Genomic DNA, 72,089 nt, shown 5'->3' on the forward strand with positions numbered 1-72,089 from the left:
TGGACCAGAGACAGAACATTATCATGGACCAGAAACGGAACATTACCGTGAAACGGAAACACAACATTTTCGTGGACCAGAGACGGAACATTACCGTGGACCAGAGACGGAACATTACCATGAAACCGAAACAGAACATTATCGTGGACCAGAGACGGAACATTACCGTGAAACCGAACATTATCGTTGACCAGAGATCGAACATTACCGTGGACCAGAGACAGAACATTACCGTGGACCAGAGATAGAACATTACCGTGGACCAGAGACAGGACATTACCGTGGACCAGAGACAGAACATTACCGTGGACCAGAGACCGAACTTTACCTTGAAACCGAACATTACCGTGGACCAGAGACAGAACATTACCATGGACCAGGGACAGAACATTACCTTGAAACCGACCGCTACCGTGGACCAGAAACGGAACATTACCGTGGACCAGAAACAGAACATTACCGTGGACCAGAAACAGAACATTACCGTGGACCAGAGACAGAACATTACCGTGAAACAGAAACACAACATTATCGTGGACCAGAAACGGAACATTACCGTGAAACAGAAACAGAACATTAGCGTGGACCAGAGACAGAACATTACCGTGAATCAGAGACAGAACATTACCGTGAAAAAGAAACACAACATTACCGTGGACCAGAGACAGAACATTACCTTGAAACGGAAACAGAACATTACCGTGAAACCGAAACAGAACATTATCGTGGACCAGAAATGGAACATTATCATGGACCAGAGACAGAACATTATCGTGGACCAAAGACGGAACATTATCGTGGACCAGAGACGGAACATTACCGTGAAACCGAACATTATCGTGGACCGGACACAGAACATTACCGTGGACCAGAGAAAGAACATTACCATGAAACCGAAACAGAACATTATCGTGGACCAGAAACGGAACATTACCGTGAAACCGAACATTATCGTGGACCAGAGATCGAACATTATCGTGAAACCGAACATTATCGTGGACCAGACACAGAACATTACCGTGGACCAGAGACAGAACATTACCGTGAAACCGAAACAGAACATTATCATGGACCAGAAACGGAACATTACCGTGGACCAGAGACATAACATTACCGTGGACCAGAGACAGAACATTACCGTGGACCAGAGACAGAACATTACTGTGGACCAGAGACCGAACTTTACCTTGAAACCGAACGTTACCGTGGACCAGAGACTGGACATTACCATGGACCAGAGACAGAACATTACCATGAAACAGAAAATTATCGTGGACCAGAAACGGAACATTATCGTGGACCAGAGACAGAACATTATCGTGGACCAGAGACGGAACATTATCGTGGACCAGAGACGGAACATTATCGTGGACCAGAGACAGAACATTATCGTGGACCAGAGACAGAACATTACCGTGAAACCTAAAAAGAACATTATCGTGGACCAGAAACGCAACATTATCGTGGACCAGAAACACAACATTATCGTGGACCAGAAACGGAACATTACCGTGAAACCGAAACAGAACATTATCGTGGACCAGAAACGGAACATTATCATGGACCAGAGACAGAACATTATCGTGGACCAGAGACGGAACATTATCGTGGACCAGAGACGGAACATTATCGTGGACCAGAGACGGAACATTATCGTGGACCAGAGACAGAACATTACCGTGAAACCTAAACAGAACATTATCGTGGACCAGAAACGGAACATTAACGTGGACCAGAAACAAAACAATACCGTGAAACCGAACATTATCGTGGACCAGAGACAGAAAATTACCGTGAACCAGAGACAGAACATCACCGTGAAAAAGAAACACAACATTACCGTGGACCAGAAACGGAACATTATCATGGACCAGAGACAGAACATTATCGTGGACCAAAGACGGAACATTATCGTGGACCAGAGACGGAACATTACCGTGAAACCGAACATTATCGTGGACCGCACACAGAACATTACCGTGGACCAGAGACAGAACATTACCATGAAACCGAAACAGAACATTATCGTGGACCAGAAACGGAACATTACCGTGAAACCGAACATTATCGTGGACTAGAGATCGAACATTATCGTGAAACCGGACATTATCGTGGACCAGACACAGAACATTACCGTGGACCAGAGACAGAACATTACCGTGAAACCGAAACAGAACATTATCGTGGACCAGAAACGGAACATTACCGTGGACCAGAGACAGAACATTACCGTGGACCAGAGACAGAACATTACCGTGGACCAGAGACAGAACATTACTGTGGACCAGACACCGAACTTTACCTTGAAACCGAACGTTACCGTGGACCAGAGACTGGACATTACCATGGACCAGAGACAGAACATTACCATGAAACAGAACATTACCGTGGACCAGAAACGGAACATTACCGTGAAACAGAAACAGAACATTATCGTGGACCAGAAACGGAACATTATCGTGGACCAGAGACAGAACATTATCGTGGACCAGAGACGGAACATCATCGTGGACCAGAGACGGAACATTATCGTGGACCAGAGACAGAACATTATCGTGGACCAGAGACAGAACATTACCGTGAAACCTAAAAAGAACATTATCGTGGACCAGAAACGGAACATTATCGTGGACCAGAAACACAACATTATCGTTGACCAGAAACGGAACATTACCGTGAAACCGAAACAGAACATTATCGTGGACCAGAAACGGAACATTATCATGGACCAGAGACAGAACATTATCGTGGACCAGAGACGGAACATTATCGTGGACCAGAGACGGAACATTATCGTGGACCAGAAACACAACATTATCGTGGACCAGAGACAGAACATTACCGTGAAACCTAAACAGAACATTATCGTGGACCAGAAACGGAACATTATCGTGGACCAGAAACAAAACATTACCGTGAAACCGAACATTATCGTGGACCGGACACGGAACATTACCGTGGACCAGAGACAGAACATTACCGTGAAACCGGATATTATCTTGGACAAGACACAGAACATTACCGTGGACCAGAGACAGAACATTACCGTGAAACCGAAACAGAACATTATCGTGGACCAGAAACGGAACATTACCGTGGACCAGAGACAGAACATTACCGTGGACCAGAGACAGAACATTACCGTGGACCAGAGACAGAACATTACTGTGGACCAGAGACCGAACTTTACCTTGAAACCGAACGTTACCGTGGACCAGAGACTGGACATTACCATGGACCAGAGACAGAACATTACCATGAAACAGAACATTACCGTGGACCAGAAACGGAACATTACCGTTAAACAGAAACAGAACATTATCGTGGACCAGAAACGGAACATTATCGTGGACCAGAGACAGCACATTATCGTGGACCAGAGACGGAACATTATCGTGGACCAGAGACGGAACATTATCGTGGACCAGAGACAGAACATTACCGTGAAACCTAAACAGAACATTATCGTGGACCAGAAACGGAACATTATCGTGGACCAGAAACACAACATTATCGTGGACCAAAGACGGAACATTATCGTGGACCAGAGACGGAACATTACCGTGAAACCAAACATTATCGTGGACCGGACACAGAACATTACCGTGGACCAGAGACAGAACATTACCATGAAACCGAAACAGAACATTATCGTGGACCAGAAACGGAACATTACCGTGAAACCGAACATTATCGTGGACCAGAGATCGAACATTATCGTGAAACCGGATATTATTGTGGACCAGACACAGAACATTACCGTGGACCAGAGACAGAACATTACCGTGGACCAGAGACAAAACATTACTGTGGACCAGAGACCGAACTTTACCTTGAAACCGAACGTTACCGTGGACCAGAGACTGGACATTACCATGGACCAGAGACAGAACATTACCATGAAACAGAACATTACCGTGAACCAGAAACGGAACATTACCGTGAAACAGAAACAGAACATTATCGTCGACCAGAAACGGAACATTATCGTGGACCAGAGACAGAACATTATCGTGGACCAGAGACGGAACATTATCGTGGACCAGAGACGGAACATTATCGTGGACCAGAGACAGAACATTACCGTGAAACCTAAACAGAACATTATCGTGGACCAGAAACGGAACATTATCGTGGACCAGAAACACAACATTATCGTGGACCAGAAGCGGAACATTACCCTGAAACCGAAACAGAACATTATCGTGGACCAGAAACGGAACATTATCGTGGACCAGAGACAGAACATTATCATGGACCAGAGACGGAACATTACCGTGGACCAGAGACGGAACATTATCGTGGACCAGAGACAGAACATTACCGTGGACCAGAGACGGAACATTATCGTGGACCAGAAACGGAACATTATCGTGGACCAGAAACAAAACATTACCGTGAAACCGAACATTATCGTGGACCAGAGATCGAACATTACCGTGGACCAGAGACAGAACATTACCATGGACCAGAGATAGAACATTACCGTGGACCAGAGACAGAACATTACCGTGGACCAGAGACAGAACATTACCGTGGACCAGAGACAGAACATTACTGTGGACCAGAGACCGAACTTTACCTTGAAACCGAACATTACCGTGGACCAGAGACAGAGAATTACCATGGACCAGGGACAGAACATTACCGTGAAACAGAACATTATCATGGACCAGAAACGGAACATTACCGTGAAACAGAAACAGAACATTATCGTGGACTAGAAACGGAACATTACTGTGAAACCGAAACAGAACATTATCGTGGACCAGAGATCGAACATTACCGTGGACCAGAGACAGAACATTACCGTGGACCAGAGACAGAACATTACCGTGGACCAGAGACAGAACATTACCGTGGACCAGAGACAGAACATTACCGTGGACCAGAGACAGAACATTACTGTGGACCAGAGACCGAACTTTACCTTGAAACCGAACATTACCGTGGACCAGAGACCGAACATTACCATGGACCAGAGACAGAACATTACCGTGAAAAAGAACATTATCATGGACCAGAAACGGAACATTACCGTGAAACAGAAACACAACATTTTCGTGGACCAGAGACGGAACATTACCGTGGACCAGAGACGGAACATTACCGTGAAACTGAAACAGAACATTATCGTGGACCAGAGACGGAACATTACCGTGAAACCGAACATTATCGTGGACCAGAGATCGAACATTACCGTGGACCAGAGACAGAACATTACCGTGAAACCTAAACAGAACATTATCGTGGACCAGAAACGAAACATTATCGTGGACCAGAAACAAAACATTACCGTGAAACCGAACATTATCGTGGACCAGAGATCGAACATTACCGTGGACCAGAGACAGAACATTACCATGGACCAGAGATAGAACATTACCGTGGACCAGAGACAGAACATTACCGTGGACCAGAGACAGAACATTACCGTGGACCAGAGACAGAACATTACTGTGGACCAGAGACCGAACTTTACCTTGAAACCGAACATTACCTTGGACCAGAGACAGAACATTACCATGGACCAGGGACAGAACATTACCGTGAAACAGAACATTATCATGGACCAGAAACGGAACATTACCGTGAAACAGAAACAGAACATTATCGTGGACTAGAAACGGAACATTACCGTGAAACCGAAACAGAACATTATCATGGACCAGAGATCGAACATTACCGTGGACTAGAGACAGAACATTACCGTGGACCAGAGACAGAACATTACCGTGGACCAGAGACAGAACATTACCGTGGACCAGAGACAGAACATTACTGTGGACCAGAGACCGAACTTTACCTTGAAACCGAACATTACCGTGGACCAGAGACCGAACATTACCATGGACCAGAGACAGAACATTACCGTGAAAAAGAACATTATCATGGACCAGAAACGGAACATTACCGTGAAACAGAATCACAACATTTTCGTGGACCAGAGACGGAACATTACCGTGGACCAGAGACGGAACATTACCGTGAAACCGAAACAGAACATTATCTTGGACCAGAGACGGAACATTACCGTGGACCAGAGACAGAACATTACCGTGGACCAGAGACAGAACATTACCGTGGACCAGAGACAGAACATTACTGTGGACCAGAGACCGAACTTTACCTTGAAACCGAACGTTACCGTGGACCAGAGACTGGACATTACCATGGACCAGAGACAGAACATTACCATGAAACAGAACATTACCGTGGACCAGAAATGGAACATTACCGTGAAACAGAAACAGAACATTATCGTGGACCAGAAACGGAACATTATCGTGGACCAGAGACAGAACATTACCGTGAAACAGAAACAGAACATTATCGTGGACCAGAAACGGAATATTATCGTGGACCAGAGACAGAACATTATCGTTGACCAGAGACGGAACATTATCGTGGACCAGAGACGGAACATTATCGTGGACCAGAGACAGAACATTACCGTGAAACCTAAACAGAACATTATCGTGGACCAGAAACGGAACATTATCGTGGACCAGAAACACAACATTATCGTGGACCAGAAACGGAACATTATCGTGGACCAGAAACGGAACATTACCGTGAAACCGAAACAGAACATTATCGTGGACCAGAAACGGAACATTATCGTGGACCAGAGACAGAACATTATCGTGGACCAGAGACGGAACATTATCATGGACCAGAGACGGAACATTATCGTGGACCAGAGACAGAACATTACCGTGAAACCTAAACAGAACATTATCGTGGACCAGAAACGGAACATTATCGTGGACCAGAAACAAAACATTACCGTGAAACCGAACATTATCGTGGACCAGAGATCGAACATTACCGTGGACCAGAGACAGAACATTACCATGGACCAGAGATAGAACATTACCGTGGACCAGAGACAGAACATTACCGTGGACCAGAGACAGAACATTACCGTGGACCAGAGACAGAACATTACTGTGGACCAGAGACAGAACTTTGCCTTGAAACCGAACATTACCGTGGACCAGAGACAGAATATTACCATGGACCAGGGACAGAACATTACCGTGAAACAGAACATTATCATGGACCAGAAACGGAACATTACCGTGAAACAGAAACAGAACATTATCGTGGACTAGAAACGGAACATTACTGTGAAACCGAAACAGAACATTATCGTGGACCAGAGATCGAACATTACCGTGGACCAGAGACGGAACATTACCGTGAAACCGAAACAGAACATTATCGTGGACCAGAGACGGAACATTACCGTGAAACCGAACATTATCGTGGACCAGAGATCGAACATTACCGTGGACCAGAGACAGAACATTATCGTGGACCAGAGACGGAACATTACCGTGAAACCGAACATTATCGTGGACCAGAGACGGAATATTATCGTGGACCAGAGACAGAACATTACCGTGAAACCTAAACAGAACATTATCGTGGACCAGAAACGGAACATTATCGTGGACCAGAAACAAAACATTACCGTGAAACCGAACATTATCGTGGACCAGAGATCGAACATTACCGTGGACCAGAGACAGAACATTACCATGGACCAGAGATAGAACATTACCGTGGACCAGAGACAGAACATTACCGTGGACCAGAGACAGAACATTACCGTGGACCAGAGACAGAACATTACTGTGGACCAGAGACCGAACATTACCTTGAAACCGAACATTACCGTGGACCAGAGACAGAACATTACCATGGACCAGGGACAGAACATTACCGTGAAACAGAACATTATCATGGACCAGAAACGGAACATTACCGTGAAACAGAATCAGAACATTATCGTGGACTAGAGACAGAACATTACCATGGACCAGAGATAGAACATTACCGTGGACCAGAGACAGAACATTACCGTGGACCAGAGACAGAACATTACCGTGGACCAGAGACAGAACATTACTGTGGACCAGAGACCGAACATTACCTTGAAACCGAACATTACCGTGGACCAGAGACAGAACATTACCATGGACCAGGGACAGAACATTACCGTGAAACAGAACATTATCATGGACCAGAAACGGAACATTACCGTGAAACAGAATCAGAACATTATCGTGGACTAGAAACGGAACATTACCGTGAAACCCAAACAGAACATTATCATGGACCAGAGATCGAACATTACCGTGGACCAGAGACAGAACATTACCGTGGACCAGAGACAGAACATTACCGTGGACCAGAGACAGAACATTACCGTGTACCAGAGACGGAACATTACCGTGAAACCGAAACAGAACATTATCGTGGACCAGAGACGGAACATTACCGTGGACCAGAGACAGAACATTACCGTGGACCAGAGACAGAACATTACTGTGGACCAGAGACCGAACTTTACCTTGAAACCGAACGTTACCGTGGACCAGAGACTGGACATTACCATGGACCAGAGACAGAACATTACCATGAAACAGAACATTACCGTGGACCAGAAACGGAACATTACCGTGAAACAGAAACAGAACATTATCGTGGACCAGAAACGGAACATTATCGTGGACCAGAGACGGAACATTATCGTGGACCAGAGACAGAACATTACCGTGAAACCTAAACAGAACATTATCGTGGACCAGAAACGGAACATTACCGTGAAACCTAAACAGAACATTATCGTGGACCAGAAACGGAACATTATCGTGGACCAGAAACGGAACATTATCGTTGACCAGAAACAAAACATTACCGTGAAACCAAACATTATCGTGGACCAGAGATCGAACATTACCGTGGACCAGAGACAGAATATTACCATGGACCAGAGATAGAACATTACCGTGGACAAGAGACAGAACATTACCGTGGACCAGAGACAGAACATTACCGTGGACCAGAGACAGAACATTACTGTGGACCAGAGACAGAACTTTGCCTTGAAACCGAACATTACCGTGGACCAGAGACAGAATATTACCATGGACCAGGGACAGAACATTACCGTGAAACAGAACATTATCATGGACCAGAAACGGAACATTACTGTGAAACCGAAACAGAACATTATCGTGGACCAGAGATCGAACATTACCGTGGACCAGAGACAGAACATTACCGTGGACCAGAGACAGAACATTACCGTGGATCAGAGACAGAACATTACCGTGGACCAGAGACAGAACATTACCGTGGACCAGAGACAGAACATTACTGTGGACCAGAGACCGAACTTTACCTTGAAACCGAACATTACCGTGGACCAGAGACCGAACATTACCATGGACCAGAGACAGAACTTTACCGTGAAAAAGAACATTATCATGGACCAGAAACGGAACATTACCGTGAAACAGAAACACAACATTTTCGTGGACCAGAGACGGAACATTACCGTGGACCAGAGACGGAACATTACCGTGAAACCGAAACAGAACATTATCGTGGACCAGAGACGGAACATTACCGTGAAACCGAACATTATCGTGGACCAGAGATCGAACATTACCGTGGACCAGAGACAGAACATTACCGTGGACCAGAGATAGAACATTACCGTGGACCAGAGACGGAACATTATCGTGGACCAGAGACGGAACATTATCGTGGACCAGAGACAGAACATTACCGTGAAACCTAAACAGAACATTATCGTGGACCAGAAACGGAACATTATCGTGGACCAGAAACAAAACATTACCGTGAAACCGAACATTATCGTGGACCAGAGATCGAACATTACCGTGGACCAGAGACAGAACATTACCATGGACCAGAGATAGAACATTACCGTGGACCAGAGACAGAACATTTCCGTGGACCAGAGACAGAACATTACCGTGGACCAGAGACAGAACATTACTGTGGACCAGAGACCGAACTTTACCTTGAAACCGAACATTACCGTGGACCAGAGACAGAACATTACCATGGTCCAGGGACAGAACATTACCTTGAAACAGAACATTATCATGGACCAGAAACGGAACATTACCGTGGACCAGAGACAGAACATTACCATGGACCAGGGACAGAACATTACCGTGAAACCGAAACAGAACATTATCATGGACCAGAAACGGAACATTACCGTGAAACAGAAACAGAACATTATCGTGGACAAGACACAGAACATTACCGTGGACCAGAGACAGAACATTACCGTGAAACCGAAACAGAACATTACCGTGGACCATAGACAGAACATTACCGTGAAACCGAAACAGAACATTATCGTGGACCAGAAACGGAACATTACCGTGGACCAGAGACAGAACATTACCGTGGACCAGAGACCGAACTTTACCTTGAAATCGAACATTACCGTGGACCAGAGACAGAACATTACCTTGGACCAGGGACAGAACATTACCTTGAAACCGAACGTTACCATGGACCAGAAACGGAACATTACCGTGGACCAGAAACAGATCATTATCGTGGAACAGAATCGGAACATTACCGTGAAACTGAAACAGAACATTAGCGTGGACCAGAGACAGAACATTACCGTGAATCAGAGACAGAACATTACCGTGAAAAAGAAACACAACATTACCGTGGACCAGAGACAGAACATTACCGTGAAACGGAAACAGAACATTACCGTGAAACCGAAACAGAACATTATCGTGGACCAGAAACGGAACATTATCATGGACCAGAGACAGAACATTATCGTGGACCAAAGACGGAACATTATCGTGGACCAGAGACGGAACATTACCGTGAAACCGAACATTATCGTGGACCGGACACAGAACATTACCGTGGACCAGAGACAGAACATTACCATGAAACCGAAACAGAACATTATCGTGGACCAGAAACGGAACATTACCGTGAAACCGAACATTATCGTGGACCAGAGATCGAACATTATCGTGAAACCGAACATTATCGTGGACCAGACACAGAACATTACCGTGGACCAGAGACAGAACATTACCGTGAAACCGAAACAGAACATTATCGTGGACCAGAAACGGAACATTACCGTGGACCAGAGACAGAACATTACCGTGGACCAGAGACAGAACATTACCATGGACCAGGGACAGAACATTACCGTGAAACAGAACATTATCATGGACCAGAAACGGAACATTACCGTGAAACAGAATCAGAACATTATCGTGGACTAGAAACGGAACATTACCGTGAAACCCAAACAGAACATTATCATGGACCAGAGATCGAACATTACCGTGGACCAGAGACAGAACATTACCGTGGACCAGAGACAGAACATTACCGTGGACCAGAGACAGAACATTACCGTGGACCAGAGACGGAACATTACCGTGAAACCGAAACAGAACATTATCGTGGACCAGAGACGGAACATTACCGTGGACCAGAGACAGAACATTACCGTGGACCAGAGACAGAACATTACTGTGGACCAGAGACCGAACTTTACCTTGAAACCGAACGTTACCGTGGACCAGAGACTGGACATTACCATGGACCAGAGACAGAACATTACCATGAAACAGAACATTACCGTGGACCAGAAACGGAACATTACCGTGAAACAGAAACAGAACATTATCGTGGACCAGAAACGGAACATTATCGTGGACCAGAGACGGAACATTATCGTGGACCAGAGACAGAACATTACCGTGAAACCTAAACAGAACATTATCGTGGACCAGAAACGGAACATTACCGTGAAACCTAAACAGAACATTATCGTGGACCAGAAACGGAACATTATCGTGGACCAGAAACGGAACATTATCGTTGACCAGAAACAAAACATTACCGTGAAACCAAACATTATCGTGGACCAGAGATCGAACATTACCGTGGACCAGAGACAGAATATTACCATGGACCAGAGATAGAACATTACCGTGGACAAGAGACAGAACATTACCGTGGACCAGAGACAGAACATTACCGTGGACCAGAGACAGAACATTACTGTGGACCAGAGACAGAACTTTGCCTTGAAACCGAACATTACCGTGGACCAGAGACAGAATATTACCATGGACCAGGGACAGAACATTACCGTGAAACAGAACATTATCATGGACCAGAAACGGAACATTACTGTGAAACCGAAACAGAACATTATCGTGGACCAGAGATCGAACATTACCGTGGACCAGAGACAGAACATTACCGTGGACCAGAGACAGAACATTACCGTGGATCAGAGACAGAACATTACCGTGGACCAGAGACAGAACATTACCGTGGACCAGAGACAGAACATTACTGTGGACCAGAGACCGAACTTTACCTTGAAACCGAACATTACCGTGGACCAGAGACCGAACATTACCATGGACCAGAGACAGAACTTTACCGTGAAAAAGAACATTATCATGGACCAGAAACGGAACATTACCGTGAAACAGAAACACAACATTTTCGTGGACCAGAGACGGAACATTACCGTGGACCAGAGACGGAACATTACCGTGAAACCGAAACAGAACATTATCGTGGACCAGAGACGGAACATTACCGTGAAACCGAACATTATCGTGGACCAGAGATCGAACATTACCGTGGACCAGAGACAGAACATTACCGTGGACCAGAGATAGAACATTACCGTGGACCAGAGACGGAACATTATCGTGGACCAGAGACGGAACATTATCGTGGACCAGAGACAGAACATTACCGTGAAACCTAAACAGAACATTATCGTGGACCAGAAACGGAACATTATCGTGGACCAGAAACAAAACATTACCGTGAAACCGAACATTATCGTGGACCAGAGATCGAACATTACCGTGGACCAGAGACAGAACATTACCATGGACCAGAGATAGAACATTACCGTGGACCAGAGACAGAACATTTCCGTGGACCAGAGACAGAACATTACCGTGGACCAGAGACAGAACATTACTGTGGACCAGAGACCGAACTTTACCTTGAAACCGAACATTACCGTGGACCAGAGACAGAACATTACCATGGTCCAGGGACAGAACATTACCTTGAAACAGAACATTATCATGGACCAGAAACGGAACATTACCGTGGACCAGAGACAGAACATTACCATGGACCAGGGACAGAACATTACCGTGAAACCGAAACAGAACATTATCATGGACCAGAAACGGAACATTACCGTGAAACAGAAACAGAACATTATCGTGGACCAGACACAGAACATTACCGTGGACCAGAGACAGAACATTACCGTGAAACCGAAACGGAACATTACCGTGGACCAGAGACAGAACATTACCGTGAAACCGAAACAGAACATTATCGTGGACCAGAAACGGAACATTACCGTGGACCAGAGACAGAACATTACCGTGGACCAGAGACCGAACTTTACCTTGAAATCGAACATTACCGTGGACCAGAGACAGAACATTACCTTGGACCAGGGACAGAACATTACCTTGAAACCGAACGTTACCATGGACCAGAAACGGAACATTACCGTGGACCAGAAACAGAACATTATCGTGGAACAGAATCGGAACATTACCGTGAAACTGAAACAGAACATTAGCGTGGACCAGAGACAGAACATTACCGTGAATCAGAGACAGAACATTACCGTGAAAAAGAAACACAACATTACCGTGGACCAGAGACAGAACATTACCGTGAAACGGAAACAGAACATTACCGTGAAACCGAAACAGAACATTATCGTGGACCAGAAACGGAACATTATCATGGACCAGAGACAGAACATTATCGTGGACCAAAGACGGAACATTATCGTGGACCAGAGACGGAACATTACCGTGAAACCGAACATTATCGTGGACCGGACACAGAACATTACCGTGGACCAGAGACAGAACATTACCATGAAACCGAAACAGAACATTATCGTGGACCAGAAACGGAACATTACCGTGAAACCGAACATTATCGTGGACCAGAGATCGAACATTATCGTGAAACCGAACATTATCGTGGACCAGACACAGAACATTACCGTGGACCAGAGACAGAACATTACCGTGAAACCGAAACAGAACATTATCGTGGACCAGAAACGGAACATTACCGTGGACCAGAGACAGAACATTACCGTGGACCAGAGACAGAACATTACCGTGGACCAGAGACAGAACATTACTGTGGACCAGAGAAGGAACATTACCTTGAAACCGAACGTTACCGTGGACCAGAGACTGGACATTACAATGGACCAGAGACAGAACATTACCATGAAACAGAAAATTACCGTGGACCAGAAACGGAACATTACCGTGAAACAGAAACAGAACATTATCGTGGACCAGAAACGGAACATTATCGTGGACCAGAGACAGAACATTATCGTGGACCAGAGACGGAACATTATTGTGGACCAGAGACAGAACATTATCGTGGACCAGAGACGGAACATTATCGTGGACCAGAGACGGAACATTATCGTGGACCAGAGACAGAACATTACCGTGAAACCTAAACAGAACATTATCGTGGACCAGAAACGGAACATTATCGTGGACCAGAAACACAACATTATCGTGGACCAGAAACGGAACATTACCTTGAAACCGAAACAGAACATTATCGTGGACCAGAAACGGAACATTATCGTGGACCAGAGACAGAACATTATCGTGGACCAGAGACGGAACATTATCGTGGACCAGAGACGGAACATTATCGTGGACCAGAGACAGAACATTACCGTGAAACCTAAACAGAACATTATCGTGGACCAGAAACGGAACATTATCGTGGACCAGAAACAAAACATTACCGTGAAACCGAACATTATCGTGGACCAGAGATCGAACATTACCGTGGACCAGAGACAGAACATTACCGTGGACCAGAGACAGACCATTACCGTGGACCAGAGACAGAACATTACTGTGGACCAGAGACCGAACTTTACCTTGAAACCGAACATTACCGTGGACCAGAGACAGAACATTACCATGGACCAGGGACAGAACATTACCGTGAAACAGAACATTATCATGGACCAGAAACGGAACATTACCGTGAAACAGAAACAGAACATTATCGTGGACTAGAAACGGAACATTACCGTGAAACTGAAACAGAACATTATCGTGGACCAGAGATCGAACATTATCGTGGACCAGAGACGGAACATTATCGTGGACTAGAGACAGAACATTACCGTGGACCAGAGAAGGAACATTACCTTGAAACCGAACGTTACCATGGACCAGAAACGGAACATTACCGTGGACCAGAAACAGAACATTATCGTGGAACAGAATCGGAACATTACCGTGAAACTGAAACAGAACATTAGCGTGGACCAGAGACAGAACATTACCGTGAATCAGAGACAGAACATTACCGTGAAAAAGAAACACAACATTACCGTGGACCAGAGACAGAACATTACCGTGAAACGGAAACAGAACATTACCGTGAAACCGAAACAGAACATTATCGTGGACCAGAAACGGAACATTATCATGGACCAGAGACAGAACATTATCGTGGACCAAAGACGGAACATTATCGTGGACCAGAGACGGAACATTACCGTGAAACCGAACATTATCGTGGACCGGACACAGAACATTACCGTGGACCAGAGACAGAACATTACCATGAAACCGAAACAGAACATTATCGTGGACCAGAAACGGAACATTACCGTGAAACCGAACATTATCGTGGACCAGAGATCGAACATTATCGTGAAACCGAACATTATCGTGGACCAGACACAGAACATTACCGTGGACCAGAGACAGAACATTACCGTGAAACCGAAACAGAACATTATCGTGGACCAGAAACGGAACATTACCGTGGACCAGAGACAGAACATTACCGTGGACCAGAGACAGAACATTACCGTGGACCAGAGACAGAACATTACTGTGGACCAGAGAAGGAACATTACCTTGAAACCGAACGTTACCGTGGACCAGAGACTGGACATTACAATGGACCAGAGACAGAACATTACCATGAAACAGAAAATTACCGTGGACCAGAAACGGAACATTACCGTGAAACAGAAACAGAACATTATCGTGGACCAGAAACGGAACATTATCGTGGACCAGAGACAGAACATTATCGTGGACCAGAGACGGAACATTATTGTGGACCAGAGACAGAACATTATCGTGGACCAGAGACGGAACATTATCGTGGACCAGAGACGGAACATTATCGTGGACCAGAGACAGAACATTACCGTGAAACCTAAACAGAACATTATCGTGGACCAGAAACGGAACATTATCGTGGACCAGAAACACAACATTATCGTGGACCAGAAACGGAACATTACCTTGAAACCGAAACAGAACATTATCGTGGACCAGAAACGGAACATTATCGTGGACCAGAGACAGAACATTATCGTGGACCAGAGACGGAACATTATCGTGGACCAGAGACGGAACATTATCGTGGACCAGAGACAGAACATTACCGTGAAACCTAAACAGAACATTATCGTGGACCAGAAACGGAACATTATCGTGGACCAGAAACAAAACATTACCGTGAAACCGAACATTATCGTGGACCAGAGATCGAACATTACCGTGGACCAGAGACAGAACATTACCGTGGACCAGAGACAGACCATTACCGTGGACCAGAGACAGAACATTACTGTGGACCAGAGACCGAACTTTACCTTGAAACCGAACATTACCGTGGACCAGAGACAGAACATTACCATGGACCAGGGACAGAACATTACCGTGAAACAGAACATTATCATGGACCAGAAACGGAACATTACCGTGAAACAGAAACAGAACATTATCGTGGACTAGAAACGGAACATTACCGTGAAACTGAAACAGAACATTATCGTGGACCAGAGATCGAACATTATCGTGGACCAGAGACGGAACATTATCGTGGACTAGAGACAGAACATTACCGTGGACCAGAGAAGGAACATTACCTTGAAACCGAACGTTACCATGGACCAGAAACGGAACATTACCGTGGACCAGAAACAGAACATTATCGTGGAACAGAATCGGAACATTACCGTGAAACTGAAACAGAACATTAGCGTGGACCAGAGACAGAACATTACCGTGAATCAGAGACAGAACATTACCGTGAAAAAGAAACACAACATTACCGTGGACCAGAGACAGAACATTACCGTGAAACGGAAACAGAACATTACCGTGAAACCGAAACAGAACATTATCGTGGACCAGAAACGGAACATTATCATGGACCAGAGACAGAACATTATCGTGGACCAAAGACGGAACATTATCGTGGACCAGAGACGGAACATTACCGTGAAACCGAACATTATCGTGGACCGGACACAGAACATTACCGTGGACCAGAGACAGAACATTACCATGAAACCGAAACAGAACATTATCGTGGACCAGAAACGGAACATTACCGTGAAACCGAACATTATCGTGGACCAGAGATCGAACATTATCGTGAAACCGAACATTATCGTGGACCAGACACAGAACATTACCGTGGACCAGAGACAGAACATTACCGTGAAACCGAAACAGAACATTATCGTGGACCAGAAACGGAACATTACCGTGGACCAGAGACAGAACATTACCGTGGACCAGAGACAGAACATTACCGTGGACCAGAGACAGAACATTACTGTGGACCAGAGAAGGAACATTACCTTGAAACCGAACGTTACCGTGGACCAGAGACTGGACATTACAATGGACCAGAGACAGAACATTACCATGAAACAGAAAATTACCGTGGACCAGAAACGGAACATTACCGTGAAACAGAAACAGAACATTATCGTGGACCAGAAACGGAACATTATCGTGGACCAGAGACAGAACATTATCGTGGACCAGAGACGGAACATTATTGTGGACCAGAGACAGAACATTATCGTGGACCAGAGACGGAACATTATCGTGGACCAGAAACGGAACATTACCTTGAAACCGAAACAGAACATTATCGTGGACCAGAAACGGAACATTATCGTGGACCAGAGACAGAACATTATCGTGGACCAGAGACGGAACATTATCGTGGACCAGAGACGGAACATTATCGTGGACCAGAGACAGAACATTACCGTGAAACCTAAACAGAACATTATCGTGGACCAGAAACGGAACATTATCGTGGACCAGAAACAAAACATTACCGTGAAACCGAACATTATCGTGGACCAGAGATCGAACATTACCGTGGACCAGAGACAGAACATTACCGTGGACCAGAGACAGACCATTACCGTGGACCAGAGACAGAACATTACTGTGGACCAGAGACCGAACTTTACCTTGAAACCGAACATTACCGTGGACCAGAGACAGAACATTACCATGGACCAGGGACAGAACATTACCGTGAAACAGAACATTATCATGGACCAGAAACGGAACATTACCGTGAAACAGAAACAGAACATTATCGTGGACTAGAAACGGAACATTACCGTGAAACTGAAACAGAACATTATCGTGGACCAGAGATCGAACATTATCGTGGACCAGAGACGGAACATTATCGTGGACTAGAGACAGAACATTACCGTGGACCAGAGAAGGAACATTACCGTGAAACCGAACATTATCGTGGACCAGAGATCGAACATTACCGTGGATCAGAGACAGAACATTACCGCGGACCAGAGACAGAACATTACTGTGGACCAGAGACCGAACTTTACCTTGAAACCGAACATTACCGTGGACCAGAGACAAAACATTACCATGGACCAGAGACAGAACATTACCGTGAAACAGAACATTATCATGGACCAGAAACGGAACATTACTGTGAAACAGAAACAGAACATTATCGTGGACCAGAAACGGAACATTACCGTGAAACTGAAACAGAACATTATCGTGGACCAGAAACGGAATATTATCATGGACCAGAGACAGAACATTACCGTGAAACCGAAACAGAACATTATCGTGGACCAGAAACGGAACATTATCGTGGACCAGAGACAGAACATTATCGTGGACCAGAGACGGAACATTATCGTGGACCAGAGACGGAACATTATCGTGGACCAGAGACAGAACATTACCGTGAAACCTAAACAGAACATTATCTTGGACCAGAAACGGAACATTATCGTGGACCAGAAACAAAACATTATCGTGGACCAGAGACAGAACATTATCGTGGACCAGAGACAGAACATTATCGTGGACCAGAGACAGAACATTACCGTGAAACCTAAACAGAACATTATCGTGGACCAGAAACGGAACATTATCGTGGACCAGAAACACAACATTATCGTGGACCAGAAACGGAACATTACCTTGAAACTGAAACAGAACATTATCGTGGACCAGAAACGGAACATTATCGTGGACCAGAGACAGAACATTATCGTGGACCAGAGACGGAACATTATCGTGGACCAGAGACGGAACATTATCGTGGACCAGAGACAGAACATTACCGTGAAACCTAAACAGAACATTATCGTGGACCAGAAACGGAACATTATCGTGGACCAGAAACAAAACATTACCGTGAAACCGAACATTATCGTGGACCAGAGATCGAACATTACCGTGGACCAGAGACAGAACATTACCATGGACCAGAGATAGAACATTACCGTGGACCAGAGACAGAACATTACCGTGGACCAGAGACAGAACATTACCGTGGACCAGAGACAGAACATTACTGTGGACCAGAGACCGAACTTTACTTTGAAACCGAACATTACCGTGGACCAGAGACAGAACATTACCATTGACCAGGGACAGAACATTACCGTGAAACAGAACATTATCGTGGACCAGAGACGAAACATTATCGTGGACCAGAGACAGAACATTACCGTGGACCAGAGAAGGAACATTACCGTGAAACCGAACATTATCGTGGACCAGAGATCGAACATTACCGTTGACCAGAGACAGAACATTACCGCGGACCAGAGACAGAACATTACTGTGGACCAGAGACCGAACTTTACCTTGAAACCGAACATTACCGTGGACCAGAGACAGAACATTACCGTGAAACAGAACATTATCATGGACCAGAAACGGAACATTACCGTGAAACAGAAACAGAACATTATCGTGGACCAGAAACGGAACATTACCGTGAAACTGAAACAGAACATTATCGTGGACCAGAAACGGAATATTATCATGGACCAGAGACAGAACATTACCGTGAAACCGAAACAGAACATTATCGTGGACCAGAAATGGAACATTATCGTGGACCAGAGACAGAACATTATCGGGGACCAGAGACGGAACATTATCGTGGACCAGAGACGGAACATTATCGTGGACCAGAGACAGAACATTACCGTGAAACCTAAACAGAACATTATCGTGGACCAGAAACGGAACATTATCGTGGACCAGAAACAAAACATTATTGTGGACCAGAGACAGAACATTATCGTGGACCAGAGACGGAACATTATCGTGGACCAGAGACGGAACATTATCGTGGACCAGAGACAGAACATTACCGTGAAACCTAAACAGAACATTATCGTGGACCAGAAACTGAACATTATCGTGGACCAGAAACAAAACATTATCGTTGACCAGAAACGGAACATTACCGTGAAACAGAAACACAACATTATCGTGGACCAGAGACGGAACATTACCGTGAAACCGAACATTATCGTGGACCAGAGACGGAACATTACCGTGGACCAGAGACGGAACATTACCGTGAAACCGAAACAGAACATTATCGTGGACCAGAAACGGAACATTACCGTGAAACCGAAACAGAACATTATCGTGGAACAGAGATCGAACATTATCGTGGTGCAGAGACGGAACATTATCGTGGACCAGAGACAGAACATTACCGTGGACCAGAAATGGAACATTACCGTGAAACCGAACATTATCGTGGACCAGAGACGGAACATTACCGTGAAACCGAACATTATCGTCGACCAGAGACAGAACATTACCGTGGACCAGAAACGGAACATTACCGTGAAACCGAAACAGAACATTATCGTGGACCAGAGAAGGAACATTACCGTGAAACCGAACATTATCGTGGACCAGAGATCGAACATTACCGTGGACCAGAGACAGAACATTACCGCGGACCAGAGACAGAACATTACTGTGGACCAGAGACCGAACTTTACCTTGAAACCAAACATTACCGTGGACCAGAGACAAAACATTACCATGGACCAGAGACAGAACATTACCTTGAAACCGAACGCTACCATGGACCAGAAACGGAACATTACCGTGGACCAGAAACAGAACATTAGCGTGGACCAGAGACAGAACATTGCCGTGAAACAGAAACACAACATTATCGTGGACCAGAAACGGAACATTACCGTGAAACTGAAACAGAACATTAGCGTGGACCAGAGACAGAACATTACCGTGAATCAGAGACAGAACATTACCGTGAAAAAGAAACACAACATTACCGTGGACCAGAGACAGAACATTACCGTGAAACGGAAACAGAACATTACCGTGAAACCGAAACAGAACATTATCGTGGACCAGAAACGGAACATTATCATGGACCAGAGACAGAACATTATCGTGGACCAAAGACGGAACATTATCGTGGACCAGAGACGGAACATTACCGTGAAACCGAACATTATCGTGGACCAGAGACGGAACATTACCGTGAAACCGAACATTATCGTGGACCAGAGATCAAACATTACCGTGGACCAGAGACAGAACATTACCGTGAAACAGAAACACAACATTATCGTGGACCAGAGACGGAACATTTCCGTGGACCAGAGACGGAACATTACCGTGAAACCGAAACAGAACATTATCGTGGACCAGAAACGGAACATTACCGTGAAACCAAAACAGAACATTATCGTGGACCAGAGACGGAACATTACCGTGAAACCGAACATTATCGTGTACCAGAGATTGAACATTGCCGTGGACCAGAGACAGAACATTACCGTGGACCAGAGAAAGAACATTACCGTGGACCAGAGACAGAACATTACCGTGGACCAGAAACGGAACATTACCGTGGACCAGAGACAGAACATTACTGTGGACCAGAGACCGAACTTTACCTTGAAAACGAACATTACCGTGGACCAGAAACGGAACATTACCGTGAAACCGAAACAGAACATTATCATGGACCAGAGACGGAACATTACCGTGAAACCGAACATTATCGTGGACCAGAGATCGAACATTACCGTGGACCAGAGACAGAACATTACCGTGGACCAGAGAAAGAACATTACCGTGGACCAGAGACAGAACATTACCGTGGACCAGAAACGGAACATTACCGTGAAACCGAAAAGGAACATTACCGTGGACCAGAGACGGAACATTACCGTGAAACCGAACATTATCGTGGAACAGAGATCAAACATTACCGTGGACCAGAGACAGAACATTACCGTCGATCAGAGACAGAACATTACCGTGGACCAGAAACGGAACATTACCGTGGTCCAGAAACGGAACATTACCGTGGTCCAGAAACGGAATATTACCGTGAAACCGAAACAGAACATTATCGTGGACCAGAGACGGAACATTACCGTGAAACCGAACATTATCGTGGACCAGAGATCGAACATTACCGTGGACCAGAGACAGAACATTACCGTGGACCAGAGACCGAACTTTACCTTGAAACCGAACATTATCGTGGACCAGAAACGGAACATTACCGTGAAACAGAAACACAAAATTATCGTGGACCAGAAACGGAACATTACCGTGATACAGAAAAAGAACATTATCGTGGACCAGAGACGGAACATTACCGTGAAACCGAACATTATCGTGGACCAGAGATCGAACATTACCGTGGACCAGAGACAGAACATTACCGTGAAACAGAAACACAACATTATCGTGGACCAGAGACGGAACAATACCGTGGACCAGTGACGGAACATTACCGTGAAACCGAAACAGAACATTATCGTGGACCAGAAACAGAACATTACCGTGAAACCGAAACAGAACATTATCGTTGACCAGAAACGGAACATTATCGTGGACCAGAGACAGAACATTATCGTGGACCAGAGACGGAACATTATCGTGGACCAGAGACGGAACATTATCGTGGACCAGAGACAGAACATTACCGTGAAACCTAAACAGAACATTATCGTGGACCAGAAACGGAACATTATCGTGGACCAGAAACAAAACATTACCGTGAAACCGAACATTATCGTGGACCAGAGATCGAACATTACCGTGAAACAGAAACAGAACATTATCGTGGACCAGAGACGGAACATTACCGTGAAACCGAACATTATCGTGGACCAGAGATCGAACATTATCGTGGACCAGAGACGGAACATTATCGTGGACCAGAGACAGAACATTACCGTGAAACCTAAACAGAACATTATCGTGGACCAGAAACGGAACATTATCGTGGACCAGAAACAAAACATTACCGTGAAACCGAACATTATCGTGGACCAGAGATCGAACATTACCGTGAAACAGAAACAGAACATTATCGTGGACCAGAGACGGAACATTACCGTGAAACCGAACATTATCGTGGACCAGAGATCGAACATTACCGTGGACCAGAGACAGAACATTACCGCGGACCAGAGACAGAACATTACTGTGGACCAGAGACCGAACTTTACCTTGAAACCGAACATTACCGTGGACCAGAGACAGAACATTACCATGGACCAGAGACAGAACATTACCGTGAAACAGAACATTATCATGGACCAGAAACGGAACATTACCGTGAAACAGAAACAGAACATTATCGTGGACCAGAAACGGAACATTACCGTGAAACTGAAACAGAACATTATCGTGGACCAGAAACGGAACATTATCATGGACCAGAGACAGAACATTACCGTGAAACTGAAACAGAACATTATCGTGGACCAGAAACGGAACATTACCGTGAAACAGAAACATAACATTATCGTGGACCAAAGACGGTCCATTATCGTGGACCAGAGACGGAACATTACCGTGAAACCGAACATTATCGTGGACCAGACACAGAACATTACCGTGGACCAGAGACAGAACATTACCGTGAAACCGAACATTATCGTGGACCAGAAACGGAACATTACCGTGAAACAGAAACACAAAATTATCGTGGACCAGAAACGGAACATTACCGTGATACAGAAAAAGAACATTATCGTGGACCAGAAACGGAACATTACCGTGAAACAGAAACACAAAATTATCGTGGACCAGAAACGGAACATTACCGTGATACAGAAAAAGAACATTATCGTGGACCAGAGACGGAACATTACCGTGAAACCGAACATTATCGTTGACCAGAGATCGAACATTACCGTGGACCAGAGACAGAACATTACCGTGGACCAGAGACAGAACATTACCGTGGACCAGAGACAGAACATTACCGTGGACCAAAGACCGAACTTTACCTTGAAACCGAACATTATCGTGGACCAGAAACGGAACGTTACCGTGAAACAGAAACATAAAATAATCGTGGACCAGAAACGTAACATTACCGTGATACAGAAACAGAACATTATCGTGGACCAGAAACGGAACATTACCGTGAAACCGAACATTATCGTGGACCAGAGATCGAACATTACCGTGGACCAGAGACAGAACATTACCGTGAAACAGAAACACAACATTATCGTGGACAAGAGACGGAACATTACCGTGGACCAGAGACGGAACATTACCGTGAAACCGAAACAGAACATTATCGTGGTCCAGAAACGGAACATTACCGTGGTCCAGAAACGGAACATTACCGTAAAACCGAAACAGAACATTATCGTGGACCAGAGACGGAACATTACCGTGAAACCGAACATTATCGTGGACCAGAGATCGAACATTACCGTGGACCAGAGACAGAACATTACCGTGGACCAGAGACCGAACTTTACCTTGAAACCGAACATTATCGTGGACCAGAAACGGAACATTACCGTGAAACAGAAACACAAAATTATTGTGGACCAGAAACGGAACATTACCGTGATACAGAAAAAGAACAATATCGTGGACCAGAGACGGAACATTACCGTGAAACCGAACATTACCGTGGACCAGAGATCGAACATTACCGTGGACCAGAGACAGAACATTACCGTGAAACAGAAACACAACATTATCGTGGACAAGAGACGGAACAATACCGTGGACCAGTGACGGAACATTACCGTGAAACCGAAACAGAACATTATCGTGGACCAGAAACAGAACATTACCGTGAAACCGAAACAGAACATTATCGTTGACCAGAAACGGAACATTATCGTGGACCAGAGACAGAACATTATCGTGGACCAGAGACGGAACATTATCGTGGACCAGAGACGGAACATTATCGTGGACCAGAGACAGAACATTACCGTGAAACCTAAACAGAACATTATCGTGGACCAGAAACGGAACATTGTCGTGGACCAGAAACAAAACATTTCCGTGAAACAGAAACAGAACATTATCGTGGACCAGAAACACAACATTATCGTGGACCAGAGACGGAACATTATCGTCGACCAGAGATCGAACATTACCGTGGACCAGAGACAGAACATTACCGTGGACCAGAGACAGAACATTACCATGGACCAGAGACAGAACATTACCGTGAAACAGAAACACAACATTATCGTGGACCAGAGACGGAACAATACCGTGAAACCGAAAGAGAACATTATCGTTGACCAGAAACGGAACATTACCGTGAAACCGAAACAGAACATTATCGTGGACCAGAGACGGAACATTACCGTGAAACCGAACATTATCGTGGACCAGAGATCGAACATTACCGTGCACCAGAGACAGAATATTACCGTGGACCAGAGACAGAACATTACCTTGGACCAGAGACCGAACTTTACCTTGAAACCGAACATTATCGTGGACCAGAAACGGAACATTACCGTGAAACCGAAACAGAACATTATCGTGGACCAGAGACGGAACATTACCGTGAAACCGAACATTATCGTGGACCAGAGATCAAACATTACCGTGGACCAGAGCGAGAACATTACCGTGGACCAGAGACAGAACATTACCGTGGACCAGAGACAGAACATTACTGTGAAACAGAAACACAACATTATCGTGGACCAGAGACGGAACATTTCCGTGGACCAGAGACGGAACATTACCGTGAAACCGAAACAGAACATTATCGTGGACCAGAAACGGAACATTACCGTGAAACCAAAACAGAACATTATCGTGGACCAGAGACGGAACATTACCGTGAAACCGAACATTATCGTGTACCAGAGATTGAACATTGCCGTGGACCAGAGACAGAACATTACCGTGGACCAGAGAAAGAACATTACCGTGGACCAGAGACAGAACATTACCGTGGACCAGAAACGGAACATTACCGTGGACCAGAGACAGAACATTACTGTGGACCAGAGACCGAACTTTACCTTGAAAACGAACATTACCGTGGACCAGAAACGGAACATTACCGTGAAACCGAAACAGAACATTATCATGGACCAGAGACGGAACATTACCGTGAAACCGAACATTATCGTGGACCAGAGATCGAACATTACCGTGGACCAGAGACAGAACATTACCGTGGACCAGAGAAAGAACATTACCGTGGACCAGAGACAGAACATTACCGTGGACCAGAAACGGAACATTACCGTGAAACCGAAACAGAACATTACCGTGGACCAGAGACGGAACATTACCGTGAAACCGAACATTATCGTGGAACAGAGATCAAACATTACCGTGGACCAGAGACAGAACATTACCGTCGATCAGAGACAGAACATTACCGTGGACCAGAAACGGAACATTACCGTGGTCCAGAAACGGAACATTACCGTGGTCCAGAAACGGAATATTACCGTGAAACCGAAACAGAACATTATCGTGGACCAGAGACGGAACATTACCGTGAAACCGAACATTATCGTGGACCAGAGATCGAACATTACCGTGGACCAGAGACAGAACATTACCGTGGACCAGAGACCGAACTTTACCTTGAAACCGAACATTATCGTGGACCAGAAACGGAACATTACCGTGAAACAGAAACACAAAATTATCGTGGACCAGAAACGGAACATTACCGTGATACAGAAAAAGAACATTATCGTGGACCAGAGACGGAACATTACCGTGAAACCGAACATTATCGTGGACCAGAGATCGAACATTACCGTGGACCAGAGACAGAACATTACCGTGAAACAGAAACACAACATTATCGTGGACCAGAGACGGAACAATACCGTGGACCAGTGACGGAACATTACCGTGAAACCGAAACAGAACATTATCGTGGACCAGAAACAGAACATTACCGTGAAACCGAAACAGAACATTATCGTTGACCAGAAACGGAACATTATCGTGGACCAGAGACAGAACATTATCGTGGACCAGAGACGGAACATTATCGTGGACCAGAGACGGAACATTATCGTGGACCAGAGACAGAACATTACCGTGAAACCTAAACAGAACATTATCGTGGACCAGAAACGGAACATTATCGTGGACCAGAAACAAAACATTACCGTGAAACCGAACATTATCGTGGACCAGAGATCGAACATTACCGTGAAACAGAAACAGAACATTATCGTGGACCAGAGACGGAACATTACCGTGAAACCGAACATTATCGTGGACCAGAGATCGAACATTATCGTGGACCAGAGACGGAACATTATCGTGGACCAGAGACAGAACATTACCGTGAAACCTAAACAGAACATTATCGTGGACCAGAAACGGAACATTATCGTGGACCAGAAACAAAACATTACCGTGAAACCGAACATTATCGTGGACCAGAGATCGAACATTACCGTGAAACAGAAACAGAACATTATCGTGGACCAGAGACGGAACATTACCGTGAAACCGAACATTATCGTGGACCAGAGATCGAACATTACCGTGGACCAGAGACAGAACATTACCGCGGACCAGAGACAGAACATTACTGTGGACCAGAGACCGAACTTTACCTTGAAACCGAACATTACCGTGGACCAGAGACAGAACATTACCATGGACCAGAGACAGAACATTACCGTGAAACAGAACATTATCATGGACCAGAAACGGAACATTACCGTGAAACAGAAACAGAACATTATCGTGGACCAGAAACGGAACATTACCGTGAAACTGAAACAGAACATTATCGTGGACCAGAAACGGAACATTATCATGGACCAGAGACAGAACATTACCGTGAAACTGAAACAGAACATTATCGTGGACCAGAAACGGAACATTACCGTGAAACAGAAACATAACATTATCGTGGACCAAAGACGGTCCATTATCGTGGACCAGAGACGGAACATTACCGTGAAACCGAATATTATCGTGGACCAGACACAGAACATTACCGTGGACCAGAGACAGAACATTACCGTGAAACCGAACATTATCGTGGACCAGAAACGGAACATTACCGTGAAACAGAAACACAAAATTATCGTGGACCAGAAACGGAACATTACCGTGATACAGAAAAAGAACATTATCGTGGACCAGAAACGGAACATTACCGTGAAACAGAAACACAAAATTATCGTGGACCAGAAACGGAACATTACCGTGATACAGAAAAAGAACATTATCGTGGACCAGAGACGGAACATTACCGTGAAACCGAACATTATCGTTGACCAGAGATCGAACATTACCGTGGACCAGAGACAGAACATTACCGTGGACCAGAGACAGAACATTACCGTGGACCAGAGACAGAACATTACCGTGGACCAAAGACCGAACTTTACCTTGAAACCGAACATTATCGTGGACCAGAAACGGAACGTTACCGTGAAACAGAAACATAAAATAATCGTGGACCAGAAACGTAACATTACCGTGATACAGAAACAGAACATTATCGTGGACCAGAAACGGAACATTACCGTGAAACCGAACATTATCGTGGACCAGAGATCGAACATTACCGTGGACCAGAGACAGAACATTACCGTGAAACAGAAACACAACATTATCGTGGACAAGAGACGGAACATTACCGTGGACCAGAGACGGAACATTACCGTGAAACCGAAACAGAACATTATCGTGGTCCAGAAACGGAACATTACCGTGGTCCAGAAACGGAACATTACCGTAAAACCGAAACAGAACATTATCGTGGACCAGAGACGGAACATTACCGTGAAACCGAACATTATCGTGGACCAGAGATCGAACATTACCGTGGACCAGAGACAGAACATTACCGTGGACCAGAGACCGAACTTTACCTTGAAACCGAACATTATCGTGGACCAGAAACGGAACATTACCGTGAAACAGAAACACAAAATTATTGTGGACCAGAAACGGAACATTACCGTGATACAGAAAAAGAACAATATCGTGGACCAGAGACGGAACATTACCGTGAAACCGAACATTACCGTGGACCAGAGATCGAACATTACCGTGGACCAGAGACAGAACATTACCGTGAAACAGAAACACAACATTATCGTGGACAAGAGACGGAACAATACCGTGGACCAGTGACGGAACATTACCGTGAAACCGAAACAGAACATTATCGTGGACCAGAAACAGAACATTACCGTGAAACCGAAACAGAACATTATCGTTGACCAGAAACGGAACATTATCGTGGACCAGAGACAGAACATTATCGTGGACCAGAGACGGAACATTATCGTGGACCAGAGACGGAACATTATCGTGGACCAGAGACAGAACATTACCGTGAAACCTAAACAGAACATTATCGTGGACCAGAAACGGAACATTATCGTGGACCAGAAACAAAACATTTCCGTGAAACAGAAACAGAACATTATCGTGGACCAGAAACACAACATTATCGTGGACCAGAGACGGAACATTATCGTCGACCAGAGATCGAACATTACCGTGGACCAGAGACAGAACATTACCGTGGACCAGAGACAGAACATTACCATGGACCAGAGACAGAACATTACCGTGAAACAGAAACACAACATTATCGTGGACCAGAGACGGAACAATACCGTGAAACCGAAAGAGAACATTATCGTTGACCAGAAACGGAACATTACCGTGAAACCGAAACAGAACATTATCGTGGACCAGAGACGGAACATTACCGTGAAACCGAACATTATCGTGGACCAGAGATCGAACATTACCGTGCACCAGAGACAGAATATTACCGTGGACCAGAGACAGAACATTACCTTGGACCAGAGACCGAACTTTACCTTGAAACCGAACATTATCGTGGACCAGAAACGGAACATTACCGTGAAACCGAAACAGAACATTATCGTGGACCAGAGACGGAACATTACCGTGAAACCGAACATTATCGTGGACCAGAGATCAAACATTACCGTGGACCAGAGCGAGAACATTACCGTGGACCAGAGACAGAACATTACCGTGGACCAGAGACAGAACATTACTGTGGACCAGAGACCGAACTTTACCTTGAAACCGAACATTACCGTGGACCAGAGACAGAACATTACCATGGACCAGGGACAGAACATTACCGTGAAACAGAACATTATCATGGACCAGAAACGGAACATTACCGTGAAACAGAAACAGAACATTATCGTGGACTAGAAACGGAACATTACCGTTAAACCGAAATAGAACATTATCGTGGACCAGAAACGGAAAATTACCGTGGACCAGAGACAGAACATTACCTTGAAACCAAAACAGAACATTATCGTGGACCAGAAAGGGAACATTATCGTGGACCAGAGACAGAACATTACCGTGAAACCGAAACAGAACATTATCGTGGACCAGAAACGGAACATTATCGTGGACCAGAGACAGAACATTATCGTGGACCAGAGATGGAACATTATCGTGGACCAGAGACGGAACATTATCGTGGACCAGAGACAGAACATTACCGTGAAACCTAAACAGAACATTATCGTGGACCAGAAACAAAACATTACCGTGAAACCGAACATTATCGTGGAACAGAGATCGAAAATTACCGTGGACCAGAGACAGAACATTACCGTGGACCAGAGATAGAACATTACCGTGGACCAGAGACAGAACATTACCGTGGACCAGAGACAGAACATTACGGTGGACCAGAGACAGAACATTACTGTGGACCAGAGACGGAACTTTACCTTGAAACCGAACATTACCGTGGACCAGAGACAGAACATTACCATGGACCATGGACAGAACATTACCGTGAAAGAGAACATTATCATGGACCAGAAACGGAACATTACCGTGAAACAGAAACAGAACATTATCGTGGACTAGAAACGGAACATTACCGTGAAACCGAAATAGAACATTATCGTGGACCAGAAACGGAACATTACCGTGGACCAGAGACAGAACATTACCTTGAAACCAAAACAGAACATTATCGTGAACCAGAAAGGGAACATTATCGTGGACCAGAGACAGAACATTACCGTGAAACCGAAACAGAACATTATCGTGGACCAGAAACGGAACATTATCGTGGACCAGAGACGGAACATTATCGTGGACCAGAGACGGAACATTATCGTGGACCAGAGACGGAACATTATCGTGGACCAGAGACAGAACATTACCGTGAAACCTAAACAGAACATTATCGTGGACCAGAAACGGAACATTACCGTGGACCAGAAACAAAACATTACCGTGAAACCGAACATTACCGTGGACCAGAGATCGAACATTACCGTGGACCAGAGACAGAACATTACCGTGGACCAGAGATAGAACATTACCGTGGAAAAGAGACAGAACATTACCCTGGACCAGAGACAGAACATTACCGTGGACCAGAGACAGAACATTACTGTTTACCAGAGACCGAACTTTACCTTGAAACCGAACATTACCGTGGACCAGAGACAGAACATTACCATGGACCAGGGACAGAACATTACCGTGAAACAGAACATTATCATGGACCAGAAACGGAACATTACCGTGAAACAGAAACAGAACATTATCGTGGACTAGAAACGGAACATTACCGTGAAACCGAAACAGACCATTATCGTGGAACAGAAACGGAACATTACCGTGGACCAGACACAGAACATTACCTTGAAACCAAAACAGAACATTATCGTGGACCAGAAAGGGAACATTATCGTGGACCAGAGACAGAACATTACCGTGGACCAGAGACAGAACATTACCGTGGACCAGAGACAGAACATTACCGTGGACCAGAGACAGAACATTACCGTGGACAAGAGACAGAACATTACTGTGGACCAGAGACTGAACTTTACCTTGAAATCGAACCTTACCGTGGACCAGAAACGGAACATTACCGTAAAACCGAAACAGAACATTATTGTGGACCAGAGACGGAACATTACCGTGAAACCGAACTTTATCGTGGACCAGAGACAGAACATTACCGTGGACCTGCGACAGAACATTACCGTGGACCAGAGACAGAACATTACTGTGGACCAGAGACCGAACTTTACCTTGAAACCGAACGTTACCGTGGACCAGAGATAGAACATTACCATGAAACAGAACATTATCATGGACCAAAAACGGAACATTACCGTGAAACAGAAACACAACATTATCGTGGACCAGAGAAGGAACATTACCATGAAACAGAACATTATCATGGACCAAAAACGGAACATTACCGTGAAACAGAAACACAACATTATCGTGGACCAGAGAAGGAACATTACCGTGGACCAGAGACGGAACATTACCGTGAAACCGACACAGAATATTATCGTGGACCAGAAACGGAACATTACCGTGAAACCGAAACAGAACATTATCATGGACCAGAAACGGAACATTACCGTGAAACAGAAACAGAACATTATCGTGGACCAGAAACGGAACATTACCGTGAAACCGAAACAGAACATTATCGTGGACCAGAAACGGAACATTACCGTGGACCAGAGACAGAACATTACCTTGAAACCAAAACAGAACATTATCGTGGACCAGAAAGGGAACATTATCGTGGACCAGAAACGGAACATTATCGTGGACCAGAGACAGAACATTACCGTGAAACCTAAACAGAACATTATCGTGGACCAGAAACAAAGCATTACCGTGAAACCGAACATTATCGTGGACCAGAGATCGAACATTACCTTGGACCAGAGACAGAACATTACCGTGGAACAGAGATAGAACATTACCGTGGACCAGAGACAGAACATTACCGTGGACCAGAGACAGAACATTACTGTGGACCAGAGACCGAACTTTACCTTGAAACCGAACATTACCGTGGACCAGAGACAGAACATTACCATGGACCAGGGACAGAACATTACCGTGAAACAGAACATTATCATGGACCAGAAACGGAACATTACCGTGAAACAGAAACAGAACATTATCGTGGACTAGAAACGGAACATTACCGTGAAACCGAAACAGAACATTATCGTGGACCAGAAACGGAACATTACCGTGGACCAGAGACAGAACATTACCTTGAAACCAAAACAGAACATTATCGTGGACCAGAAAGGGAACATTATCATGGACCAGAAACGGAACATTATCGTGGACCAGAGACAGAACATTATCGTGGACCAGAGACGGAAAATTATCGTGGACCAGAGACGGACCATTATTGTGGACCAGAGACAGAACATTACCGTGAAACCTAAACAGAACATTATCGTGGACCAGAAACAAAACATTACCGTGAAACCGAACATTATCGTGGACCAGAGATCGAACATTACCTTGGACCAGAGACAGAACATTACTGTGGACCAGAGACGGAACTTTACCTTGAAACCGAACATTACCGTGGACCAGAGACAGAACATTACCATGGACCAGGGACAGAACATTACCGTGAAAGAGAACATTATCATGGACCAGAAACGGAACATTACCGTGAAACAGAAACAGAACATTATCGTGGACTAGAAACGGAACATTACCTTGAAACCGAAATAGAACATTATTGTGGACCAGAAACGGAACATTACCGTGGACCAGAGACAGAACATTACCTTGAAACCAAAACAGAACATTATCGTGGACCAGAAAGGGAACATTATCGTGGACCAGAGACAGAACATTACCGTGAAACCGAAACGGAACATTATCGTGGACCAGAGACGGAACATTATCGTGGACCAGAGACGGAACATTATCGTGGACCAGAGACGGAACATTATCGTGGACCAGAGACAGAACATTACCATGAAACCTAAACAGAACATTATCGTGGACCAGAAACGGAACATTATCGTGGACCAGAAACAAAACATTACCGTGAAACCGAACATTACCGTGGACCAGAGATCAAACATTACCGTGGACCAGAGACAGAACATTACCGTGGACCAGAGATAGAACATTACCGTGGACCAGAGACAGAACATTACCCTGGACCAGAGACAGAACATTACCGTGGACCAGAGACAGAACATTACCATGGACCAGGGACAGAACATTACCATGGACCAGGGACAGAACATTACCGTGAAACAGAACATTATCATGGACCAGAAACGGAACATTACCGTGAAACAGAAACAGAACATTATCGTGGACTAGAAACGGAACATTACCGTGAAACCGAAACAGAACATTATCGTGGAACAGAAACGGAACATTATCGTGGACCAGACACAGAACATTACCTTGAAACCAAAACAGAACATTATCGTGGACCAGAAAGGGAACATTATCGTGGACCAGAGACAGAACATTACCGTGGACCAGAGACAGAACATTACCGTGGACCAGAGACAGAACATTACCGTGGACCAGAGACAGAACATTACCGTGGACAAGAGACAGAACATTACTGTGGACCAGAGACTGAACTTTACCTTGAAACCGAACCTTACCGTGGACCAGAAACGGAACATTACCGTGAAACCGAAACAGAACATTATTGTGGACCAGAGACGGAACATTACCGTGAAACCGAACTTTATCGTGGACCAGAGACAGAACATTACCGTGGACCAGCGACAGAACATTACCGTGGACCAGAGACAGAACATTACTGTGGACCAGAGACCGAACTTTACCTTGAAACCGAACGTTACCGTGGACCAGAGATAGAACATTACCATGAAACAGAACATTATCATGGACCAAAAACGGAACATTACCGTGAAACAGAAACACAACATTATCGTGGACCAGAGAAGGAACATTACCATGAAACAGAACATTATCATGGACCAAAAACGGAACATTACCGTGAAACAGAAACACAACATTATCGTGGACCAGAGAAGGAACATTACCGTGGACCAGAGACGGAACATTACCGTGAAACCGACACAGAATATTATCGTGGACCAGAAACGGAACATTACCGTGAAACCGAAACAGAACATTATCATGGACCAGAAACGGAACATTACCGTGAAACAGAAACAGAACATTATCGTGGACTAGAAACGGAACATTACCGTGAAACCGAAACAGAACATTATCGTGGACCAGAAACGGAACATTACCGTGGACCAGAGACAGAACATTACCTTGAAACCAAAACAGAACATTATCGTGGACCAGAAAGGGAACATTATCGTGGACCAGAAACGGAACATTATCGTGGACCAGAGACAGAACATTATCGTGGACCAGAGACGGAACATTATCGTGGACCAGAGACGGAACATTTTTGTGGACCAGAGACAGAACATTACCGTGAAACCTAAACAGAACATTATCGTGGACCAGAAACAAAACATTACCGTGAAACCGAACATTATCGTGGACCAGAGATCGAACATTACCTTGGACCAGAGACAGAACATTACCGTGGAACAGAGATAGAACATTACCGTGGACCAGAGACAGAACATTACCGTGAACCAGAGACAGAACATTACCGTGGACCAGAGACAGAACATTACTGTGGACCAGAGACCGAACCTTACCTTGAAACCGAACATTACCGTGGACCAGAGACAGAACATTACCATGGACCAGGGACAGAACATTACCGTGAAACAGAACATTATCATGGACCAGAAACGGAACATTACCGTGAAACAGAAACAGAACATTATCGTGGACTAGAAACGGAACATTACCGTGAAACCGAAACAGAACATTATCGTGGACCAGAAAGGGAACATTATCATGGACCAGAGACAGAACATTACCTTGAAACCAAAACAGAACATTATCGTGGACCAGAAACGGAACATTACCGTGATACAGAAAAAGAACATTATCGTGGACCAGAAACGGAACATTACCGTGAAACAGAAACACAAAATTATCGTGGACCAGAAACGGAACATTACCGTGATACAGAAAAAGAACATTATCGTGGACCAGAGACGGAACATTACCGTGAAACCGAACATTATCGTTGACCAGAGATCGAACATTACCGTGGACCAGAGACAGAACATTACCGTGGACCAGAGACAGAACATTACCGTGGACCAGAGACAGAACATTACCGTGGACCAAAGACCGAACTTTACCTTGAAACCGAACATTATCGTGGACCAGAAACGGAACGTTACCGTGAAACAGAAACATAAAATAATCGTGGACCAGAAACGTAACATTACCGTGATACAGAAACAGAACATTATCGTGGACCAGAAACGGAACATTACCGTGAAACCGAACATTATCGTGGACCAGAGATCGAACATTACCGTGGACCAGAGACAGAACATTACCGTGAAACAGAAACACAACATTATCGTGGACAAGAGACGGAACATTACCGTGGACCAGAGACGGAACATTACCGTGAAACCGAAACAAAACATTATCGTGGTCCAGAAACGGAACATTACCGTGGTCCAGAAACGGAACATTACCGTAAAACCGAAACAGAACATTATCGTGGACCAGAGACGGAACATTACCGTGAAACCGAACATTATCGTGGACCAGAGATCGAACATTACCGTGGACCAGAGACAGAACATTACCGTGGACCAGAGACCGAACTTTACCTTGAAACCGAACATTATCGTGGACCAGAAACGGAACATTACCGTGAAACAGAAACACAAAATTATTGTGGACCAGAAACGGAACATTACCGTGATACAGAAAAAGAACAATATCGTGGACCAGAGACGGAACATTACCGTGAAACCGAACATTACCGTGGACCAGAGATCGAACATTACCGTGGACCAGAGACAGAACATTACCGTGAAACAGAAACACAACATTATCGTGGACAAGAGACGGAACAATACCGTGGACCAGTGACGGAACATTACCGTGAAACCGAAACAGAACATTATCGTGGACCAGAAACAGAACATTACCGTGAAACCGAAACAGAACATTATCGTTGACCAGAAACGGAACATTATCGTGGACCAGAGACAGAACATTATCGTGGACCAGAGACGGAACATTATCGTGGACCAGAGACGGAACATTATCGTGGACCAGAGACAGAACATTACCGTGAAACCTAAACAGAACATTATCGTGGACCAGAAACGGAACATTATCGTGGACCAGAAACAAAACATTTCCGTGAAACAGAAACAGAACATTATCGTGGACCAGAAACACAACATTATCGTGGACCAGAGACGGAACATTATCGTCGACCAGAGATCGAACATTACCGTGGACCAGAGACAGAACATTACCGTGGACCAGAGACAGAACATTACCATGGACCAGAGACAGAACATTACCGTGAAACAGAAACACAACATTATCGTGGACCAGAGACGGAACAATACCGTGAAACCGAAAGAGAACATTATCGTTGACCAGAAACGGAACATTACCGTGAAACCGAAACAGAACATTATCGTGGACCAGAGACGGAACATTACCGTGAAACCGAACATTATCGTGGACCAGAGATCGAACATTACCGTGCACCAGAGACAGAATATTACCGTGGACCAGAGACAGAACATTACCTTGGACCAGAGACCGAACTTTACCTTGAAACCGAACATTATCGTGGACCAGAAACGGAACATTACCGTGAAACCGAAACAGAACATTATCGTGGACCAGAGACGGAACATTACCGTGAAACCGAACATTATCGTGGACCAGAGATCAAACATTACCGTGGACCAGAGCGAGAACATTACCGTGGACCAGAGACAGAACATTACCGTGGACCAGAGACAGAACATTACTGTGGACCAGAGACCGAACTTTACCTTGAAACCGAACATTACCGTGGACCAGAGACAGAACATTACCATGGACCAGGGACAGAACATTACCGTGAAACAGAACATTATCATGGACCAGAAACGGAACATTACCGTGAAACAGAAACAGAACATTATCGTGGACTAGAAACGGAACATTACCGTTAAACCGAAATAGAACATTATCGTGGACCAGAAACGGAACATTACCGTGGACCAGAGACAGAACATTACCTTGAAACCAAAACAGAACATTATCGTGGACCAGAAAGGGAACATTATCGTGGACCAGAGACAGAACATTACCGTGAAACCGAAACAGAACATTATCGTGGACCAGAAACGGAACATTATCGTGGACCAGAGACAGAACATTATCGTGGACCAGAGATGGAACATTATCGTGGACCAGAGACGGAACATTATCGTGGACCAGAGACAGAACATTACCGTGAAACCTAAACAGAACATTATCGTGGACCAGAAACAAAACATTACCGTGAAACCGAACATTATCGTGGAACAGAGATCGAAAATTACCGTGGACCAGAGACAGAACATTACCGTGGACCAGAGATAGAACATTACCGTGGACCAGAGACAGAACATTACCGTGGACCAGAGACAGAACATTACGGTGGACCAGAGACAGAACATTACTGTGGACCAGAGACGGAACTTTACCTTGAAACCGAACATTACCGTGGACCAGAGACAGAACATTACCATGGACCATGGACAGAACATTACCGTGAAAGAGAACATTATCATGGACCAGAAACGGAACATTACCGTGAAACAGAAACAGAACATTATCGTGGACTAGAAACGGAACATTACCGTGAAACCGAAATAGAACATTATCGTGGACCAGAAACGGAACATTACCGTGGACCAGAGACAGAACATTACCTTGAAACCAAAACAGAACATTATCGTGAACCAGAAAGGGAACATTATCGTGGACCAGAGACAGAACATTACCGTGAAACCGAAACAGAACATTATCGTGGACCAGAAACGGAACATTATCGTGGACCAGAGACGGAACATTATCGTGGACCAGAGACGGAACATTATCGTGGACCAGAGACGGAACATTATCGTGGACCAGAGACAGAACATTACCGTGAAACCTAAACAGAACATTATCGTGGACCAGAAACGGAACATTATCGTGGACCAGAAACAAAACATTACCGTGAAACCGAACATTACCGTGGACCAGAGATAGAACATTACCGTGGACCAGAGACAGAACATTACCGTGGACCAGAGACAGAACATTACGGTGGACCAGAGACAGAACATTACCGTGGACCAGAGATAGAACATTACCGTGGACCAGAGACAGAACATTACCGTGGACCAGAGACAGAACATTACGGTGGACCAGAGACAGAACATTACTGTGGACCAGAGACGGAACTTTACCTTGAAACCGAACATTACCGTGGACCAGAGACAGAACATTACCGTGGACCAGAGACAGAACATTACCGTGGACCAGAGACAGAACATTACGGTGGACCAGAGACAGAACATTACTGTGGACCAGAGACGGAACTTTACCTTGAAACCGAACATTACCGTGGACCAGAGACAGAACATTACCATGGACCATGGACAGAACATTACCGTGAAAGAGAACATTATCATGGACCAGAAACGGAACATTACCGTGAAACAGAAACAGAACATTATCGTGGACTAGAAACGGAACATTACCGTGAAACCGAAATAGAACATTATCGTGGACCAGAAACGGAACATTACCGTGGACCAGAGACAGAACATTACCTTGAAACCAAAACAGAACATTATCGTGAACCAGAAAGGGAACATTATCGTGGACCAGAGACAGAACATTACCGTGAAACCGAAACAGAACATTATCGTGGACCAGAAACGGAACATTATCGTGGACCAGAGACGGAACATTATCGTGGACCAGAGACGGAACATTATCGTGGACCAGAGACGGAACATTATCGTGGACCAGAGACAGAACATTACCGTGAAACCTAAACAGAACATTATCGTGGACCAGAAACGGAACATTATCGTGGACCAGAAACAAAACATTACCGTGAAACCGAACATTACCGTGGACCAGAGATCGAACATTACCGTGGACCAGAGACAGAACATTACCGTGGACCAGAGATAGAACATTACCGTGGACCAGAGACAGAACATTACCCTGGACCAGAGACAGAACATTACCGTGGACCAGAGACAGAACATTACTGTTTACCAGAGACCGAACTTTACCTTGAAACCGAACATTACCGTGGACCAGAGACAGAACATTACCATGGACCAGGGACAGAACATTACCGTGAAACAGAACATTATCATGGACCAGAAACGGAACATTACCGTGAAACAGAAACAGAACATTATCGTGGACTAGAAACGGAACATTACCGTGAAACCGAAACAGACCATTATCGTGGAACAGAAACGGAACATTACCGTGGACCAGACACAGAACATTACCTTGAAACCAAAACAGAACATTATCGTGGACCAGAAAGGGAACATTATCGTGGACCAGAGACAGAACATTACCGTGGACCAGAGACAGAACATTACCGTGGACCAGAGACAGAACATTACCGTGGACCAGAGACAGAACATTACCGTGGACAAGAGACAGAACATTACTGTGGACCAGAGACTGAACTTTACCTTGAAATCGAACCTTACCGTGGACCAGAAACGGAACATTACCGTAAAACCGAAACAGAACATTATTGTGGACCAGAGACGGAACATTACCGTGAAACCGAACTTTATCGTGGACCAGAGACAGAACATTACCGTGGACCTGCGACAGAACATTACCGTGGACCAGAGACAGAACATTACTGTGGACCAGAGACCGAACTTTACCTTGAAACCGAACGTTACCGTGGACCAGAGATAGAACATTACCATGAAACAGAACATTATCATGGACCAAAAACGGAACATTACCGTGAAACAGAAACACAACATTATCGTGGACCAGAGAAGGAACATTACCATGAAACAGAACATTATCATGGACCAAAAACGGAACATTACCGTGAAACAGAAACACAACATTATCGTGGACCAGAGAAGGAACATTACCGTGGACCAGAGACGGAACATTACCGTGAAACCGACACAGAATATTATCGTGGACCAGAAACGGAACATTACCGTGAAACCGAAACAGAACATTATCATGGACCAGAAACGGAACATTACCGTGAAACAGAAACAGAACATTATCGTGGACCAGAAACGGAACATTACCGTGAAACCGAAACAGAACATTATCGTGGACCAGAAACGGAACATTACCGTGGACCAGAGACAGAACATTACCTTGAAACCAAAACAGAACATTATCGTGGACCAGAAAGGGAACATTATCGTGGACCAGAAACGGAACATTATCGTGGACCAGAGACAGAACATTACCGTGAAACCTAAACAGAACATTATCGTGGACCAGAAACAAAGCATTACCGTGAAACCGAACATTATCGTGGACCAGAGATCGAACATTACCTTGGACCAGAGACAGAACATTACCGTGGAACAGAGATAGAACATTACCGTGGACCAGAGACAGAACATTACCGTGGACCAGAGACAGAACATTACTGTGGACCAGAGACCGAACTTTACCTTGAAACCGAACATTACCGTGGACCAGAGACAGAACATTACCATGGACCAGGGACAGAACATTACCGTGAAACAGAACATTATCATGGACCAGAAACGGAACATTACCGTGAAACAGAAACAGAACATTATCGTGGACTAGAAACGGAACATTACCGTGAAACCGAAACAGAACATTATCGTGGACCAGAAACGGAACATTACCGTGGACCAGAGACAGAACATTACCTTGAAACCAAAACAGAACATTATCGTGGACCAGAAAGGGAACATTATCATGGACCAGAAACGGAACATTATCGTGGACCAGAGACAGAACATTATCGTGGACCAGAGACGGAAAATTATCGTGGACCAGAGACGGACCATTATTGTGGACCAGAGACAGAACATTACCGTGAAACCTAAACAGAACATTATCGTGGACCAGAAACAAAACATTACCGTGAAACCGAACATTATCGTGGACCAGAGATCGAACATTACCTTGGACCAGAGACAGAACATTACTGTGGACCAGAGACGGAACTTTACCTTGAAACCGAACATTACCGTGGACCAGAGACAGAACATTACCATGGACCAGGGACAGAACATTACCGTGAAAGAGAACATTATCATGGACCAGAAACGGAACATTACCGTGAAACAGAAACAGAACATTATCGTGGACTAGAAACGGAACATTACCTTGAAACCGAAATAGAACATTATTGTGGACCAGAAACGGAACATTACCGTGGACCAGAGACAGAACATTACCTTGAAACCAAAACAGAACATTATCGTGGACCAGAAAGGGAACATTATCGTGGACCAGAGACAGAACATTACCGTGAAACCGAAACGGAACATTATCGTGGACCAGAGACGGAACATTATCGTGGACCAGAGACGGAACATTATCGTGGACCAGAGACGGAACATTATCGTGGACCAGAGACAGAACATTACCATGAAACCTAAACAGAACATTATCGTGGACCAGAAACGGAACATTATCGTGGACCAGAAACAAAACATTACCGTGAAACCGAACATTACCGTGGACCAGAGATCAAACATTACCGTGGACCAGAGACAGAACATTACCGTGGACCAGAGATAGAACATTACCGTGGACCAGAGACAGAACATTACCCTGGACCAGAGACAGAACATTACCGTGGACCAGAGACAGAACATTACCATGGACCAGGGACAGAACATTACCATGGACCAGGGACAGAACATTACCGTGAAACAGAACATTATCATGGACCAGAAACGGAACATTACCGTGAAACAGAAACAGAACATTATCGTGGACTAGAAACGGAACATTACCGTGAAACCGAAACAGAACATTATCGTGGAACAGAAACGGAACATTATCGTGGACCAGACACAGAACATTACCTTGAAACCAAAACAGAACATTATCGTGGACCAGAAAGGGAACATTATCGTGGACCAGAGACAGAACATTACCGTGGACCAGAGACAGAACATTACCGTGGACCAGAGACAGAACATTACCGTGGACCAGAGACAGAACATTACCGTGGACAAGAGACAGAACATTACTGTGGACCAGAGACTGAACTTTACCTTGAAACCGAACCTTACCGTGGACCAGAAACGGAACATTACCGTGAAACCGAAACAGAACATTATTGTGGACCAGAGACGGAACATTACCGTGAAACCGAACTTTATCGTGGACCAGAGACAGAACATTACCGTGGACCAGCGACAGAACATTACCGTGGACCAGAGACAGAACATTACTGTGGACCAGAGACCGAACTTTACCTTGAAACCGAACGTTACCGTGGACCAGAGATAGAACATTACCATGAAACAGAACATTATCATGGACCAAAAACGGAACATTACCGTGAAACAGAAACACAACATTATCGTGGACCAGAGACGGAACATTACCGTGAAACCGAACATTATCGTGGACCGGACACAGAACATTACCGTGGACCAGAGACAGAACATTACCATGAAACCGAAACAGAACATTATCGTGGACCAGAAACACAACATTATCGTGGACCAGAAACGGAACATTACCGTGAAACCGAAACAGAACATTATCGTGGACCAGAAACGGAACATTATCGTGGACCAGAGACAGAACATTATCGTGGACCAGAGACGGAACATTATCGTGGACCAGAGACGGAACATTATCGTGGACCAGAGACAGAACATTACCGTGAAACCTAAACAGAACATTATCGTGGACCAGAAACGGAACATTATCGTGGACCAGAAACAAAACATTACCGTGAAACCGAACATTATCGTAGACCAGAGACAGAACATTACCGTGGACCAGAGACGGAACATTACCGTGAAACCGAACATTATCGTGGACCGGACACAGAACATTACCGTGGACCAGAGACAGAACATTACCGTGAAACGGAAACAGAACATTACCGTGAAACCGAAACCGAACATTATCGTGGACCAGAAACGGAACATTATCATGGACCAGAGACAGAACATTATCGTGGACCAAAGACGGAACATTATCGTGGACCAGAGACGGAACATTACCGTGAAACCGAACATTATCGTGGACCGGACACAGAACATTACCGTGGACCAGAGACAGAACATTACCATGAAACCGAAACAGAACATTATCGTGGACCAGAAACGGAACATTACCGTGAAACCGAACATTATCGTGGACCAGAGATCGAACATATTCGTGAAACCGAACATTATCGTGGACCAGACACAGAACATTACCGTGGACCAGAGACAGAACATTACCGTGAAACCGAAACAGAACATTATCGTGGACCAGAAACGGAACATTACCGTGGACCAGAGACAGAACATTATCGTGGACCAGAGACAGAACATTATCGTGGACCAGAGACGGAACATTATCGTGGACCAGAGACGGAACATTATCGTGGACCAGAGACAGAACATTATCGTGGACCAGGGACAGAACATTACCGTGAAACCTAAAAAGAACATTATCGTGGACCAGAAACGGAACATTATCGTGGACCAGAAACACAACATTATCGTGGACCAGAAACGGAACATTAACGTGAAACCGAAACAGAACATTATCGTGGACCAGAAACGGAACATTATCGTGGACCAGAGACAGAACATTATCGTGGACCAGAGACGGAACATTATCGTGGACCAGAGACGGAACATTATCGTGGACCAGAGACAGAACATTACCGTGAAACCTAAACAGAACATTATCGTGGACCAGAATTGGAACATTATCGTGGACCAGAAACAAAACATTACCGTGAAACCGAACATTATCGTGGACCAGAGACAGAACATTACCGTGAACCAGAGACAGAACATTACCGTGAATCAGAGACAGAACATTACCGTGAAAAAGAAACACAACATTACCGTGGACCAGAGACAGAACATTACCGTGAAACGGAAACAGAACATTACCGTGAAACCGAAACAGAACATTATCGTGGACCAGAAACTGAACATTATCATGGACCAGAGACAGAACATTATCGTGGACCAAAGACGGAACATTATCGTGGACCAGAGACGGAACATTACCGTGAAACCGAACATTATCGTGGACCGGACACAGAACATTACCGTGGACCAGAGACAGAACATTACCATGAAACCGAAACAGAACATTATCGTGGACCAGAAACGGAACATTACCGTGAAACCGAACATTATCGTCGACCAGAGATCGAACATTATCGTGAAACCGAACATTATCGTGGACCAGACACAGAACATTACCGTGGACCAGAGACAGAACATTACCGTGAAACCGAAACAGAACATTATCGTGGACCAGAAACGGAACATTACCGTGGACCAGAGACAGAACATTATCGTGGACCAGAGACGGAACATTATCGTGGACCAGAGACGGAACATTATCGTGGACCAGAGACAGAACATTATCGTGGACCAGAGACAGAACATTACCGTGAAACCTAAAAAGAACATTATCGTGGACCAGAAACGGAACATTATCGTGGACCAGAAACACAACATTATCGTGGACCAGAAACGGAACATTACCGTGGACCAGAGACAGAACATTACCGTGGACCAGAGACCGAACTTTACCTTGAAACCGAACATTACCGTGGACCAGAGACAGAACATTACCATGGACCAGGGACAGAACATTACCTTGAAACCGAACGCTACCATGGACCAGAAACGGAACATTACCGTGGACCAGAAACAGAACATTAGCGTGGACCAGAGACAGAACATTACCGTGAAACAGAAACAAAACATTATCGTGGACCAGAAACGGAACATTACCGTGAAACTGAAACAGAACATTAGCGTGGACCAGAGACAGAACATTACCGTGAATCAGAGACAGAACATTACCGTGAAAAAGAAACACAACATTACCGTGGACCAGAGACAGAACATTACCGTGAAACGGAAACAGAACATTACCGTGAAACCGAAACAGAACATTATCGTGGACCAGAAACGGAACATTATCATGGACCAGAGACAGAACATTATCGTGGACCAAAGACGGAACATTATCGTGGACCAGAGACGGAACATTACCGTGAAACCGAACATTATCGTGGACCGGACACAGAACATTACCGTGGACCAGAGACAGAACATTACCATGAAACCGAAACAGAACATTATCGTGGACCAGAAACGGAACATTACCGTGAAACCGAACATTATCGTGGACCAGAGATCGAACATTATCGTGAAACCGAACATTATCGTGGACCAGACACAGAACATTACCGTGGACCAGAGACAGAACATTACCGTGAAACCGAAACAGAACATTATCGTGGACCAGAAACGGAACATTACCGTGGACCAGAGACAGAACATTACTGTGGACCAGAGACAGAAAATTACTGTGGACCAGAGACCGAACTTTACCTTGAAACCGAACGTTACCTTCGACCAGAGACTGGACATTACCATGGACCAGAGACAGAACATTACCATGAAACAGAAAATTACCGTGGACCAGAAACGGAACATTACCGTGAAACAGAAACAGAACATTATCGTGGACCAGATACGGAACATTATCGTGGACCAGAGACAGAACATTATCGTGGACCAGAGACGGAACATTATCGTGGACCAGAGATGGAACATTATCGTGGACCAGAGACAGAACATTACCGTGGACCAGAGACAGAACATTACCGTGAAACGGAAACAGAACATTACCGTGAAACCGAAACAGAACATTATCGTGGACCAGAGACAGAACATTACCATGGACCAGGGACAGAACATTACCTTGAAACCGAACGCTACCATGGACCAGAAACGGAACATTACCGTGGACCAGAAACAGAACATTAGCGTGGACCAGAGACAGAACATTACCGTGAAACAGAAACAAAACATTATCGTGGACCAGAAACGGAACATTACCGTGAAACTGAAACAGAACATTAGCGTGGACCAGAGACAGAACATTACCGTGAATCAGAGACAGAACATTACCGTGAAAAAGAAACACAACATTACTGTGGACCAGAGACAGAACATTACCGTGAAACGGAAACAGAACATTACCGTGAAACCGAAACAGAACATTATCGTGGACCAGAAACGGAACATTATCATGGACCAGAGACAGAACATTATCGTGGACCAAAGACGGAACATTATCGTGGACCAGAGACGGAACATTACCGTGAAACCGAACATTATCGTGGACCGGACACAGAACATTACCGTGGACCAGAGACAGAACATTACCATGAAACCGAAACAGAACATTATCGTGGACCAGAAACGGAACATTACCGTGAAACCGAACATTATCGTGGACCAGAGATCGAACATTATCGTGAAACCGAACATTATCGTGGACCAGACACAGAACATTACCGTGGACCAGAGACAGAACATTACCGTGAAACCGAAACAGAACATTATCGTGGACCAGAAACGGAACATTACCGTGGACCAGAGACAGAACATTACTGTGGACCAGAGACAGAAAATTACTGTGGACCAGAGACCGAACTTTACCTTGAAACCGAACGTTACCTTGGACCAGAGACTGGACATTACCATGGACCAGAGACAGAACATTACCATGAAACAGAAAATTACCGTGGACCAGAAACGGAACATTACCGTGAAACAGAAACAGAACATTATCGTGGACCAGATACGGAACATTATCGTGGACCAGAGACAGAACTTTATCGTGGACCAGAGACGGAACATTATCGTGGACCAGAGATGGAACATTATCGTGGACCAGAGACAGAACATTACCGTGGACCAGAGACAGAACATTACCGTGAAACGGAAACAGAACATTACCGTGAAACCGAAACAGAACATTATCGTGGACCAGGAACGGAACATTATCATGGACCAGAGACAGAACATTATCGTGGACCAAAGACGGAACATTATCGTGGACCAGAGACGGAACATTACCGTGAAACCGAACATTATCGTGGACCAGAGACAGAACATTACCATGAAACCGAAACAGAACATTATCGTGGACCAGAAACGGAACATTACCGTGAAACCGAACATTATCGTCGACCAGAGATCGAACATTATCGTGAAACCGAACATTATCGTGGACCAGACACAGAACATTACCGTGGACCAGAGACAGAACATTTCCGTGAAACCGAAACAGAACATTATCGTGGACCAGAAACGGAACATTACCCTGGACCAGAGACAGAACATTACCGTGGACCAGAGACAGAACATTACCGTCGACCAGAGACAGAACATTACTGTGGACCAGAGACCGAACTTTACCTTGAAACCGAACGTTACCGTGGACCAGAGACTGGACATTACCGTGGACCAGAGACTGGACATTACCATGGACCAGAGACAGAACATTACCATGAAACAGAAAATTACCGTGGACCAGGAACGGAACATTACCGTGAAACAGAAACAGAACATTATCGTGGACCAGAAACGGAAAATTATCGTGGACCAGAGACAGAACATTATCGTGGACCAGAGACGGAACATTATCGTGGACCAGAGACGGAACATTATCGTGGACCTGAGACAGAACATTATCGTGGACCAGAGACAGAACATTACCGTGAAACCTAAAAAGAACATTATCGTGGACCAGAAACGGAACATTATCGTGGACCAGAAACACAACATTATCGTGGACCAGAAACGGAACATTACCGTGGACCAGAGACAGAACATTACCGTGGACCAGAGACCGAACTTTACCTTGAAACCGAACATTACCGTGGACCAGAGACAGAACATTACCATGGACCAGGGACAGAACATTACCTTGAAACCGAACGCTACCATGGACCAGAAACGGAACATTACCGTGGACCAGAAACAGAACATTAGCGTGGACCAGAGACAGAACATTGCCGTGAAACAGAAAAAAAAACATTATCGTGGACCAGAAACGGAACATTACCGTGAAACTGAAACAGAACATTAGCGTGGACCAGAGACAGAACATTACCGTGAATCAGAGACAGAACATTACCGTGAAAAAGAAACACAACATTACCGTGGACCAGAGACAGAACATTACCGTGAAACGGAAACAGAACATTACCGTGAAACCGAAACAGAACATTATCGTGGACCAGAAACGGAACATTATCATGGACCAGAGACAGAACATTATCGTGGACCAAAGACGGAACATTATCGTGGACCAGAGACGGAACATTACCGTGAAACCGAACATTATCGTGGACCGGACACAGAACATTACCGTGGACCAGAGACAGAACATTACCATGAAACCGAAACAGAACATTATCGTGGACCAGAAACGGTACATTACCGTGAAACCGAACATTATCGTGGACCAGAGAACGAACATTATCGTGAAACCGAACATTATCGTGGACCAGACACAAAACATTACCGTGGACCAGAGACAGAACATTACCGTGAAACCGAAACAGAACATTATCGTGGACCAGAAACGGAACATTACCGTGGACCAGAGACAGAACATTACTGTGGACCAGAAACAGAAAATTACTGTGGACCAGAGACCGAACTTTACCTTGAAACCAAACGTTACCTTGGACCAGAGACTGGACATTACCATGGACCAGAGACAGAACATTACCATGAAACAGAAAATTACCGTGGACCAGACACGGAACATTACCGTGAAACAGAAACAGAACATTATCGTGGACCAGAGATGGAACATTATCGTGGACCAGAGACAGAACATTATCGTGGACCAGAGACAGAACATTACCGTGAAACCTAAAAAGAACATTATCGTGGTCAAGAAACGGAACATTATCGTGGGCCAGAAACACAACATTATCATGGACCAGAAACGGAACATTACCGTGAAACCGAAACAGAACATTATCGTGGACCAGAAACGGAACATTATCGTGGACCAGAGACAGAACATTATCGTGGACCAGAGACGGATTATTATCGTGGACCAGAGACGGAACATTATCGTGGACCAGAGACAGAACATTACCGTGAAACCTAAACAGAACATTATCGTGGACCAGAAACGGAACATTATCGTGGACCAGAAACAAAACATTACCGTGAAACCGAACATTATCGTGGACCAGAGACAGAACATTACCGTGAACCAGAGACAGAACATTACCGTGAAAAAGAAACACAACATTATCGTGGACCAGAGACGGAACATTATCGTGGACCAGAAACAAAACATTACCGTGAAACCGAACATTATCGTGGACCAGAGACAGAACATTATCGTGGACCAGAGACGGAACATTACCGTGAAAACGAACATTATCGTGGACCAGAGATCGAACATTATCGTGAAACCGAACATTATCGTGGACCAGACACAGAACATTACCGTGGACCAGAGACAGAACATTACCGTGAAACCGAAACAGAACATTATCGTGGACCAGAAACGGAACATTACCGTGGACCAGAGACAGAACATTACCGTGGACCAGAGACAGAACATTACCGTGGACCAGAGACAGAACATTACTGTGGACCAGAGACCGAACTTTACCTTGAAACCGAACGTTACCGTGGACCAGAGACTGGACATTACCATGGACCAGAGACAGAACATTACCATGAAACAGAAAATTACCGTGGACCAGAAACGGAACATTACCGTGAAACAGAAACAGAACATTATCGTGGACAAGAAACGGAACATTATCGTGGACCAGAGACAGAACATTATCGTGGACCAGAGACGGAACATTATCGTGGACCAGAGACGGAACATTATCGTGGACCAGAGACAGAACATTATCGTGGACCAGGGACAGAACATTACCGTGAAACCTAAAAAGAACATTATCGTGGACCAGAAACGGAACATTATCGTGGACCAGAAACACAACATTATCGTGGACCAGAAACGGAACATTACCGTGAAACCAAAACAGAACATTATCGTGGACCAGAAACGGAACATTATCGTGGACCAGAGACAGAACATTATCGTGGACCAGAGACGGAACATTATCGTGGACCAGAGACGGAACATTATCGTGGACCAGAGACAGAACATTACCGTGAAACCTAAACAGAACATTATCTTGGACCAGAAACGGAACATTATCGTGGACCAGAAACAAAACATTACCGTGAAACCGAACATTATCGTGGACCAGAGACAGAACATTACCGTGAACCAGAGACAGAACATTACCGTGAATCAGAGACAGAACATTACCGTGAAAAAGAAACACAACATTACCGTGGACCAGAGACAGAACATTACCGTGAAACGGAAACAGAACATTACCGTGAAACCGAAACAGAACATTATCGTGGACCAGAAACGGAACATTATCATGGACCAAAGACGGAACATTATCGTGGACCAGAGACGGAACATTACCGTGAAACCGAACATTATCGTGGACCGGACACAGAACATTACCGTGGACCAGAGACAGAACATTACCATGAAACCGAAACAGAACATTATCGTGGACCAGAAACGGAACCTTACCGTGAAACCGAACATTATCGTCGACCAGAGATCGAACATTATCGTGAAACCGAACATTATCGTGGACCAGACACAGAACATTACCGTGGACCAGAGACAGAACATTACCGTGAAACCGAAACAGAACATTATCGTGGACCAGAAACGGAACATTACCGTGGACCAGAGAAAGAACATTACCGTGGACCAGAGACAGAACATTACCGTGGACCAGAGACAGAACATTACTGTGGACCAGAGACCGAACTTTACCTTGAAACCGAACGTTACCGTGGACCAGAGACTGGACATTACCATGGACCAGAGACAGAACATTACCATGAAACAGAAAATTACCGTGGACCAGGAACGGAACATTACCGTGAAACAGAAACAGAACATTATCGTGGACCAGAAACGGAACATTATCGTGGACCAGAGACAGAACATTATCGTGGACCAGAGACGGAACATTATCGTGGACCAGAGACGGAACATTTTCGTGGACCAGAGACAGAACATTATCGTGGACCAGAGACAGAACATTACCGTGAAACCTAAAAAGAACATTATCGTGGACCAGAAACACAACATTATCGTGGACCAGAAACGGAACATTACCGTGAAACCGAAACAGAACATTATCGTGGACCAGAAACGGAACATTATCGTGGACCAGAGACAGAACATTATCGTGGACCAGAGACGGAACATTATCTTGGACCAGAGACGGAACATTATCGTGGACCAGAGACAGAACATTACCGTGAAACCTAAACAGAACATTATCGTGGACCAGAAACGGAACATTATCGTGGACCAGAAACAAAACATTACCGTGAAACCGAACATTATCGTGGACCACAGACAGAACATTACCGTGAACCAGAGACAGAAATTTACCGTGAAAAAGAAACACAACATTATCGTGGACCAGAGACGGAACATTACCGTGAAACCGAATATTATCGTGGACCAGAGATCGAACATTATCGTGAAACCGAACATTATCGTGGACCAGACACAGAACATTACCGTGGACCAGAGACAGAACATTATCGTGGACCAGAGACGGAACATTATCGTGGACCAGAGACGGAACATTATCGTGGACCAGAGACGGAACATTATCGTGGACCAGAGACAGAACATTACCGTGAAACCTAAACAGAACATTATCGTGGACCAGAAACGGAACATTATCGTGGACCAGAAACAAAACATTACCGTGAAACCGAACATTATCGTGGACCAGATACAGAACATTACCGTGAACCAGAGACAGAACATTACCGTGAAAAAGAAACACAACATTACCGTGGACCAGAGACAGAACATTACCGTGAAACGGAAACAGAACATTACCGTGAAACCGAAACAGAACATTATCGTGGACCAAAAACGGAACATTATCATGGACCAGAGACAGAACATTATTGTGGACCAAAGACGGAACATTATCTTGGACCAGAGACGGAACATTACCGTGAAACCGAACATTATCGTGGACCGGACACAGAACATTACCGTGGACCAGAGACAGAACATTACCATGAAACCGAAACAGAACATTATCGTGGACCAGAAACGGAACATTACCGTGAAACCGAACATTATCGTGGACCAGAGATCGAACATTATCGTGAAACCGGACATTATCGTGGACCAGACACAGAACATTACCGTGGACCAGAGACAGAACATTACCGTGAAACCGAAACAGAACATTATCATGGACCAGAAACGGAACATTACCGTGGACCAGAGACAGAACATTACCGTGGACCAGAGACAGAACATTACCGTGGACCAGAGACAGAACATTACCATGAAACAGAACATTACCGTGGACCAGAAACGGAACATTACCGTGAAACAGAAACAGAACATTATCGTGAATCCGAACATTATCGTGGACCAGAGATCGAACATTACCGTGGACCAGAGACAGAACATTACCATGGACCAGAGATAGAACATTACCGTGGACCAGAGACAGAACATTACCGTGGACCAGAGACAGAACATTACCGTGGACCAGAGACAGAACATTACTGTGGACCAGAGACCGAACTTTACCTTGAAACCGAACATTACCGTGGACCAGAGACAGAACATTACCATGGACCAGGGACAGAACATTACCGTGAAACAGAACATTATCATGGACCAGAAACGGAACATTACCGTGAAACAGAAACAGAACATTATCGTGGACTAGAAACGGAATATTACCGTGAAACCGAAACAGAACATTATCGTGGACCAGAGATCGAACATTACCGTGGACCAGAGACAGAACATTACCGTGGACCAGAGACAGAACATTACCGTGGACCAGAGACAGAACATTATCGTGGACCAGAGACGGAACATTATCGTGGACCAGAGACAGAACATTACCGTGGACCAGAAATGGAACATTACCGTGAAACAGAACATTATCGTGGACCAGAGACGGAACATTACCGTGAAACCGAACATTATCGTCGACCAGAGACAGAACATTACCGTGGACCAGAAACGGAACATTACCGTGAAACCGAAACAGAACATTATCGTGGACCAGAGAAGGAACATTACCGTGAAACCGAACATTATCGTGGACCAGAGATCGAACATTACCGTGGACCAGAGACAGAACATTACCGCGGACCAGAGAAAGAACATTACTGTGGACCAGAGACCGAACTTTACCTTGAAACCGAACATTACCGTGGACCAGAGACAAAACATTACCATGGACCAGAGACAGAATATTAACGTGAAACAGAACATTATCATGGACCAGAAACGGAACATTACCGTGAAACAGAAACAGAACATTATCGTGGACCAGAAACGGAACATTACCGTGAAACTGAAACAGAACATTATCGTGGACCAGAAACGGAATATTATCATGGACCAGTAACAGAACATTACCGTGAAACCGAAACAGAACATTATCGTGGACCAGAAATCGAACATTATCGTGGACCAGAGACAGAACATTATCGTGGACCAGAGACGGAACATTATCGTGGACCAGAGACGGAACATTATCGTGGACCAGAGACAGAACATTACCGTGAAACCGAAACAGAACATTATGGTGGACCAGAAACGGAACATTACCGTGAAACAGAAACAGAACATTATCGTGGACCAAAGACGGAACATTATCGTGGACCAGAGACGGAACATTACCGTGAAACCGAACATTATCGTGGACCAGAGATCGAACATTACCGTGGACCAGAGAAAGAACATTACCGTGGACCAGAGACAGAACATTACCGTGGACCAGAGACAGAACATTACCGTGGACCAGAGACCGAACTTTACCTTGAAACCGAACATTATCGTGGACCAGAAACGGAACATTACCATGAAACAGAAACACAAAATTATCGTGGACCAGAAATGGAACATTACCGTGATACAGAAACAGAACATTATCGTGGACCAGAGACGGAACATTACCGTGAAACCGAACATTATCGTGGACCAGAGATCGAACATTACCGTGGACCAGAGACAGAACATTACCGTGGACCAGAGACAGAACATTACCGTGGACCAGAGACAGAACATTACCGTGGACCAGAGACAGAACATTACCATGGACCAGAGACAGAACATTACCGTGAAACATAACATTATCATGGACCAGAAACGGAACATTACCGTGAAACAGAAACACAACATTATCGTGGACCAGAGACGGAACATTACCGTGGACCAGAGACGGAACATTACCGTGAAACCGAAACAGAACATTATCGTGGACCAGAAACGGAACATTACCGTGAAACCGAAACAGAACATTATCGTGGACCAGAGACGGAACATTACCGTGAAACCGAACATTATCGTGGACCAGAGATCGAACATTACCGTGGACAAGAGACAGAACATTACCGCGGACCAGAGACAGAACATTACTGTGGACAAGAGACAGAATATTACCATGGACCAGAGACAGAACATTACCGTGAAACAGAGACAGAACATTACCGTGAAACAGAACATTATCATGGACCAGAAACGGAACATTACCGTGAAACAGAAACAGAACATTATCGTGGACCAGAAACGGAATATTACCGTGAAACTGAAACAGAACATTATCGTGGACCAGAAACGGAACATTATCATGGACCAGAGACAGAACATTACCGTGAAACCGAAACAGAACATTATGGTGGACCAGAAACGGAACATTACCGTGAAACAGAAACACAACATTATCGTGGACCAGACACGGAACATTACCGTGAAACCGAACATTATCGTGGACCAGAGATCGAACATTATCGTGGACCAGAGACAGAACATTACCGTGGACCAGAAATGGAACATTACCGTGAAACCGAACATTATCATGGACCAGAGACGGAACATTACCGTGAAACCGAACATTATCGTCGACCAGAAATCGAACATTATTGTGGACCAGAGACAGAACATTACCGTGGACCAGAAATGGAACATTACCGTTAAACCGAACATTACCATGGACCAGATACGGAACGTTACTGTGGACCAGAGACGGAACATTACCGTGGACCAGAACATTACCGTGGACCAGAACATTATCGTGAAACCGAACATTATCGTGGACCAGAGACCAAACATTACCGTGAAACCGAACATTACCGTGGACCAGAGACCGAACATTACCGTGAAACCGAACATTACCGTGGACCAGAGACCAAACTTTACCGTGAAACTGAACATTACCGTTTACCAGAGACAGAATATTACCATGGACCAGAGACAGAACATTACCGTGAAAAAGAACATTATCATGGACCAGAAACGGAACATTACCGTGAAACAGAAACAGAACATTATCGTGGACCAGACACAGAACATTACCGTGGACCAGAGACAGAACATTACAGTTTACCAGAGACAGAACATTACCGTGGACCAGAGACAGAACATTACCGTGGACCAAAGACCCAACTTTACCTTGAAACCGAACATTACCGTGGACCAGAGACAGAATATTACCATGGACCAGAGACAGAACATTACCGTGAAAAAGAATATTATCATGGACCAGAAACGGAACATTACCGTGAAACAGAAACAGAACATTATCGTGGACCAGAGACGGAACATTACCGTGAAACCTAAACAGAACATTATGGTGGACCAGAAACGGAACATTATCGTGAAACCGAACATTATCGTGGACCAGAGACGGAACATTACCGTGAAACAGAAAATAAACATTACCGTGGACCAGAGACAGAACATTACCGTGAAACGGAAACAGAAAATTACCTTGAAACAGAAACGGAACATTACCGTGGACCAGAGACAGAACATTACCGTGAAACCGAAACAGAACATTATCGTGGACCAGAAACGGAACATTACCGTGAAACAGAAACACAACATTATCGTTGACCAGAGACGGAATATTACCGTGAAACCGAACATTATTGTGGACCAGAGACCGAACATTATCGTGGACCAGAGACGGAACATTACCGTGAAACCGAACATTATCATCGACCAGAAATCGAACATTATCGTGGACCAGACACAGAACATTATCGTGGACCAGAAACGGAACATTACCGTGAAACAGAAACAGATCATTATCGTGGACCAAAGACGGAACATTATCGTGGACCAGAGACGGAACATTACCGTGAAATCGAACATTATCGTGGACCAGACACAGAACATTACCGTGGACCAGAGACAGAACATTACCGTGAAACCGAATATTATCGTGGACCAGAGACAGAACATTACCGTGAAACCGAATATTATCGTGGACAAGAGACGGAACATTACCGCGGACCAGAGAGAGAACATTACTGTGGACAAGAGACAGAATATTACCATGGACCAGAAACGGAAAATTACCGTGAAACAGAAACAGAACATTATCGTGGACCAGAAACGGAACATTACCGTGAAACTGAAACAGAACATTATCGTGGACCAGAAACGGAACATTATCATGGACCAGAGACAGAACATTACCGTGAAACCGAAACAGAACATTATCGTGGACCAGAAACGGAACATTACCGTGAAACAGAAACACAACATTATCGTGGACCAGAGACGGAACATTACCGTGAAACCGAACATTATCGTGGACCAGAGACAAAACATTACCATGGACCAGAGACAGAATATTAACGTGAAACAGAACATTATCATGGACCAGAAACGGAACATTACCGTGAAACAGAAACAGAACATTATCGTGGACCAGAAACGGAACATTACCGTGAAACTGAAACAGAACATTATCGTGGACCAGAAACGGAATATTATCATGGACCTGTAACAGAACATTACCGTGAAACCGAAACAGAACATTATCGTGGACCAGAAATCGAACATTATCGTGGACCAGAGACGGAACATTATCGTGGACCAGAGACGGAACATTATCGTGGACCAGAGACGGAACATTATCGTGGACCAGAGACGGAACATTACCGTGAAACCTAAACAGAACATTATCGTGGACCAGAAACGGAACATTATCGTGGACCAGAAACAAAACATTATCGTGGACCAGAGACAGAACATTACAGTGAAACCGAAACAGAACATTATGGTGGACCAGAAACGGAACATTACCGTGAAACAGAAACAGAACATTATCGTGGACCAAAGACGGAACATTATCGTGGACCAGAGACGGAACATTACCGTGAAACCGAACATTATCGTGGACCAGAGATCGAACATTACCGTGGACCAGAGACAGAACATTACCGTGGACCAGAGACAGAACATTACCGTGGACCAGAGACAGAACATTACCGTGGACCAGAGACCGAACTTTACCTTGAAACCGAACATTATCGTGGACCAGAAACGGAACATTACCATGAAACAGAAACACAAAATTATCGTGGACCAGAAATGGAACATTACCGTGATACAGAAACAGAACATTATCGTGGACCAGAGACGGAACATTACCGTGAAACCGAACATTATCGTGGACCAGAGATCGAACATTACCGTGGACCAGAGACAGAACATTACCGTGGACCAGAGACAGAACATTACCGTGGACCAGAGACAGAACATTACCGTGGACCAGAGACAGAACATTACCATGGACCAGAGACAGAACATTACCGTGAAACAGAACATTATCATGGACCAGAAACGGAACATTACCGTGAAACAGAAACACAACATTATCGTGGACCAGAGACGGAACATTACCGTGGACCAGAGACGGAACATTACCGTGAAACCGAAACAGAACATTATCGTGGACCAGAAACGGAACATTACCGTGAAACCGAAACAGAACATTATCGTGGACCAGAAACGGAACATTACCGTGAAACCGAAACAGAACATTATCGTGGACCAGAGACGGAACATTACCGTGAAACCGAACATTATCGTGGACCAGAGATCGAACATTACCGTGGACAAGAGACAGAACATTACCGCGGACCAGAGACAGAACATTACTGTGGACAAGAGACAGAATATTACCATGGACCAGAGACAGAACATTACCGTGAAACAGAGACAGAACATTACCGTGAAACAGAACATTATCATGGACCAGAAACGGAACATTACCGTGAAACAGAAACAGAACATTATCGTGGACCAGAAACGGAACATTACCGTGAAACTGAAACAGAACATTATCGTGGACCAGAAACGGAACATTATCATGGACCAGAGACAGAACATTACCGTGAAACCGAAACAGAACATTATGGTGGACCAGAAACGGAACATTACCGTGAAACAGAAACACAACATTATCGTGGACCAGACACGGAACATTACCGTGAAACCGAACATTATCGTGGACCAGAGATCGAACATTATCGTGGACCAGAGACAGAACATTACCGTGGACCAGAAATGGAACATTACCGTGAAACCGAACATTATCATGGACCAGAGACGGAACATTACCGTGAAACCGAACATTATCGTCGACCAGAAATCGAACATTATCGTGGACCAGAGACAGAACATTACCGTGGACCAGAAATGGAACATTACCGTTAAACCGAACATTACCATGGACCAGATACGGAACGTTACTGTGGACCAGAGACGGAACATTACCGTGGACCAGAACATTACCGTGGACCAGAACATTATCGTGAAACCGAACATTATCGTGGACCAGAGACCAAACATTACCGTGAAACCGAACATTACCGTGGACCAGAGACCGAACATTACCGTGAAACCGAACATTACCGTGGACCAGAGACCAAACTTTACCTTGAAACTGAACATTACCGTTTACCAGAGACAGAATATTACCATGGACCAGAGACAGAACATTACCGTGAAAAAGAACATTATCATGGACCAGAAACGGAACATTACCGTGAAACAGAAACAGAACATTATCGTGGACCAGACACAGAACATTATCGTGGACCAGAGACAGAACATTACAGTTTACCAGAGACAGAACATTACCGTGGACCAGAGACAGAACATTACCGTGGACCAAAGACCCAACTTTACCTTGAAACCGAACATTACCGTGGACCAGAGACAGAATATTACCATGGACCAGAGACAGAACATTACCGTGAAAAAGAATATTATCATGGACCAGAAACGGAACATTACCGTGAAACAGAAACAGAACATTATCGTGGACCAGAGACGGAACATTACCGTGAAACCTAAACAGAACATTATGGTGGACCAGAAACGGAACATTATCGTGAAACCGAACATTATCGTGGACCAGAGACGGAACATTACCGTGAAACAGAAAATAAACATTACCGTGGACCAGAGACAGAACATTACCGTGAAACGGAAACAGAAAATTACCTTGAAACAGAAACGGAACATTACCGTGGACCAGAGACAGAACATTACCGTGAAACCGAAACAGAACATTATCGTGGACCAGAAACGGAACATTACCGTGAAACAGAAACACAACATTATCGTTGACCAGAGACGGAACATTACCGTGAAACCGAACATTATTGTGGACCAGAGACCGAACATTATCGTGGACCAGAGACGGAACATTACCGTGAAACCGAACTTTATCGTCGACCAGAAATCGAACATTATCGTGGACCAGAGACAGAACATTATCGTGGACCAGAAACGGAACATTACCGTGAAACAGAAACAGATCATTATCGTGGACCAAAGACGGAACATTATCGTGGACCAGAGACGGAACATTACCGTGAAATCGAACATTATCGTGGACCAGACACAGAACATTACCGTGGACCAGAGACAGAACATTACCATGAAACCGAATATTATCGTGGACCAGAGACAGAACATTACCGTGAAACCGAATATTATCGTGGACAAGAGACGGAACATTACCGCGGACCAGAGACAGAACATTACTGTGGACAAGAGACAGAATATTACCATGGACCAGAAACGGAACATTACCGTGAAACAGAAACAGAACATTATCGTGGACCAGAAACGGAACATTACCGTGAAACTGAAACAGAACATTATCGTGGACCAGAAACGGAACATTATCATGGACCAGAGACAGAACATTACCGTGAAACCGAAACAGAACATTATCGTGGACCAGAAACGGAACATTACCGTGAAACCGAACATTATCGTGGACCAGAGATCGAACATTATCGTGGACCAGAGACAGAACATTACCGTGGACCAGAAATGGAACATTACCGTGAAACCGAACATTACCATGGACCAGATACGGAACGTTACTGTGGACCAGAGACGGAACATTACCGTGGACCAGAACATTACCGTGGACCAGAACATTATCGTGAAACCGAACATTATCGTGAAACCGAACATTATCGTGGACCAGAGACCAAACATTACCGTGAAACCGAACATTACCGTGGACCAGAGACCGAACATTACCGTGAAACCGAACATTACCGTGGACCAGAGACCAAACTTTACCTTGAAACTGAACATTACCGTTTACCAGAGTCAGAATATTACCATGGACCAGAGACAGAACATTACCGTGAAAAAGAACATTATCATGGACCAGAAACGGAACATTACCGTGAAACAGAAACAGAACATTATCGTGGACCAGACACAGAACATTACCGTGGACCAGAGACAGAACATTACCGGGAAACCGAAACAGAACATTATCGTGGACCAGAAATGGAAAATTACCGTGAAACCGAACATTATCGTGGACAAGATATCGAACATTACCCTGGACCAGAGACAGAACAGTACCGTGGACCAGAGACAGAACATTTCCATGGACCAGAGACAGAACATTACAGTTTACCAGAGACAGAACATTACCGTGGACCAGAGACAGAACATTACCGTGGACCAAAGACCCAACTTTACCTTGAAACCGAACATTACCGTGGACCAGAGACAGAATATTACCATGGACCAGAGACAGAACATTACCGTGAAAAAGAATATTATCATGGACCAGAAACGGAACATTACCGTGAAACAGAAACAGAACATTATCGTGGACCAGAGACGGAACATTACCGTGAAACCTAAACAGAACATTATGGTGGACCAGAAACGGAACATTATCGTGAAACCGAACATTATCGTGGACCAGAGACGGAACATTACCGTGAAACAGAAACACAACATTACCGTGGACCAGAGACAGAACATTACCGTGAAACAGAAAATTACCTTGAAACAGAAACGGAACATTACCGTGGACCAGAGACAGAACATTACCGTGAAACCGAAACAGAACATTATCGTGGACCAGAAACGGAACATTACCGTGAAACAGAAACACAACATTATCGTTGACCAGAGACGGAACATTACCGTGAAACCGAACATTATTGTGGTCCAGAGACCGAACATTATCGTGGACCAGAGACGGAACATTACCGTGAAACCGAACATTATCGTCGACCAGAAATCGAACATTATCGTGGACCAGAGACAGAACATTATCGTGGAACAGAAACGGAACATTACCGTGAAACAGAAACAGAACATTATCGTGGACCAAAGACGGAACATTATCGTGGACCAGAGACGGAACATTACCGTGAAATCGAACATTATCGTGGACCAGACACAGAATATTACCGTGGACCAGAGACAGAACATTACCGTGAAACCGAATATTATCGTGGACCAGAAACGGAACATTACCGTGAAACAGAAACACAAAATTATCGTGGACCAGAAACGGAACATTACCGTGATACAGAAACAGAACATTATCGTGGACCAGAGACGGAACATTACCGTGAAACCGAACATTATCGTGGACCAGAGATCGAACATTACCGTGGACCAGAGACAGAACATTACCGTGGACCAGAGACAGAACATTACCATGGACCAGAGACAGAACATTACCGTGGACCAGAGACAGAACATTACCGTGGACCAGAGACAGAACATTACTGTGGACCAGAGACCGAACTTTACCTTGAAACCGAACGTTACCGTGGACCAGAGACAGAACATTACCATGAAACAGAACATTATCATGAACCAGAAACGGAACATTACCGTGAAACAGAAACACAACATTATCGTGGACCAGAGAAGGAACATTACCGTGGACCAGAGAAGGAACATTACCGTGAAACCGAAACAGAATATTATCGTGGACCAGAAACGGAACATTACCGTGAAACCGAAACCGAACATTATCGTGGACCAGAGATCGAACATTACCGTGGACCAGAGACAGAACATTACCGTGGACCAGACACAGAACATTACCGTGGACCAGACACAGAACATTACCGTGGACCAGAGACAGAACATTACCGTGGACCAGAGACAGAACATTACCGTGGACCAGAGACAGAACATTACCATGGACCAGAGACAGAACATTACCGTGAAAAAGAACATTATCATGGACCAGAAACGGAACATTACCGTGGACCAGAGACGGAACATTACCATGAAACCGAAAAAGAACATTATCGTGGACCAGAGACGGAACATTACTTTGAAACCGAACATTATCATGGACCAGAGATCGAACATCACCGTGGACCAGAGACAGAACATTACCGTGGACCAGAGATAGAACATTACCGTCGACCAGAGACAGAACATTACCGTGGACCAGAGACAGAACATTACCGTGGACCAGAGACAGAACATTACTGTGGACCAGAGACCGAACTTTACCTTGAAACCGAACATTACCGTGGACCAGAGACAGAACATTACCATTGACCAGGGACAGAACATTACCGTGAAACAGAACATTATCATGGACCAGAAACGGAACATTACCGTGAAACAGAAACAGAACATTATCGTGGCCTAGAAACGGAACATTACCGTGAAACCGAAACAGAACATTATCGTGGACCAGAAACGGAACATTACCGTGAAACAGAAACAGAACATTATCGTGGACCAGACACAGAACATTACTGTGGACCAGAGACAGAACATTACCGGGAAACCGAAACAGAACATTATCGTGGACCAGAAACGGAAAATTACCGTGAAACCGAACATTATCGTGGACCAGAGATCGAACATTACCGTGGACCAGAGACAGAACATTACCGTGGACCAGAGACAGAACATTTCCATGGACCAGAGACAGAACATTACAGTTTACCAGAGACAGAACATTACCGTGGACCAGAGACAGAACATTACAGTGGACCAAAGACCCAAATTTACCTTGAAACCGAACATTATCGTGGACCAGAGACGGAACATTACCGTGAAACAGAAACACAACATTACCGTGGACCAGAGACAGAACATTACCGTGAAACAGAAAATTACCTTGAAACAGAAACGGAACATTACCGTGGACCAGAGACAGAACATTACCGTGAAACCGAAACAGAACATTATCGTGGACCAGAAACGGAACATTACCGTGAAACAGAAACACAACATTATCGTTGACCAGAGACGGAACATTACCGTGAAACCGAACATTATTGTGGTCCAGAGACCGAACATTATCGTGGACCAGAGACGGAACATTACCGTGAAACCGAACATTATCGTCGACCAGAAATCGAACATTATCGTGGACCAGAGACAGAACATTATCGTGGAACAGAAACGGAACATTACCGTGAAACAGAAACAGAACATTATCGTGGACCAAAGACGGAACATTATCGTGGACCAGAGACGGAACATTACCGTGAAATCGAACATTATCGTGGACCAGACACAGAACATTACCGTGGACCAGAGACAGAACATTACCGTGAAACCGAATATTATCGTGGACCAGAAACGGAACATTACCGTGAAACAGAAACACAAAATTATCGTGGACCAGAAACGGAACATTACCGTGATACAGAAACAGAACATTATCGTGGACCAGAGACGGAACATTACCGTGAAACCGAACATTATCGTGGACCAGAGATCGAACATTACCGTGGACCAGAGACAGAACATTACCGTGGACCAGAGACAGAACATTACCATGGACCAGAGACAGAACATTACCGTGGACCAGAGACAGAACATTACCGTGGACCAGAGACAGAACATTACTGTGGACCAGAGACCGAACTTTACCTTGAAACCGAACGTTACCGTGGACCAGAGACAGAACATTACCATGAAACAGAACATTATCATGAACCAGAAACGGAACATTACCGTGAAACAGAAACACAACATTATCGTGGACCAGAGAAGGAACATTACCGTGGACCAGAGAAGGAACATTACCGTGAAACCGAAACAGAATATTATCGTGGACCAGAAACGGAACATTACCGTGAAACCGAAACCGAACATTATCGTGGACCAGAGATCGAACATTACCGTGGACCAGACACAGAACATTACCGTGGACCAGACACAGAACATTACCGTGGACCAGAGACAGAACATTACCGTGGACCAGAGACAGAACATTACCGTGGACCAGAGACAGAACATTACCATGGACCAGAGACAGAACATTACCGTGAAAAAGAACATTATCATGGACCAGAAACGGAACATTACCGTGGACCAGAGACGGAACATTACCATGAAACCGAAAAAGAACATTATCGTGGACCAGAGACGGAACATTACTGTGAAACCGAACATTATCATGGACCAGAGATCGAACATCACCGTGGACCAGAGACAGAACATTACCGTGGACCAGAGATAGAACATTACCGTCGACCAGAGACAGAACATTACCGTGGACCAGAGACAGAACATTACCGTGGACCAGAGACAGAACATTACTGTGGACCAGAGACCGAACTTTACCTTGAAACCGAACATTACCGTGGACCAGAGACAGAACATTACCATTGACCAGGGACAGAACATTACCGTGAAACAGAACATTATCATGGACCAGAAACGGAACATTACCGTGAAACAGAAACAGAACATTATCGTGGACTAGAAACGGAACATTACCGTGAAACCGAAACAGAACATTATCGTGGACCAGAAACGGAACATTACCGTGAAACAGAAACAGAACATTATCGTGGACCAGACACAGAACATTACTGTGGACCAGAGACAGAACATTACCGGGAAACCGAAACAGAACATTATCGTGGACCAGAAACGGAAAATTACCGTGAAACCGAACATTATCGTGGACCAGAGATCGAACATTACCGTGGACCAGAGACAGAACATTACCGTGGACCAGAGACAGAACATTTCCATGGACCAGAGACAGAACATTACAGTTTACCAGAGACAGAACATTACCGTGGACCAGAGACAGAACATTACAGTGGACCAAAGACCCAAATTTACCTTGAAACCGAACATTACCGTGGACCAGAGACAGAATATTACCATGGACCAGAGACAGAACATTACCGTGAAAAAGAATATTATCATGGACCAGAAACGGAACATTACCGTGAAACAGAAACAGAACATTATCGTGGACCAGAGACGGAACATTACCGTGAAACCTAAACAGAACATTATGGTGGACCAGAAACGGAACATTATCGTGAAACCGAACATTATCGTGGACCAGAGACGGAACATTACCGTGAAACAGAAACACAACATTACCGTGGACCAGAGACAGAACATTACCGTGAAACAGAAAATTACCTTGAAACAGAAACGGAACATTACCGTGGACCAGAGACAGAACATTACCGTGAAACCGAAACAGAACATTATCGTGGACCAGAAACGGAACATTACCGTGAAACAGAAACACAACATTATCGTTGACCAGAGACGGAACATTACCGTGAAACCGAACATTATTGTGGTCCAGAGACCGAACATTATCGTGGACCAGAGACGGAACATTACCGTGAAACCGAACATTATCGTCGACCAGAAATCGAACATTATCGTGGACCAGAGACAGAACATTATCGTGGAACAGAAACGGAACATTACCGTGAAACAGAAACAGAACATTATCGTGGACCAAAGACGGAACATTATCGTGGACCAGAGACGGAACATTACCGTGAAATCGAACATTATCGTGGACCAGACACAGAACATTACCGTGGACCAGAGACAGAACATTACCGTGAAACCGAATATTATCGTGGACCAGAAACGGAACATTACCGTGAAACAGAAACACAAAATTATCGTGGACCAGAAACGGAACATTACCGTGATACAGAAACAGAACATTATCGTGGACCAGAGACGGAACATTACCGTGAAACCGAACATTATCGTGGACCAGAGATCGAACATTACCGTGGACCAGAGACAGAACATTACCGTGGACCAGAGACAGAACATTACCATGGACCAGAGACAGAACATTACCGTGGACCAGAGACAGAACATTACCGTGGACCAGAGACAGAACATTACTGTGGACCAGAGACCGAACTTTACCTTGAAACCGAACGTTACCGTGGACCAGAGACAGAACATTACCATGAAACAGAACATTATCATGAACCAGAAACGGAACATTACCGTGAAACAGAAACACAACATTATCGTGGACCAAAGACGGAACATTATCGTGGACCAGAGACGGAACATTACCGTGAAATCGAACATTATCGTGGACCAGACACAGAACATTACCGTGGACCAGAGACAGAACATTACCGTGAAAAAGAACATTATCATGGACCAGAAACGGAACATTACCGTGGACCAGAGACGGAACATTACCATGAAACCGAAAAAGAACATTATCGTGGACCAGAGACGGAACATTACTGTGAAACCGAACATTATCATGGACCAGAGATCGAACATCACCGTGGACCAGAGACAGAACATTACCGTGGACCAGAGATAGAACATTACCGTCGACCAGAGACAGAACATTACCGTGGACCAGAGACAGAACATTACCGTGGACCAGAGACAGAACATTACTGTGGACCAGAGACCGAACTTTACCTTGAAACCGAACATTACCGTGGACCAGAGACAGAACATTACCATTGACCAGGGACAGAACATTACCGTGAAACAGAACATTATCATGGACCAGAAACGGAACATTACCGTGAAACAGAAACAGAACATTATCGTGGACTAGAAACGGAACATTACCGTGAAACCGAAACAGAACATTATCGTGGAACAGAAACGGAACATTACCGTGAAACAGAAACAGAACATTATCGTGGACCAGACACAGAACATTACTGTGGACCAGAGACAGAACATTACCGGGAAACCGAAACAGAACATTATCGTGGACCAGAAACGGAAAATTACCGTGAAACCGAACATTATCGTGGACCAGAGATCGAACATTACCGTGGACCAGAGACAGAACATTACCGTGGACCAGAGACAGAACATTTCCATGGACCAGAGACAGAACATTACAGTTTACCAGAGACAGAACATTACCGTGGACCAGAGACAGAACATTACAGTGGACCAAAGACCCAAATTTACCTTGAAACCGAACATTACCGTGGACCAGAGACAGAATATTACCATGGACCAGAGACAGAACATTACCGTGAAAAAGAATATTATCATGGACCAGAAACGGAACATTACCGTGAAACAGAAACAGAACATTATCGTGGACCAGAGACGGAACATTACCGTGAAACCTAAACAGAACATTATGGTGGACCAGAAACGGAACATTATCGTGAAACCGAACATTATCGTGGACCAGAGACGGAACATTACCGTGAAACAGAAACACAACATTACCGTGGACCAGAGACAGAACATTACCGTGAAACAGAAAATTACCTTGAAACAGAAACGGAACATTACCGTGGACCAGAGACAGAACATTACCGTGAAACCGAAACAGAACATTATCGTGGACCAGAAACGGAACATTACCGTGAAACAGAAACACAACATTATCGTTGACCAGAGACGGAACATTACCGTGAAACCGAACATTATTGTGGTCCAGAGACCGAACATTATCGTGGACCAGAGACGGAACATTACCGTGAAACCGAACATTATCGTCGACCAGAAATCGAACATTATCGTGGACCAGAGACAGAACATTATCGTGGAACAGAAACGGAACATTACCGTGAAACAGAAACAGAACATTATCGTGGACCAAAGACGGAACATTATCGTGGACCAGAGACGGAACATTACCGTGAAATCGAACATTATCGTGGACCAGACACAGAACATTACCGTGGACCAGAGACAGAACATTACCGTGAAACCGAATATTATCGTGGACCAGAAACGGAACATTACCGTGAAACAGAAACACAAAATTATCGTGGACCAGAAACGGAACATTACCGTGATACAGAAACAGAACATTATCGTGGACCAGAGACGGAACATTACCGTGAAACCGAACATTATCGTGGACCAGAGATCGAACATTACCGTGGACCAGAGACAGAACATTACCGTGGACCAGAGACAGAACATTACCATGGACCAGAGACAGAACATTACCGTGGACCAGAGACAGAACATTACCGTGGACCAGAGACAGAACATTACTGTGGACCAGAGACCGAACTTTACCTTGAAACCGAACGTTACCGTGGACCAGAGACAGAACATTACCATGAAACAGAACATTATCATGAACCAGAAACGGAACATTACCGTGAAACAGAAACACAACATTATCGTGGACCAGAGAAGGAACATTACCGTGGACCAGAGACGGAACATTACCGTGAAACCGAAACAGAATATTATCGTGGACCAGAAACGGAACATTACCGTGAAACCGAAACCGAACATTATCGTGGACCAGAGATCGAACATTACCGTGGACCAGAGACAGAACATTACCGTGGACCAGACACAGAACATTACCGTGGACCAGACACAGAACATTACCGTGGAACAGAGACAGAACATTACCGTGGACCAGAGACAGAACATTACCGTGGACCAGAGACAGAACATTACCATGGACCAGAGACAGAACATTACCGTGAAAAAGAACATTATCATGGACCAGAAACGGAACATTACCGTGGACCAGAGACGGAACATTACCATGAAACCGAAACAGAACATTATCGTGGACCAGAGACGGAACATTACTGTGAAACCCAACATTATCATGGACCAGAGATCGAACATCACCGTGGACCAGAGACAGAACATTACCGTGGACCAGAGATAGAACATTACCGTCGACCAGAGACAGAACATTACCGTGGACCAGAGACAGAACATTACCGTGGACCAGAGACAGAACATTACTGTGGACCAGAGACCGAACTTTACCTTGAAACCGAACATTACCATGGACCAGAGACAGAACATTACCATGGACCAGGGACAGAACATTACCGTGAAACAGAACATTATCATGGACCAGAAACGGAACTTTACCGTGAAACAGAAACAGAACATTATCGTGGACTAGAAACGGAACATTACCGTGAAACCGAAACAGAACATTATCGTGGACCAGAAACGGAACATTACCGTGAAACAGAAACAGAACATTATCGTGGACCAGACACAGAACATTACTGTGGACCAGAGACAGAACATTACCGGGAAACCGAAACAGAACATTATCGTGGACCAGAAACGGAAAATTACCGTGAAACCGAACATTATCGTGGACCAGAGATCGAACATTACCGTGGACCAGAGACAGAACATTAATGTGGACCAGAGACAGAACATTTCAATGGACCAGAGACAGAACATTACAGTTTACCAGAGACAGAACATTACCGTGGACCAGAGACAGAACATTACCGTGGACCAAAGACCCAAATTTACCTTGAAACCGAACATTACCGTGGACCAGAGACAGAATATTACCATGGACCAGAGACAGAACATTACCGTGAAAAAGAATATTATCATGGACCAGAAACGGAACATTACCGTGAAACAGAAACAGAACATTATCGTGGACCAGAGACGGAACATTACCGTGAAACCTAAACAGAACATTATGGTGGACCAGAAACGGAACATTATCGTGAAACCGAACATTATCGTGGACCAGAGACGGAACATTACCGTGAAACAGAAACACAACATTACCGTGGACAAGAGACAGAACATTACCGTGAAACGGAAACAGAAAATTACCTTGAAACAGAAACGGAACATTACCGTGGACCAGAGACAGAACATTACCGTGAAACCGAACATTATCGTGGACCGGACACAGAACATTACCGTGGACCAGAGACAGAATATTACCATGAAACCGAAACAGAACATTATCGTGGACCAGAAACGGAACATTACCGTGGACCAGAGACAGAACATTACCGTGGACCAGAGACAGAACATTACCGTGGACCAGAGACAGAACATTACTGTGGACCAGAGACCGAACTTTACCTTGAAACCGAACGTTACCGTGGACCAGAGACAGAACATTACCATGAAACAGAAAATTACCGTGGACCAGGAACGGAAGATTACCGTGAAACAGAAACAGAACATTATCGTGGACCAGAAACGGAACATTATCGTGGACCAGAGACAGAACATTATCGTGGACCAGAGACGGAACATTATCGAGGACCAGAGACGGAACATTATCGTGGACCAGAGACAGAACATTATCGTGAAACCGAACATTATCGTGGACCAGAGACGGAACATTACCGTGAAACAGAAACACAACATTACCGTGGACAAGAGACAGAACATTACCGTGAAACGGAAACAGAAAATTACCTTGAAACAGAAACGGAACATTACCGTGGACCAGAGACAGAACATTACCGTGAAACCGAACATTATCGTGGACCGGACACAGAACATTACCGTGGACCAGAGACAGAATATTACCATGAAACCGAAACAGAACATTATCGTGGACCAGAAACGGAACATTACCGTGGACCAGAGACAGAACATTACCGTGGACCAGAGACAGAACATTACCGTGGACCAGAGACAGAACATTACTGTGGACCAGAGACCGAACTTTACCTTGAAACCGAACGTTACCGTGGACCAGAGACTGGACATTACCATGGACCAGAGACAGAACATTACCATGAAACAGAAAATTACCGTGGACCAGGAACGGAAGATTACCGTGAAACAGAAACAGAACATTATCGTGGACCAGAAACGGAACATTAT

This window comes from Leuresthes tenuis, unplaced genomic scaffold, assembly GCF_036924035.1.
Source record: "Leuresthes tenuis unplaced genomic scaffold, fLeuTen1.0.hap1 SCAF_26, whole genome shotgun sequence".
NCBI classification, from domain to species: Eukaryota; Metazoa; Chordata; class Actinopteri; order Atheriniformes; family Atherinopsidae; genus Leuresthes; species Leuresthes tenuis.